The sequence below is a fragment of the Polypterus senegalus genome, chromosome 3 (assembly GCF_016835505.1).
Source record: "Polypterus senegalus isolate Bchr_013 chromosome 3, ASM1683550v1, whole genome shotgun sequence".
Classification (NCBI taxonomy): domain Eukaryota; kingdom Metazoa; phylum Chordata; class Cladistia; order Polypteriformes; family Polypteridae; genus Polypterus; species Polypterus senegalus.
The window spans coordinates 275,790,139-275,862,227 of NC_053156.1; the positions used below are offsets into that span (position 1 = coordinate 275,790,139).

Genomic DNA, 72,089 nt, shown 5'->3' on the forward strand with positions numbered 1-72,089 from the left:
TTCTCTCACTCCAACTGAAATGCCCATACATCGACTTCAATTACAGAAAGGAGCCATTATTATTCTATTGCGGAACGTCAATATCAAAAAAAGGATTATGAACTTGAACAAGAGTTACTGTGACACGAATAAAACCTAATGTCATATTCAGAGAAGTTCTTACTGCACCTGCTAAAGGACAAACAATTTTTATACCACAGATTCTTTTGGATGATCAAAGACCAGGTATTTCTTTTAGTAATAATAATAATACATTTTATTTATAAAGTGCCTTTCCCATGCGCAACTTAAATGCCAACAATTTCCTATAAGAGTTACATTTGCTATGACAGTTAACAGGTCACAACGACAAACTTCTCAAAAAGTTGGAATTTACTTGCCTATTCCTTTCTTTATCCTGAAGTTTTGTAAATTTTTAAATTCAATATAAAGAAGTATATACTTAATTTCCTTATTTTCTGTTAGGTGATTTCCTTATTTCCTATTTTTTTGTTACCCAATAAGAGGCCAGGTTGTTGGTTTTGGACCATGTCTCTGAAGATTCCTCCTTCTTCTTCTTTTGGCTGGTCCTGTTAAGGGTTGCCACAGCAGATCATCTTCTTCCATATCTTCCTCTCCTCTCCATCTTGTTCTGTGACACCCATCACCTGCATGTTCTCTCTCACCACATCCATAAACCTTTTCTTAGGTCTTCCTCTTTTCCTCTTCCCTGGCAGCTCTGTCCTTAGCATCTCTCCTCTGCACATGTCCAAACCAGTGCCATCTCGCCTCTCTGACTTTGTCTCCCTACCGTCCATCTTGAGATGACCCTAATGTCCTCATTTCTAATCCTGTCCATCCTTGTCACATCCAATGCAAATCTTAACATCTTTAACTCTTCCTTTTCACTTTTTCTGATACCCGTCTGTCACAAATCACTCCTGACACTCTTCTGCACCCATTCCACCCTGCCTGTACTCTCTTCTTCACGTCTCTTCCACAATCCCAGTACTGTTGATCATAAGTATTTAAACTCCTCCACCTTCGCCAATTCTACTCTCTGCATCCTAGCAGAATGCCTAGCAGAAGAAGAAGCTCTCATGATCAAGAGTAATGGATTTGGAGCTCATTTTCTTAATCAGAGCTTTAGTGCCATTTCACAGGACTTTGGTTTTGGTGCAGTTTAACGTTAAAGAGTTGTATTCCATTCAGGTTTGAATTTCACTGATGTAAGCTGTAAGTTCAGGTCACCCATTTTAAGTTAAGATGTGTGAGGAGGCACCTCTCTGTTCTTCTGAGGTCAATGGCTTTGCATGCCCTGCATTTTAACTGTAGAGATGCTCTGTAAGTTCTTTAAGGTCATCTGTCTTTGTGTACATATTGTATAATAGCACAAACATTTGTCTGGCCGTGGCCTCCATTGTTAGCGAGAAAACAGTGGAAGTGACTGAAAATAAAAGCATTGCAGACACAAAAGTCACATAGCAAGGTGGCTGCTTGTTGACAGTTGAAGATAACAGGCGCCACAAAGCCGCCAGAGTTTACAGGTATGAAAGTTTACCTGGCTGCCAAATATTTTATCTACAGCGCAATGTTTAATTTCACATGGCCCCGTCTGGCGCCTGGAGACAAGTGAAGTTTGACTTCTGTCCCCCACCAAACCGCCATTTGCCTTCTTAAGCAGCTCTTTACAGTCTGACAGGTGCAAGATAACGTGGAGCTGTTCATGCAGATCTCACGCTTAACAAGCAGGGGAAGTCGGAAAAAGGTGTGAGGGACTGCCGGGATCCCTCAAACTGGAGGAACAGGGGGAGACAGCTTACGTAGGGCTTTGTCTTCTCCCCCAGGACACTGGATGGCAGCCAAGCCACAGTGGGATTTCCGTAAGGCCTGCCAGGTATTGTAGTCCATGGGGAACAGCCCTGTTGGGTCTTTCAAGGGCAGCTGCGGGATTTGGGAGTCCCTACTCCAAAGGACTCCAACCTCACCCAGAAGTGCTTTGGAGCTGCGTGCCACAAGTCAAGGAGCCGGAGTCGGGAGGAAGGAGGACAACGCTTGAGTGGAGGAGTGAAGGCAGTGCAAAGTGAGAGAGAGAGATAAGAAAAGCATTGCTGTGCGCTTGCTGTGTTTATTGTATTTGTGGCTATGGTGGGGCTTCTCTTACCTCAAGAGTCTCCCACAATAAAACACTTTCGTTCCTTTTACATTTGTGTCTGGTGTTTGGGGAGCTGGAGTGCCACCTAGTGGCCACAAAGGAATGTCTCCATGTGGCCTTGTGCCAGTGACAAAGGAAAGGTGACATTTACTTGTACCAGGCAGGTACAGACTAGATGAGCTACATTGCGCTTTCGGGGGAAGAAGGTCATTAGTGGAAGCTTCATCCTTTTTCCAGACTCATTTATTCCATTGCAAGCCAGGAGCCAACCCTGGAAACAAAGCAAGATCATCCACTTGTCAACACTCTCATTCAGAACCTGCTGATTCTAGTCCAGGGTGTTGTGGTCTGGGATTCCCAAACTCACTTCCAAAAAGAGGGGGATATCTACCTTAAAACCCTGGCAAGCACTGAATCTTTATAAAAGATTAATTCCACACAATCAGGATTCCAGTCACTATGAAGCTCCGTGGAACACAAAGTCAAAATGAAACTCAGTGAATCACAAGCCAGTCCAAATTGAACCAAGTCTGAAGACAACGTCAAAACACAGAGCAGAACGTCGAGAAAAATCCAGAGAAACGAGGTCGAAAGAAATGACAAAGCAGCACAAGAAGTCACCGTCCCAGATCGCATTCGAAATGAACCACCAGGAACTGTGGGAGACCCTCAGGGTTTATAAGGTGGAGAGCAGTTCATGGCGGTGATTGGCAGGTGGCATTTTGGGGGGGTGTGGGGGGTTCACCTATAAAACACATTAGACATAACGAGGCACTGAGAAGTAGAAAAAGTGAAAAACAAAGAGTACAAGTAATAAACACAAGCAATATTAATGTACGGACATAAGACAAAGATTTGAACTCGTAACACAGGGTCGGGTACGCTGGCATCTTTAGCAGCAGCAAAATGGGAACAAACTTGGATAGCAATGGCCGTCACGTGCACACACCCGTCCACCAGCCAGCTACCGTACTAATTGATATAAGGGCCACGGGTGGGCCACAGACTCTCTCTGCTGTATTGCAGCCCTGGATGGCATACCACCACACGAGCCAACAGTTATTGAGTCGTTCATTCATTTTTCCAGACCTGCCTATTCTAATGTCGGGTTATGTGGAGACCACACAGGACCTAACCTGGCAACAATGGCCACAAATCAAGAATGAACCTTGGATGGTAACGTAACTCCTGTATACTCCGGTTGCCTGCAACTGGCATTCCCTCCTTGAAGCTGGGACATTGATAGTCATGAAACTGAGAGGATGGACTGGGCAATGAGGACACATGAAGAAGCAAGGGGTGCTGCATCAAGAGCTTAGTGCTTTTTATCTGAACAGTCCAGTGTTGTGCTGTGTAAATAAATACTCCTTGATAATACCAGTGGAGCTGTGGAGGTTACATTTCAAACCAATAAACCTTACAGGTTGAAGTGTGTGGATTCACTCATTTAAACCATCGTGAGCTGCTGTGCTGATGTCTCCTCTGCTTACCCTTTCCGGTCCTCCAAAAGGTGCCATCTCTCGGCATCCACAAAGGCCCCGTCAGCCCTGCTCCATTCTCTTGTCGCCGTCCCTCGGCCTTCAGCCGGAGCCCTCTTGGGGTGGTTGGTCGTTCCCGTTCCTTGGATGCTGCTTGTCGTCTTAAGCTGCAGTCCTTCTCCTGTCCTGCTGCTTTCCTTTTTAAGTGGGAAGTCAAACTTTCCGAGTTCCTATTTGGAATTTTCAACTCCAACTTTCCCTTAAGTCAGATTTCCAACTAGGAAACTTGTGGCTGGTCTGTCAAGTCCAAGTTTGTCCGTCTTCAGGTCAAGATGTCAATCCAACATGGCATCGTCATACACCTCCACCTTTAGTGAGAGCTGCAGTATTAGACTGATTATCAGCGCTTCTGTCGATTTGTGTCTCACTCAATCAGTCGGACACCCAGTACTGTCCAACGTCTGTCTGAGGACATATTGCTGCAGTGTTTGAATATGCAAAATACAACTTAATGCATTGTTATCAACTGCTGTTTATTCCAATGGAGTAAGCACAACAAAGGTTTTCCAGGAGGCGTCCATATTGATTTTCTGAATGTTTCACTGACACACGGTCACAACGGGTGTGACGACATTCCGAGCTCAGACATCCAACTTCAGAGGTAAATGGAATGCAGCATCTGTCCTCCTCAGGCTTCCATTACACTGCAGTGGGCACAACTGCCAGAATACGCACCCCAGAGCGCTAATGGGGACGCTGGCCAAGCCACACATGTCTACACGTGAATGTGGGCTCAGCCAATTCCCTCATCAGCACCCTGGACCGCTCGTCCATAATATCACATGCACTCAGACACTCTTACGCTGCCATGGACCCCTAGTGTGATTTACCACAAAGCAATTCAAGTGTTGCAGGGAGCCTGGCAGCGTAGGGTGTACAATAGGAGCCAACGCTGCCGGCCATCACAGGGCACACACACACTTCAGGAGGGCCACATCACAGTCCACAATGTGTCTGTGCTATACAGAAAGGCTGAAAGAAAAACCCAGAAAGACGTGGGGAGAACGTGCAGAACTCCACCGAGACGAGGAAGTGAGCTCAGGGTCCTCGATCAGCACCACAATGCTCCGGGCCATCCTGCTGACAAGTGCTTTTGTTTTTGTACAAAAAAGTTCAAACAGGGCTAACAAGAACAAAGCAATAAATAACACGAAATATAGAAAGTGTGAAATGCAGAGAAACCTCCCCAGAGAGCCTGTCAGACTTAGGGCGTACAGTAATTTATTCAACGGAATGTGGCATTTGCAGTTCCTGTCAGCGTCTTTTATATGATTTTAATCATCTCGCCGTTGATGGAAAAGGAATGCGGGCCATGCAGGACCCGTCAAGTCACATTTGGTGGACGCCCTGTCAGATTGGTGAATACCTTACTGTGTTAACACTGCTTGGAAGAATGTGAACCCTTCAGTGTCTTAGACAAATATTCCAAAAGATACAAAAACACCTATGGAATAAAGATAAAACAAGGAAATGGAAGAGACAAAAAAAAAATGTCCTCGGTGTCATTTAACAACAAGTTTGATGTGCAAAATTAAACAAGCTGTAAGCGTGATGACAAATGCTATGGCCTGGGAGGGGAAGACACAAAGGACTAAAGCGGGAGGATATTCGGAGGACAGCATGGGGTCAAAACCAGGGAGTAATCACAAAAAATAAAGCAACTGAGTGAAAAAAAATAAAATCTACAGCCAAAACCAAATCAAAATATTCAGACGTGAACAAAATTACCTGAACTATTCTCTAACATTTCAGTAATTATTTACCTCTCTGATCATAAAATAGCTCATTACGATAGCAATTGATCAGAAGAATTCATAATTAATTGCAGAATTACGGTATTTTAGGGGTGGCACGGTTGCGCAGTGGGTAGCGCTGCTACCTTGCAGTAAGGAGACCCGTGTTTGCTTCCCAGGTTCTCCTCATGTCTGCTCGGGTTTCCTCCCACAGTCCAAAGACATGCAGGTTAGGTGCATTGGCGATCCTAAATTGTCCCTAGTGTGTGCTTGGTGTGTGTGTGTGTGTGCCCTGTGGTGGGCTGGCGCCCTGCCCGGGGTTTGTTCCTGCCTTGCACCCTGTGCTGGCTGGGATTGGCTCCAGCAGACCCCCCGTGACCCTGTGTTACGATACAGCGGGTTGGATGATGGCTGACTGACTGACGGTATTTGAGTGCCTCTTTCTCTTTCACGATGTGGCTCAAAAACTAATCAGCACATCGACATCTCATAGCAGGCTTAAGTTTCAAGTTTGGTATTTTTCCATAAAGCCGTTTTAGCTTGAGACCGTCCTCAAGAAACTGTGACACACACCCATCATTGAGATATCGATGTTTTCGGTATCGGGAGACCCTACAACGCTGAGATCCATCGAAAACCGGAGACTGAAACTTTAGACGAATCTTTCGCTCCTCCATAATAGATGATTGGTTATGGTGTGGACTGCACAAAGCAACAAGTTAGAAAATGTACATGCCATGTAATACTCTGTGTGTTTGGGGTTTAAGTGAATTGACCGCCATAAAACTTGAAGCAGTTCACCCGTTTTAGTTGCTTCACCCAAGAGTAAGTTATCACATTTTAGTTTTAAGTATTTTTAATGAGTCATGTTCAAAAATAACAGTGATAACAGAATGCCCTTTTCATATTTTAGTAGAGCACATTAAATACTCGCTTTTTTAACAGCACTTTACAATGTCATGCTGTGAGAAACGTAGCACAAGTAGGCCGTGGTAGGTCAATGGCTTTCACACACGGCAGAGTCCAAGTCAAGTGATGTAAAAATGGCATCCATTGATGTGTGTTAGTGGCGGAGGGGCTAGGCTTTAAAATCATCAAGAATATTACCCAATAAAAGGGGAAAAGCAACTGAGAAGTTCCCCTAATAGCTGTTAATATTAGTTAAAACCAAATAAGATTTTATAAATATGTAAGAACCTAGAAAGGAACTGATTTTTTGTATAATGTAAATATCCAACGTGACAATCATCTCAAAGATTTGTTTCAGTCTGAGGATGCACTGTCTGAGAGGCGGAGTTGTCAGGAGGACTGCCTTCCACAGAGCAAAGCATTGTGGGTAGCAGGAAAGAAAAGAGAAAGTGTGTTTGTTCTCAGTGTGTGTTTCAAGTATTAGTGTGCAGTTCAAATAGTTAGAGGGTTCCTTAGAAACAGCGTGCATCAAACAAAGAAACACATGCAAGTCCCATTCACTTGTTCTTGTTTGCTTAGATAAAGTATCTATTAATCCCACATACTCCAACAGCAGCATACTGATAAAAAAACAATATTAAATTAAAGAGTAATAAAAATGCAGGTATAACAGACAATAGTATGTTTATCTTAGAGCCACTGAATAATATCCTTGTTAAAGTTAAATAAGTAAAGAATGAGAAAGTAATGTTATATTTTTGAGAACTTCAATTGTCTCTACAGTTCTTATAAGACACTATTAACTAAGAATGTTTAATTTATTAATAACGTTTATAATTCCCAAGGTTGTAATTTCAAAATGCTTCTTAATAGTGCCTTTAGTAACAATGGTGGCATCTAGTGATGTATTTCAGTATTGCAACTTTGTGATTAATAATATTGGTTTGAGTTTGAAACGTTATTAATTCTCCTTTGTAACTTGAGAATTAATAATACTTTATTTTTTAACTTTTTATTGTTGACCACACATACCCTTACATGTACATCTATCTTAGAGTTTAGATTGGAAATCTACTTCCCAAATGTTTTGACACTCTGAGGTGAATGGTAACTATTCTTGTTGTCCTGATGTCACAATCCCTCCTAATCCACTAACAGCTGTGTTTGGGGTTCTTTTTTTAATTTTTAATAAATTTGAAAAAACTTCAAGTAAACTTTTTTCACGTTGTAATTATGGGGTGTTGTGTGTAAAATTCTGAGGAAAAAAATGAATTTAATCCATTTTGGAATAAGGCTGTAACATAACAGAATGTGGAAAAAGTGATGCGCTGTGAATACTTTCCGGCTGCACTGTAAATGCTGTTCTCAAAAGAGTCCCTGAATATTTTTTTTCTCTAGGCTGCAAAGAGATAAGTGAGCGCACAAAACCACTAGCTGGACCACAGTGCAGATGCAAAGCAGTAAAACCAAAATCTATTAATAAACCTCCTGCAAAAGTATAAAAATGGTCAGGTTTACAGAACTGATACAGCTCATAGACTGAAGATATGGGCCACATTAACTCCTTCTTTCTTCAGAGCAATTCACCTTCTCTACCTGCTCGTCAGTGTCAGAAATATAAATCACAATGAGGGTTACGTTATTTTGATTAAAAGGACCCCTTACAAAATGGAAACATTGGTTAAAAAATATAAAATAGACACAAGACAAAGCTGTCAAATTAGAACTATAACAATCAAAATTTATTATCTTCTTTGGGAAACACATTTGTCGTTTGTCTTTATTGTAATAGAAAAATAAAGAACATTGGAGTCCTCTACAATATATTAAATTACAAAACATTATGTACAATATATTAAAAAAACATTTGGGTCTGATGATATACGACACACCCCAAAATGCAGTAAGCAGCTCCATAAAAACCAATTCATTCTTCTATCATGCAAACCCAAATGTGCATTTACAGTAATTAAATAAATTCACATCTTCAGTGTCTGAAAGGCTCAAACACAAATTACTACATGGTGGGGAGTCCTACCTGAAGTTTGTGACGCGTTAAGATACAAGCCAAGCTGCAACACGGGAATTTTCTCTTAATTTGTACACTTACACTAGCAGCTTGCTGCAGAGTGGGAACATTATTATACTATGATGTATACATTAACACAACTAGTGTCCTAGGAAGACTTTATAAGAAGCTCATAGACAAACTGTGTTTACATGCAGGATACTTGATCATGTTATTTTATAGTTTGAATAATGGTGATTATAATGAATAAAAACTTGACTGGAATTATGTTAGAAGCTCCTGTTTCAGGTTTTGTCAAACAAACTAAAAACGTACCTCAAATAAAGCAACTTTATAACAATTAAGGAATAGTATACCAGAGATTTACAAATAAAATGCATTTACATTTAATCCTGGGTACAATTGTTCAGATACAAAACACTTAACAAGAATCATTATGTGCAAAAAAGCAATTCTATTCCCTAGAATAGGTTTATTAAACAAAACAAAAGAGCACAGCTTCACTTGTCCTCATATTACTATACTGGCTTGAATCAAAGATTGAGAAGTGTCTGCGCTCCTTAAAAGTGACCCACCTAAACACCACAACAGCTCCTCTTCATGACAGACGACTTATAAACTTCAGAGATTAATGTTAAGTCCACCTATAAAGCAGGACTCTGTCCAACCAGCAGAATCAAGTGAAATACTGCCAGTCCAAGAAGAAGAAGAAGAGGGTTTCCTGAAAAACAAATTGCATTAGGGGGTTTTGAGAGTGAAAAGCACCACTTCCACACAACAGAAGGTTTAGTGTAAGAATATTCATATGGTACAACACACAGACCTGGGCTGACAAAGTATGTTTAGTACTCAAGCAGTCAAGTTTCTAAAGTGTTAGTTTAAAAGCAAAAACATACACACACAAGTCACAATGGGGATGAACGAATCTTTAGGAAATTAATGTTGAATTGTAGACATCCAATAATAATTACAGAAAGTGAAAATAGTTAAAAACAACTATCTTGGAGAATTTAGACTACACTGGCTGACAGTGGGATCTCACAGTTGCAGGGACATTCGACTAAATCCCAGCCACATCGGTTCACACTTTCTCCTCTCATTTCACAATTTTTTTTCTCAGGTTCTCTCCACTTTTCCCCCCAGAAACATACCTGTTAGGTTAAGTGATGTCCCTAAACAAGCCATTGTTGGCTGAGTACACAAGACTGGAGTCCCATTCCCAGTTTGTTCACACCTTGTGTCCAATGATGCTGGCACAGCCTTAGGCTTCTGGTAACCATATATTGGCAAAGATGGTATTCGAGAATTGATGGGTAGAAGCGATCTCCAATCTGATTGCCAGAACTGACAGACTACGGGCTGCCAGCATTCCACAATCATTACCCATGTTAAGCATAAATGTCTCTGAACTGATCAGGTAACAAGGATACAGACCTTTTACACTTAACATTTTCCTATTATTAGAAAGTTATGAATGCAAGAACAAGCAAACACCTCTTAAGGCTGTGTCACATTAGAGGACTATGGCCAGCAACTTCCTATTGTAGCCTTCATTTACATAATTTTAGTGAATTGGGGGCAGTCGGTGATGCACTTCTGTGACATCGAGTCGCCTCAAGTCACTCCAACAGGTTTTATTTTAACTTTAGTCGTACGGGTGGGCCCTGTGTGCAGGACGATGAATATTGTAATGAATTCTCATTTGAAAGTACAATGCATATAATGCAGCGACATGGAATAAGAAATACAAGTGTTTTGGACCTAACAAACAGAAGAGAAGTTTGTCTGTCTGATGTGTTGTGTTTAACATGCCACGATAGACTGGAAAAATAACTGCATTAGGCAGCAAGTTATTGGCAGTCAGAAAAAGGGGCTAACACAACTGTGGTGGAAGATCGGCAAGCAGTTGCTAAAATTGACATACCCACTGATTTTGAGTCGTTTAAGCTAACAATCTGGTGTTACGAGATCAACCGCAGTCAGCAAGTCTGACATACCCAATGACTTAAATGTAATGTGACATCGGCTTTATTGTATTAATACTAATGTGAATAAAACACCACACAGCCACAGTTACAGAACATGAATTATTCAACCGAGACTTCATTCTTTTTTTTTTTTTTTAAACAAAAATCTTTACCCCAACTGTTTGTTTAACCTGCCTTAGCTATATTAGCGTCAGACAGAACTAACCAGGGCACCAGTCCAGCACTGGGCACACTTGTGCAAACACAAAAATCCTGGGCCAGTTTAGACATTCCAATTAACTTAATGTTTAGCTCTCTGGGGTGTGTGAGAGGAAATGGGCATACATGGCCTGAAAAAATGCAGAGACACAGTGAGAGTATATGAAAGCTTCACAAAGGCAGTGTCCTAACAAGGACAAAAACACAGGACTCTGGATTGCCTCACAACTATGTCACTCGTTTAAAATGTCTAAAGTCATCCAATTCTATAAAAAAAAAAATATGAAAGCTACGTAGGTCGAGGCTAACTTGTTGGCCGACAATTCAACATTTCTGTTAACAGTATAGTGAGGAAAACAACAGATAGACAAATATTACAACAACAAAATGTATCCTAACTCAATGGCTATAAAATATGAGCCAAAGGTGTTAGGCTTTAACAACAGCTAGCCAGTCTTCATAGAGGTACTTTTACTTATCTGTCTCTGCTGAATTTGACTGGCTATCAGGAAAAAAAAAAAATTTATGAACTGAAGTTTATTCATACCATATAAAAATAAACTTTGCATTCATTTGCACTGTCGCTGTCTCCAATGTGTTATCCAGAAAGAAATCTCACTACAGAAAGCAGTACTCTAATGACCACTAAGGGAATGAAAAATTGCTTGTTTGGCAAATGTAATCCAACGTGAAAAAACATTAAATGCAAAACACTCTGCTTCAGCTTTGGTGCTATAAAGCTGGAGAGATCAGTCAACTTTTTAAAACTACACCAATATGGGCAGTCAAACTGGAAGTGTTAACATTTCTACTGCTATTCAATGCTGCCAACACCAACACCACGCTGAATGAACAGTCCACTTGTCCTTGTTGTGTGCCTAATCTTCTCCCTTCAGATCACCTGCAGTCCCATTTTAAAATGGATACCATTTTTATATCCTTTACAGAAGTTGACTCTTTCTCATGTAATTATTTCAAACATGGTGGCATTGCAGGTTGAGAACACTTGTGCTTTACAACAATAATCAAAGTCAGGTGGCTTTGTTATAACACTAGATGTTCATTTTTTGAGTTGATTTGAGCTTGAAGATCAACTCCAAATAAAGTGTCGTTAACATTATCCAATTCCTGCACAAGGTCCTGAAGAAATTGCTTACCATTAGCAGACTAAGGGGCACATCTATGAATGTTGTGATCCCGGAGCTTTCCAAAAGGAGCTCTAGTGGGGGTTAAGGTCACAAAAGGCATCCAGCCAAGGCAGCACCCGCACACCATTCTTCAAGAAGGTTATCAGCACAGAAACTGTTTGTGGCCCGATATCGTACTGTCGCAACATCCGGTCTTATTGCCTCATGTGTTCCCCCATTGTATTGTCATCACTGCGGTCCTCGTGTCTGCCTACAATTTCATCACTATGGGTGACGGACCTGAAACAACTTCTCACATGGACCACTCAGGTATGGTTACCGGAGGACATGTCTGGTGACATTTGAGGCCTTGTTGGCTGAAGTGTGGCTTTGTCTTGCTGTGCCTAACCTTTGAATGAAGGTTCTTTTAAAGCGAACTGATCAGATGTTTCTCCTGGACCTCACTGGGTCAAAGTGCATCTGAAAAGCTTTTGTTGGGGTGTAAAGCAGCCCCTTGGCTACTGGCCTCAAACAAATTGATCATGTTTTATGCAATCGATCAAACTATAACTCATGTTCTCATTCTAGATCGGGGTAATCAAATATAAACCTTAAAATGTCCACTTATTAAAATGTTCTCCTGAGTCAAAAGGTCCACAGAACTGTGGTTAAGGAGCAAATAGAAACACAGTGGATTCAGAAAGTATTGAGACTTCATTATTTGCGAGTTGTAGATTTCATTTTCAATGGATACAATTGCCATTTTGTTCATCAATTAGGTTATCAGATGCCTGCATCTCATTGGCACAGCTTTCAAGGATGTTCTATATTTAAAAGATTTTGAGCAAACAAAGTCTTAGATTTAAAAAAAGCACCTTTTTAACAATATCTGGAATACCAGAAGATGATGCTGGAACTGTGCTGATATGCAAGTAGTGTGGTATGGGATAACGACTGCTGATCAAATGCAATGGAAAATAATGAAACTACACCAATGTGGGCAATCAAACTGGGAAGTGCCAACATTTCTAACGCTATTCTATGCTGCACCAACACCACCCTGAATGAACAGTCAACTTAAAAAGTCAAGCCATTTATACTTACAAAAGTAAAAATAATACTTGGGAGTTCACAATTTAAAGCAACCTAGCAAGCGATTTTTTTTTTTTTTACAACAATAATTGTTTAAAAAGATATAATACTTACCAACAATCAAAGCTGCATCATTATCTGTTGAAGGACAATGAAAAACAGGTTACCTTAAAAGAACCCAGTGACATTTACAAGAATGTCAACTTCACATCACCATCACATTATTGCACTTCATGACCCTTGCAGTTAAGCACACAAACACATTTCCAATGTATCTATAAATATATTGATCATATAAAAACCATATGCACACACAAGAGACAAGAGAATGTTACTCTGTGTTGTTTTTACATTTACCATGAAAATACACTAATTTAGCTCCAAAAAAAAAAAAAAACCAAACTTCAGTAATAGCTCACAAAGAACAATTTGTTTTAATTAATACAATGCAGGCTGTATAAACTTTTCTTTTTTTCCTAGTCAGAGCCCTTTTCTTAGTTCTAACCTTATTAGAAAATAAATTTCAGGGTTCAGGACTGGTAAGGTTTACATTCAGAACACCACTGCCAGATTCCTGAGCCAAAGAACATGACTTGATCATACAATCTCTCCACTGGTCTCCTATCATATCAAGAGCCTTCAGAACCCTGATTTATAAAGCAGTTTTCTCCTGCCCTTCCACTTCAAGTTCCTGGATCACCAAACTTTAAACATCAAGACTGCTTCTGCCTCACTGTATGACCCTCAGCAAGTAATTAAATTCTATCTGTGATCAGCCAAAAAAAAAAGATCTTGTAACCGCTCCAAGACTGAAATAAGAACACTTCTTACAAAAAATATACCCAGTTGACATGCAAGATCTTTCAAAGTTGGCCTTCCTATCCCATTACATAATATTTAGCAAAAGCTCATCAAGCTTCATGACTTTTACTCTCTGTAACTTCACAAATTTAGGAGTTACATCGGTCTCTTGGCTCACTCCATTTTGTAGGCTAATCTGTTTCAACAGTCCCTGCTCACACAAGGTAATATGGTCACCGCTACACTATATAATACACTAACTTTGTCTGTAAGCCTTGAAACTTTAGACATTAATTTATTCAGGTTAGTTCCTTTGCACTCTTACTTGTAGCTGTGTTCAGTACGTATGTTCAAATTGTATGGCTGTTTTTAATACCTGCCATTTACAATATGTCAAGTTTAATCCCAAACTCCCAGAGATTACCTTTCAATACTGCATTTTTGTATATACATTTACATTTTGTTTGCTGATATATTTATCACGGTTCACATTGAAGTGGAGCAGATTAAAACAGTCTGTATTTTTGCAAAAAAGTAAAATCAGAAATGGTAATATACATAAACAAGTACAGTAATGAAGCTCAGAAATGGTACAAAATAAGAGGCCAAAAACAAAAAACAAGAATATGAAAGCGCTAGTCGAGGCAGCACTGCAGCAGTACTCTTATTAAAACCTCCTTGGCATTATACCAGAGTATGATTCAGGCTGGTAATTCTATGTAACTACAGTTATGACCAAGTCAGGCTTGGGGTGACATGTAATGATAAGCTTGATTGTGCTAAGCCTAAATAACTCTCGGAACAGTATACTGCTGCCATCTAATGGGCAAAATATCATGTTGTTTTTAAAAAAAAAAAAAGTTTTAAAGTGCCAGAATGCTTAAGCATTCTAAGGCAACTCATGAATATTCATGAGTGGGGCAGAGCCTCCAACAAAATACACAATGGCAAACAAAAAAACCATAAAAGCAGTTTTAGGATGAATTGAACCAATGCTCAAATCGAAGCAATAGTGATAACAATGTGAATTGGTCATCAGACATTGACACGTAAGTAAAATTGATGCGTGATAACACTTTACAACCTAACTGCCGTGACATGCCTGATGAATTTGATCACATGAATCTTCACTGTGATGCAACATTAACTGTATAATAAAATGGAAAGATTATTTTGAGCAAGTGCAAAAATAGGCAAGACATTAGCTCCCTAAGCAATATTCACATTGTGGCAACTGTCAATGTTAGTCTCAGGAGAAATGGTGAAGTTACTAATCCTTGCGCTGTGGCAGCCTACAATAGCACAAGGGGTGCGTCAATCATGTGAATCAGGCACGTGTAAGCAACAGAGAGAAGAAAAAAAAATAACCACAACACACATCTACATTCCCAATTACCACGATAGGCTGTGCATTAGGTGATTGTCCTCAAACATATCACACAAATGATCCATATACTGTATACTGATGCTTTAGTATTTACAGGTTTCTGTTACATTAAATAACTTATTTTGTCTTGTTGAAAGAAAAAAAAAAAATCAATGTTTTTGGCTCATTTTACCTGGGGCCATCCTTTCATCTATTCACTTTCTAAACCCACTTTAGCCTAAGCAGCATCATTGGGAAGATGGAGCCTATCCCAGCAAGCACAGGCAATGGCAGGAACAATCTCTGGACACAGCAACAGTCCACAGCAGGGTGAATACACATATACATGGGCCAAGTTAACAATGCCAATCCACCTACCCTACAGGTCTTCAGGTTGTGAGAGGAAACCCAAAGCTCTTTACCAAAAAACAGACTCAAGATATAATATTCTAACAAATACTGACACAGAACTCTTAGTCCTATTCTCAAACAGTTGCCGAGACCTGGGACAATGCCACATAATATATACAAAGTGGAAACTAAACAAGGCCACTCTTGTGCTGTTCTCCTATCATGCAACACAGTCAGGTGTCTCCAGTTATCTTCCCACTGCAGTGCTCTCTCTCTCTCTCTGTGATTCACTAATTACCAGGTACTATCTTCTGCATGGCCCACCTATTTATTCTGCTCTCTGAAAGTCACCACCTGTATTCGTGAATCTTCCTGGGCTTACAGAACACCTCTTCCTGCAACGGGTCACTAAACTCTGATGTCCAGCCCAAAACATCTTCAGGACAAACCAGAAGTTGCTGCACTGTTATCACGCTACACAACTAAACACACATTTTTATACACATTTTGAAGTTAACTTGTTTTCTTTAAATATAAAATGTTACTTCAACTTAAAGGTTTTTCCTGGAGTGCATCCCTCTCCCCCTTTTCCCCCCCACAGGCATCCCTCTCCCCAAAGTCTACTGCTCTTCATCCATAGCCGTCTCTATCAAAGCCTTCTGGCACTACCCCTAGCATGACTGGTTAATGTAAAAGCAAATCTTATTTTTAAAAGGGTCAGGCATACCTGCCTCACAATGTTTACATTAACGTACCATATAAAGTTTTATATATTTTTTCTCCCCTAACCTCAACCCATTTGATTTTCATTCAGCTCTATAAATCTATCAGTCTATAAGTCAATCAGATTAATAAAAGAATGTACCCAAAATTACACATGAAGCAGACACATTAACCACTGGATAATAGAGTAGTATTTTACAAAGAATTGTGCCCTTTAATATTGAAACACATGCTAAAAGTTGATTATTCAACGCAATTTGGAAATGTTTTTTAAAAAATCTCAGTTTAAAGCTTTCAGAAATTTAAAAATATAAGACTTACCATCATCCTTGCCACTGGCTGCAAAGGAAAAAAAAGGAGGCTAAATAAGCAAGTTACACTTTGAGATGCATGTCCATTTAGTGATGGTTTTGCTGAATATGCATCACGCTTTAAGGCAAAATAGTCAATGCAAGTCTAATGTAAAATTCAGACACTGAAGTTTATAAAAATAATAAATAAAATAATCCAGCAGGAACAGTTCCACACAATAAATACATAAATTAAACGCTAAATTATAAAATGTTAAAATTTAAAGTAAACAATTTTATATATATATATATATATATATATATATATATATATATATATATATATATACACATATTATATATATATATACACATATATATATATATATATATACACATATACATACATATCTACATATATACACACACAGCTATTTCGTATCAGTGCAATACGCTGTTTGTTAAAACGGTTGACTCCCGCTCTTACGTGCAATAAAAAATCTAATCATTCAGTTGTCTTTGCTCATATGTCATTTTAGAGCTGGACGCCTGGCATCTTTTTTTGGCCACAAGTTCGTTTCTGTTTGCTGTGAGGTTCTGTGTTGTGGAGATTCTCAGGATGGATTGCAGGTGCTCATCAGTGAGGCGACTCCTGTGTGCTGTTTTGTTAGTCTTTATCACTGAGAAGAGCTTCTCACACAGATATGTGCTACCAAACATGCACAAGGTTCGAGCCGCATGTAGACGGACTTTTTTTGTTCTTCAAAGTCACCAAAGCGCCGTGCAAACTCAGTGCGCAATAACTCTAGTAAGCGGTAAGTGTTCAGCAAGGCAGCTGAAGCGCTGCATTATGGGATCTGTAGTTTATTGTGTTACCAGCGCTTCATATACCCGGGATTTAATAACAATAATACAGTATATAAAATGATCTCGGGCGGATATAATTACGCCGGGCGGATGTGGCCCGCGGCCCTTGAGTTTGACACATATGGACTAAATAGAACTTGAAAAGATATATTTTTCAAATGTGATCGCGCAATTCAGATAGAGTTGACGCGCACTACAGCCTGCATGCCTCAATGAGTCATCCTCCCCTCGCTCTTACTTTTTTACCGTTCATCTAATGAATACACGGAGTATGGCTTTACCAAAACAATCATTGATGGCAAATAAAGTATCCATTATTCGAGTATGTAGAGCGGGATATATATACATACATACATATATATATATATATATACCCGCGTATCGCAGCGGAGAAGTAGTGTGTTAAAAAAGGTAGAAAAAGAAAAGGGAACATTTTAAAAATAACGTAACATGACTGTCAAATATACAGTATTTGTTTTGTGAGTGTTGAGTGTTGCTGTCATCAAGGATTTGATTATCATTATTTCTTTCAATCAGGTTCGTATTTGTAGGATATGTTGTGTTCAAGTTACATTCCGTGTTTGTCAATCGTTGTAAAGATGACAGGTTTCATTCATCGATTCGTTTCTTACTGCATCAATAAACAGCTCGTCGTCTTCTTTATCTGAGACCTGACACACTGCATGCACGGGTTTTTTTTACACTGTCTTCCTTTAGCGGGACATTGACTTTTTCCACCGTGTGCTTTGTTTCCGCAGTAGCTGCATTTATGAATATGCTTATCAGACGCTTCATATTTTTTGCTGCCTTTTCAATTGTGTAATTCGGTTTTGGTTCAGCGCTCTTTGGAACTGTTGCTTTTTATCTGTTATATATATATATATATATATATACACACACACATACATATATACATATACACACACACGAATGTTCCTCCCAAACTTCTCCCAAGTAAAAATATAAGTAGTATGAAAATGAGAAAAGAGCTTGCAAATAAGGCAAAAATATTAACATTTTTAAAATTTCTTATGAAGGTAAATCTCCCATTACTGCTTCTTTCCAAGTCCAAAAAAAAAAAAATATGAGATCAATTTAGCCAATGTCGCATTATGTGACTTCTAGTCATTGGGTATGTCAGACTTACAGGCTGCAGTGGTTGATCTCATTGATCTCACCCCTTTCTGTGCCTGACAGAGTTGGTACTACACCAAGTGTTAACAGCTGAAGAGACTTCAGGCGCATGGTACATAAAACATGAGGCATCGTACAGACAAGCTCATTTTCTCTTTCTGGAGGTCCAAAACACTCACGTTCCTTAATCCATCACTGAATTATGTGCACTATACTTACAGGTAAGCATTCATTAGTTGTCCGCTCTCGTGCGTACTGTTCTCTATCATTAATTTTAGTTAACCACTGACCCAGATTTAAAAACCCTGTGTTTAAAAATATTTATAACAGTGGATATGAAAATGTCTAAGCACCATCATTGCAATAATACTTTTCATTAAAGGTTAAAATCAAGACAAATCAGGTCAAGCCTTTTACCCTCAGATTTTAGATGAAGGAGGTCTCAACAGTGCAAATATAACAGGTTAAATAGAGTAGTACAGTAATTACAGCGGCCCTATTCAAAGGAGTGACATAACGATGGAGTGAAACCTCAGATATAAATTTCAAAGGAGTGACAACCATCCAACCAACCATCCAAGTGGTAGGTGAGGTGACGATTTTTTTGGCGAGCGTTCTTTTAGTTGTGTGTGGCAGGTGACTCTTAATATCACTCCTTTAATACAGTATTTATGTCACTCCTTTGTTATGTCACCCCTATGAAGTGTCACTCCTTTGATACAGACCCTAATTACAGTGAAGGGGATTTTCTTTGTAAATGTTTCCTGAACTGGTAATCATGCTTCTAATGAAATGGCCTCAATGACACATGATCCAAAGTAAGTAGTCAGAAGTTACTAGGAATATTTGTTTATAGACTATCTAAGTCACTGGTGTGAAAAGAGATTTCTGTGGATATCTTGATATCATTAAAAAAAAAGATAAATAATCAGATCATTAAGAAGTCTGTGGAAGACTTTTTCCCTCACCGTTCAGGTACTTCAGGTGTGTTTTATTTATTTATTTAAAATTACCATTGTCATGTGAAAAAGTTTTTTTTTTTTTAAAGATTACATTAAGATTTGATCTTCATTTCAACAGTACTGTTAAGTAAAGATAATATAATAAATATCATACCACTTGTATATTTTATAGTTTAATTTAAACAAACATAAATGCTAACTTTGCAAGTGGGAAAAGTAAGTCCACCTTACGTGTGTCACTATCACAAATACCTCAAATTTGAATCCGGTGCACCAGATCAGGTGAAAATGAACATCTTCTGTGATTCTTGTGTATGAATTTTTATGCTTAATATTGTTTACTGTGATTCATGGATTTAAGTTACATTGATTATTTTGTCTGCAAAGAACATTATACAAGTAAGAATTATATTGTACATGTGACAAGAAGACCTTGACATTGATTAGAGTGGATCTTGTCAGAAGAGGTCTTATTTAAACTAACTCTGACATTTACCCTGGTTTGCTCTTTGTTGTTTTAATGTGCATTATCACCATGCCCCGATCAAAAGAGATCTCCCAAGCCTTTAAAAAGAAGGTTGCAGAGGTCTTTCAGTCTGGGAAGGGGTTTAAAAGGATCATCAAAAACGGAAAATCAACTATTCCACTGTTTGGAAAAGAAAAAAAAAAAATCTACAAGTGGACAAGATTTTAAACAACTGACAACTAATCCTAACCAGGCCACCCAAGCAAGTTCAGCCCAAGAACACAACAGAAAATGCTGAAAGAACAATTTCAGAAATTCATCACAGAAGTACAGGGACCTCTTGCTACTGCACTCGTTAAAGTAGTAAATGATTTGCGGGTGAATGCAGACAGAGGACATTTATCTGTTCTAATCCTTTTAGATCCGAGTCCTGCATTTGACACCATTGATCATAATATTCTTAGAAATCGCCTTAGTCAATAGGTGGGCCTCTCTGGCAGTGTCTTAAATTGGTTTGAATCCTACCTGGCAGGGAGAAAATTCTTTGTTAGTTGTGGTAATTACAACTCAAAGACACATGATATCCAGTATGGTGTTCCACAAGGCTCTATCCTGGGTCCGCTGTTATTCTCATACTACATGCTTCCGTTAGGTCAGATTATCTCAGGGCACAACGTGAAATACCACAGCTATGCTGATGACACACAGCTGTACTTATCAATAGCACCTGATGACCCAGATTCTCTTGATTCACTAACACAATGTCTGACTTGTATCTCAGAATGGATGAATAGTAACTTTCTCAAGTTAAATAAAGAGAAAACTGAAATTTTAGTGATTAGCAATAACGGATACAATGAGGCTATTAGAAATAAACTGGATACATTAGGATTAAAAGTCAAAACAGAGGTAAAAAGCTTAGGGGTAATTGTTGACTGTAATCTGAATTTTAAATCGCATATTAATTAGATCACTAGGACAGCATTTTTTCACTTAAACATAGCTAAAGTTAGACCTCTTATATCACTGAAAGATGCTGAGAAATTAATTCACACTTTTGTTTTCAGTCGACTAGATTACTGTAACACACTCCTCTCAGGACTACCCAAAAAAGACATAAATCGTTTACAACTAGTGCAGAATGCAGCTGCTAGAATCCTAACTAGGAAAAGAAAATCTGAGCACATTTCTTTAGTTTTGATGTCACTACACTGGTTACCTGTGTCATTCAGGATTGACTTTAAAATTCTGCTTATGGTTTATAAAGCCTTAAATAATCTCGCCCCATCTTATATATCGGAATGTCCGACACCTTATATTCCAAATCATAACCTCAGATCCTCAAATGAGTGTCTCCTTAGAATTCCAAGAACAAAAAACTTTAAAGTGGTGAGGCAGCCTTCTGCTGTTATGCACCTAAAATCTGGAATAGCCTGCCAATAGGAATTCGCCAGGCTAATACAGTGGAGCACTTTAAAACACTGCTGAAAACACACTACTTTAACATGGCCTTTTCATAACTTCACTCTGTATGTTCAATTCATCGTAATAACTATTCATGGTGGCTCTAAAATCCGTACTGACCCCTACTCTCTCTTCTGTTTCTTTTTCCGGCTTCTTTGTGGTGGCGGCCTGAGCCACCACCACCTACTCAAAGCATCATGATGCTCCAGCCTCCAACAATGATGGATGGATTAAAAGCCAGAAGTCTACGTGACCATCATCATCATCAAGTCCTTCCGTGAGAACCCTAAATCCAAAGAGGACTGTTTCATTTATGTTAGGTAGAATGTCCAGAAGGGACTGGGCAGTCTAATGGTCTGGAATCCCTACAGATTTTATTTTTTTCTCCAGCCATCTGGAGTTTTTTTGTTTTTTCTGTCCACCCTGGCCATCGGACCTTACTCCTATTCTATGTTAATTAGTGTTGACTTATTTTATTTTGTTACTGTGTCCTTTATTTTTCTATTCTTCATTATGTAAAGCACTTTGAGCTATATTTTTTGTATGAAAATGTGCTATATAAATAAATGTTGTTGTTGTTGTTGCTGATGGTCAAACTGCATGAGTCAACCATTAGAAAGAGGCTACACAAACTAGATCTACATGGGAGGTGTGGCAAGAGAAAGCAGAAAACATCACTGCAAGACTAAAGTGTGTGTTCATAAACACCTATTCAATTTTGGGACTTCTAGAATGTGTTCTGGGTCATTAGCCACTGTACTAGAATGCATGTTTTGCAAAAACTAAAGACAGCATTTGACCAGAACAACATGTTCAAATGGTTTCTGCATGCAAAACATTCCCTCGAACATTGCACAGCTGCAGGAATTCTGCATGGAGGAGTGGGAAAAAAGTTTAACCAGTTGAAGTCAAGAGACTCAGACAGTTGTAGAAAATGACTACTTGAGGAGGTAATATCAGCTAGTAGATCCAAAAGGTGGACTTTTTCCATTGGCAGAAATGGCATGTGTGATACATTTTGACTGAATAAATTACTGCAAAGTCAATATATCATTGGTCATCTTTATCTTAACATACATTTCAAATGAGGATCAAATCGTGATATGTACACATGTTTAGATTAAAAAAAAACAAAAAACATTTCATCGAATGTACTGACTTTTTCACATGACAGTAGGATGTACACTCACCTAAAGGATTATTAGGAACACCTGTTCAATTTCTCATTAATTCAATTATCTAATCAACCAATCACATGGCAGTTGCTTCAATGCATTTAGGGGTGTGGTCCTGGTCAAGACAATCTCCTGAACTCCAAACTGAATGTCAGAATGGGAAAGAAAGGTGATTTAAGCAATTCTGAGCGTGGCATGGTTGTTGGTGCCAGACGAGCCGGTCTGAGTATTTCACAATCTGCTCAGTTACTGGGATTTTCACGCACAACCATTTCTAGGGTTTACAAAGAATGGTGTGAAAAGGGAAAAACATCCAGTATGTGGCAGTCCTGTGGGTGGAAATGCCTTGTTGATGCTAGAGGTCAGAGGAGAATGGGCCGACTGATTCAAGCTAATAGAAGAGCAAATTTAACTGAAATAAACACTCGTTACAACCAAGGTATGCAGCAAAGCATTTGTGAAGCCACAACACGCACAACCTTGAGGCGGATGGGCTACAACAGCAGAAGACCCCACCGGGTACCACTCATCTCCACTACAAATAGGAAAAAGAGGCTACAATTTGCACGAGCTCACCAAAATTGGACAGTTGAGGACTGGAAAAATGTTGCCTGGTCTGACGAGTCTCGATTTCTGTTGAGACATTCAAATGGTAGAGTCAGAATTTGGCGTAAACAGAATGAGAACATGGATCCATCATGCCTTGTTACCACTGTGCAGGCTGGTGGTGGTGTAATGGTGTGGGGGATGTTTTCTTGGCACACTTTAGGCCCCTTAGTGCCAATTGGGCATTGTTTAAATGCCACGGGCTACCTGAGCATTGTTTCTGACCATGTCCATCCCTTCATGACCACCATGTACCCATCCTCCGATGGCTACTTCCAGCAGGATAATGCACCATGTCACAAAGCTCGAATCATTTCAAATTGGTTTCTTGAACATGACAATGAGTTCACTGTACTAAAATGGACCCCACAGTCACCAGATCTCAACCCAATAGAGCATCTTTGGCATGTGGTGGAACTGGAGCTTCGTGCCCTGGATGTGCATCCCACAAATCTCCATCAACTGCAAGATGCTATCCTATCAATATGGGCCAACATTTCTAAAGAATGCTTTCAGCACCTTGTTGAATCAATGCCACGTAGAATTAAGGCAGTTCTGAAGGTGAAAGGGGGTCAATCACTGTATTAGTATGGTGTTCCTAATAATCCTTTAGGTGAGTGTATATTGAAGAAATAATAAGCCATTTATTTAAATAATCAAGATACAACTCTTTTGAGGGGTTTAATATGTATATTTTTACTTAAAAACTATTTATTTATCATAATTTGCCTCAGTCTAACTAATCATCCATTTTAATGTTTTTAACATAATTAGCTTTAGAGGAGGTAGATTTAAAGCGATCTGCAATTACCATTCACTGCTGCTGAGGAAGTGCCTGCATTGTTGGGTCCTTTGGTTGTAGATGAAGAGTCTGCATTTTAAAATACACATTGGTAATGAGGGGGTGTTACACTTGAAAAGAAAGGAGGATAAAAATAAACATGAAGACAGAGAGACAGAGAAAAAGACAGGATTGTAATGTTAGTCTAATGATACCAACTGTATAAATGTGCTTGACCATTTCTTGATCATAAATACTTTACCCACACCATCAATTAAAACAATTATTTTATTGCCTGTGTATTTTCCCAGCCCACCACCATCATGCATAAAGACATGGTTTATTTAACTTCCTGCTGAAATAATTTGGTAATAAGGTCTTGTATTTGTTGTGCAGCACACATATACTAATTGTAATCAGTCTTTTTATTTAACTGCAGAAAATATCCTATTTGATTTGACAATATTTAAACAAAAAAACAAGTGTCAGACACTGAGCATCTCATTAGACACCTTCCATTTTGACTGACCTGCAACGCGAGTACAGGTAAAATTCCGTTACAATGAATATCTTTACAACGAAATTTCCATTACAACAAAGTATTTTTATGGTCCCGACAGTTTCCCCATATGAGTCTATAGAAATCTTGTTACTACAAAATACAGTACATTCAGCAGATGCTTTCATTACAACGAAGTGCCCAAAAGACCTTGAAATGCCTGAATGAATCATCCACAGAGCAGTTAGTTCTGTGGTCGCAGCTCAGTTGTGCACAACGATCCCTGAAAAGAAACATTGCATTTTTTTTTTTCTTTCTTCGAACTTTCCTTGTACTGTTTTTTTTTTGCCTGTTTTTGTTTTTGGTGGTTTTCAGTGATACCTTTTGCTTATTGCTTGTCAACATTCCAAAAACATCCATTGGAGTTTAACTCATTGTCACCCTCCTATAAAAATGGCAGACACAAAAAAACAACAGTTCATATTAGAAGAAAAAAAAAACCAAACACACTACATTTTTGCAGCTCTTGATTGCGGCAAAAAAAAAAAAGACGTTGCCAGTGAATTCAGAATTTCGACATCGGCACTGTCAACTTTCTTGAAAGACCGAGCAAAAAAAAAAAAAAAAAAAATTTCAGGTTGCAAACATATGCGAACTGCTGCATTTGAAGACGGTTTTTATGTGGTTCAGTGATGCAAATTCAGGAAACATTCCTATTAATGCAGCACTTATTCAAGAAAATGGGAGGTCTCTAAACTCTCTTGGGACCTCCCCCAACTGGACAACACGCCAAAGAGCGTTATGAAGTGCGATCACAGCGTCTGTTGAACACTGTTTATCCACTGCCAGGGCGACAGCAAGCTCACAGCTGTTCTGCAGCTCTTCACCGATGTAAACAGAAAATATCTCGATGGATGATGCAAGGAACATTGTAAATGCAGGGAACAGGATTACTTGGCCACTAACCTGGCCACAATCCTGCCTGACTGCTGTGTGTGTATAGGAGAGTGGTAGATCACACTACAATAAACAACCGTGCTGTTCCTGTTTCAAGCTGAATAAAGCTGGTTTTGCTAAAGTACCAAGACTCAGCCTCGTGTTTTGGGGGCACAAGACATGGACTTATAGCGCAACCATGATCTTTTAGGATTTTCTTCGGTGGTGCTTCACTGCAGTGCTGTGAGCTTGCAGTTGCCTTGCCCCGGCAATGGACAATCTTCCACAGACGTGACAGTCTCGCTTCAGGATGCACTTCATCGTGTCATTCCCATTGGGTAGGTGGTGGGGGGAGATCCAAAAAGAGTTCAGAAACTTCACAATATGAAGAAGAAAAGGATGATTCAGCTTCTGATTGATAACTGTGCTGCCCACAACATGCTTCCACATTTAGATAATATTCACGTTGAATTCCTCCCACTCAATTGCACAGCAGTGCTTCAGCCATTGGATTTGGGCATCATTCGCACCCTGAAAGTGTTTTATAGCAAGGAAATGCTGAAAAAAATTCTCGTCAGCACAACTTGTAGACAGAAGGAGATTAAAATTAACATGAAAGAAGCTATTGAAATGATTATACACACACATATATACATATATATATACATATATATATACATATATATATACATATATATATACATATATATATACATATATATATACACATATATATACATATATATACATATATATACATATACATACACACATACATACATATATATACATATACATACATACATACATACATACATACATACTAATCCCTCGCTATATCGCGCTTCGACGTTCGCGGATTTTATATGAAAGCATAACTAAATATATAACGCGGATTTTTCGCTGCTTCGCGGGCAATGTGTCTTTTTACTTCCTGGACATGCTTCCTCAGTTGGTTTGCCCAGTTGATTTCATACAAGGGACGCTATTGGCGGATGACTCAGAAGCTAACCAATCAGAGCACGCAGTTAAGTTCCTGCCTGCTGAATGCAGTGTTAACCAGGAAGTCTCGTCTCGCTCATTCAGCATCAACGTGTTTCGCTGTGTAAAGAGTTGTGCTCTTTTGTGTTTATCTTTGTGCATAGTCAAGCCCTTCATTATGGCTCCAAAACAATCTGCTACTGCTTCAGGGGCCGTGCCCAAGCGCAAACGGAAGATGTTAACGACTGCCGAAAAGGTAAATGTTTTGGATTTGTTGAAGGCTACGATTCTTTTTATTTAAAAAGTAGGAAAGGAATATAAGATCTACGCAGTGTCCTTTTAACCAGGGTGCAAAACGAGTTGTAAGTGGATGTAATAAGGCAGTAGTCTGGATGGAATCTGCTTTAGGGATTTGGATTGAAGACTGCAGGAAGAAGAACAACGGCAGTGCTACACAATCGCCTGAAGTGGCTCGTTTGGAAGAACTGTAACGCTCTCCTTTGTTGTGCAGTCAAATTAAACTCATTGTTATCGGACAAGTCATCGTGTCATTGTTGGTGAGTAACCATAATTAATTTTCTACTTACAGTACTTAGTACATGTGTGTACAGTGACACTAAACATACATACATTTACTGTATACTATTTTTCTTCCATTGTACGTATTTATTGCTGGTGGCCTGTCTATCGTAATGGCTGTAACATATGTGATATTGGAGACACTCAATATCTTTACAATAATATTTAGGTTTTACTGTATATAAACAGTGTGTTAAAATACATAATTTCAATGAATCTTACCTAATATCTAAGAGAATACAAAGCGATTATGCTGTATAACTCTGCGGGGAATATTTTTTAAAGAGTGTGGGAGAGTTTATAAGGGCTTAAAATATATAAAAATAACCATACAAACATATGGTTTCTACTTCGCGGTCTGGAACGCAACCCCCGCGATCGAGGAGGGGTTACTGTGTGTGTATATATATAAAAATATAAAATTAAAGGAACACTTTTTAATGAGAGTATAGCATCAAGTCAATGAAATTTCTGGGATACTGATCTGGTCAGTTAAGTAGCAGAGGAGGTTGTTAATCAGTTTCAGCTGCTTTGGTGTTATTGAAATTAACAACAGGTGCAGTAGTGGGGCAACAATGAGATGACTCCCAAAACAGGAATAGTTTAACAGGTGGAGGCCACTGACATTTTTCCCTCCTCATATTTTCTGACTGTTTTTCACTAGTTTCACAATTGGCTACGGTCAGTGTCACTACTGGTACCATGAGGTGATACCTGGACCCTACAGAAGTTGCACAGGTAGTCCAACTTCTCCAGAATGGCACATCAATATATACCATTGCCAGAAGGTTTGCTGTGTCTTCTAGGACAGTCTCAAGGGCATGGAGGAGATTCCAGGAGACAAGCAGTTACTGTAGGAGAGCTAGACAGGGCCGTAGAAGGTTCTTAACCCATTAGCAGGACCGGTATCTGCTCCTTTGGGAAAAGCAGAACAGGATGAGCACTGCCAGAGCCCTACAAAATGACCTCCAACAGGCCACTGGTGTGAATGTCTCTGACCAAACAACCAGAAAGACTTCATGAGGGTGACCCAAGGGCCTCATGTCCTCTAATGGGCCCTGAGCTCACTGCCCAGCTGCATGCAGCTCAATTGGCATTCGCCATAGAATACCAGAATTGGCAGATGCACCACTGGTGCCCTGTGCTTTTTACAGATGAGAGCAGGTTCACCCTGAGCACGTGACAGAAGTGAAAGGGTCTGGAGAAGCCATGGAGAACATTATGCTGCCTGTAACATCATTCAGCATGAGCAGTTTGGTGGTGGGTTAATGATTGTCTGGGGAGGCATATCCATGGAGGGTCACACAGACCGCTACAGGCTTGACAAAGGCACCTTGGCTGCCATTAGGTATCAGGATGAAATCTTTGGACCCATTGTCAGACCCTATGCTGGTACAGTGGCTCCTGGTGCACGACAATTCCTGGCCTCATGTGGTGAGAGTATGCAGGCAGTTCCTGGAGGATGAAGGAATTGATACCATTGACTGGCCACCACACTTTCCTGACCTAAATCCAATAGAACACCTCTGGGACATTATGTTTTGGTCCATCCAATGCCACCAGGTTGCACCTCAGACTGTCCAGGAGCTCAGTGATGCCCTGGTCCAGATCTGGGAGGAGATCCCCACAACACCATCTGTCATCTCATTAGAAGCATGCACTGATGTTGTCAGGCATGTATACAAGAACACAGGGGCCATACAAAGTGCTGCGTACAATTTTGAGTTGCTGCAATTAAATTTTGGCAAAATGGACTAGCCTGCCACAAATTTTTCACTTGATTTTTGGGCGCTTTGAATTCAGGGCTCTGTAGGTTGATCATTTTCATTTCCATCAAACGATGTGGCATCCTTTCGTTCCTAACACATTACCCAGTCTATATCAGTATAGATATCCAGGAGGATTTCTTTTTCCCATTGAGATCTGATGTGTTTTCAAAGTGTTCCTTTAATTTTTTGAGCAGTTATATATATATATATATATATATATATATATATATATATATATATATATATATATATACATACACACACACATACACACGAGATATTATCTTTTGCAGTATGCATTCACATCACAATGCACAATAACGTTGACCTTGCAATGTTTTACACTTTATATGAATTCTCATTTTTAGATATAACAATTGCCCATTTCTAATTTGCATGAACACTTAATGGTTGCTTTTTTTTTTTTTTGTTTTGTTTTGTTTTCCCCGACACAGATTTAACTCAATTAATCAATCTAAGGTCACCAGGGTCAAAGTCTATCCCAGCCACACTTGATACAAGGTAAGAAACTGTGCTAGCCAGGGCTTCTAATATCATTAGGTATGTCAGACTTGACAACTGCAGCTTATCACTTTATAATGAGATGGGTCTGTAGCATTGGGTATTTAATAAATAAAAAAATAAAGCAGTCATGCTTTTGTGAGGGGGGATTGCAAGTGTGCATTGTAGCGTGACAGGGGAGCTCTAGAGTGTGTTGTGCAGACACATACAGTTCAGTCGATTGTCTCTAGCACTCTAGGGACTGTAATCCGCACCAACACACTTGTATTCCTAATAAATATAAAAAGGAGTCTCAGCACGAAACAAGGAGAAAATCAAGATTGATGAAAGAGTATTGAGATTGAAATTAAAAGAAAAGGAGACAGGATAGTGACAGACCCAGTGTTGCGTATGGAAGCGGATGGGCAGGTGGTTTTGGCCCCAAAAGGAGAGATCAATTCACCTGGAATAGGAGCACCCAACTGCTCAGAGAGGGCTCTCGCCTTAAGGCCATGCGGTGGCCATGGATGGGAGATACAGCTCTAATAATAGTAGGCATGTTACATAACGCAACTGGCTGCACAGAAGCGTGCCACCAACTGCCTCTAACTCGGAATGATTATGTAAAGGAGGGCTACAACTGGGGGAAATTGCATTATGTAACATGGCCTTAACCTGCACATCTATGAATTTCCTCCCACATCTCAAGTAGCTAGATATGGGAAGAATATGTGAACTAAAATAAATAAATAATAAAACCTGATACTTACTGTAGGGGGGAAAAAAGTGATCTTCAACTATGATTTTTTTTTTTTTGTAGTTCAAAATGCACTTTGTTTTTGTAAAATGGTACAATTAAAAGGTGTCTGAAAATATTTTTTCATGCTGTATTTTTGGCAATGAAATGTTAAATGTACAAAACTTGAATACATCCAACTATTTAAAACTGTGCCGGAACTCCAGAGACAAATACAAAACATTTGGAAAGGTCAAGACACCCAATTTTCAATTAAAAAATATGAAAGTGTTCACCACCACCAGAAAAAGTAATGAACTTATAAAAATCAGCTTTTAGTGAAATTGTTTTAAAGATATTTGAAAATACAAAAAAAAAAACAAAGAAATTGTATAAATAAATAACTTTACTCCCTACGTTTGATACTCAGAACCCAAGAGGTATATATAAGTATGCCTTTTACCTGTTTTAGGTGAAATTGTAGTAGTCGTCGTGGTCACAGCTGTGAAAATAAATGCATGCTTGATTACAATTACAGCTTACCAAGGCAATTTAGAACAAATGACAGACCATATTGCTTTGTTTTAAAGGCTGTGTACTAAACAAACACAAACCCTTAACACAACTTGGTCAGTCAACAGTCTGACAGAAAACAGTAGTAAAAAAATAAATAAATAAATAAAAAATGCTGACCTAAAATGATTCAACATGGGGAAAAAAAATTAATAAAGGTATCCTATCTAAAGTTTAAAAGTAATGACACAGTGAACAAATTGTTAATCCAACATAAAACTATAATACAGAAGTTATTTTGGTTACTTTTAAAGCCCTACTGTTTTCATAAAGGCTAGTGACGAATAAGCAAAGCCAGTGTCCCCCTTTATTTTACTTATCAGCAAATGGTAAAACAACACATCCCTAACTTATAAAGCAGGTAGTACTGCAGCCTTTAACCTAGAAGACAGTTAGCCAGACAAAGTGAATTCTTTCCTAGGGGTGCCCCCTTTCAATTTTAACTGGGATAAGCAGCTTTACAGAAAAATGGCCAACCAACATTGTTATGAGAGGCACAAGGGTAGTAGCTGCATTTGAAAATAACCACAACAAACACACACACACACACGCTCCAGCAGACCATATATATATATTACACACAGAATAATCAGGGTTGTGTCCATCTGTCATGCAATTACTCTCGATTCACTGGGGCTAGAACCTTGATTTTAGCTTTAAACAAAAGCTTGTCACGCATTATGTGCTGGTGATACAAGACATGAGGCTGGAAGCAACCCCCACAACGTTATTAATGTTTGCATTTTACTTATTGCAAACTGCATAGAAGGCGATATAGCAGTGAGGCACAAAGAGGAGCAGCGACATCTGCTGACCATGGTGCAAACAGGCCAATTGTGTGATTAGAACATTGTTATTTTATTTAAAAAGTGCAAATCACTTCAGTAATAGAGACTTTTTTAAAAGTATGCTGTAGTTGAAAGTACATTTTTGTATTCACATAGATGATTTGATTTTGAAATGTAAGCCCGTAACTGCAAAATGTAACCTACAAATCAATTAAATCTGTGGCACCAAACATAATAGATGAAACAACAACAAATGCAGAAAATTTCTCACCACTACCACTGACTCAAACCCCCGAAATACAATTCTATATATGCAACTTACCCACACACATTGGAGGTGAAGGAGACCATTGATTGTCTTCTCTACATACAATTGTGCTACTGCCGTTCATTACAAATCCAGCTTTACATGAAAATGTAATGGCGTAGTTCAGTTTATAAGGGGGAGTAAAACCACTTTCCTTTTTTCCATTCGTCACTGTCACATCAGCGCAGTTAATTACTAAAAGCAGACACAACAGGTTGTTAATATTGAATAATAATGGTGGGAAAAAAAAATACCAAAAAAGCACTGTATTGTTTGTACCTTTACACTGTGGAGGAGCATTACTGTAGTTTCCATGCAGAGTGCAGGTAATGGAATTTTCTCCAATCATATCCCCTACTGTGCACTTATATGTTATAACCGAGTTAAAGGTGACTGTTCCAGATGGTGGAATAACAATAGTACCATTAACAATCTCCGGAGGATCTGGACACTTAACAACTATGATATAGGACAGAGAGAAAAAGGAAAAAAAAAATTGAAATCTATATACATATCCATTCCACCATAGCTTTGTCAGTTGTTAAATTTTGATCAAATGTTACACTCATATGAACCTATACCACAATTCATACTTAAATGCAATGCGTTTAGTTCTATTTCTTCTTGATCTTGTTTAAGGTGTTAACTTTTAATTTAAATTAAGTGGCTATAAAATATTCAAGGCCAAACCAGAGATCAGTTTGATAAGGCCAAAAGGATACATTTATAAATATCCAAAATGTTACTCCTAAGTTTTCAAAAAGGCTACTGTCTAAATTCTTACAGTTCCTGCATGTCCTGTTCATGAAAACCATGAGTAAGAGAGGAGACAAAAAAGACACCCTTGTTGTAGTTCATTCCCAAACTGAATGGGATGCCACTCAATGCTAAGGACTGAATTTTTGTTTAAATAATTCTTTTAATGCTTATAACTTTAATATCTACATGAATGTAAAAATTGCAAAATGAAACTCTTGTAAACTGAAATACAGAAGCAGTGAAAACAAACAGTAATACTATTTTTTGTAGAATTTTACTTGTGGATAAAACTATTAAATGTTGTTACGTGAAACAGTGAAGAACAGGTTATAAATATGAAGTCAAAAATAGTAATGTACATATTGTACAGGATAAACAGCAGAAAAAAAAAAGATCATAGCAAATAAGAGTTGACACCAAAGCATTGTCTACCTCATGCTGGCATTTTTTAACATTATATATTAGGATGATGCTATTCTTGGAGACCTGGTTTAAAATACAAAACTAAACTTTAAAGTGTATTCTTTAAAGATCTACTGGTTTTAAATAAGAATTTCAACATTATAGGTAAATGAGCCAATTTCTACTACAGTAATAATCCTTTTCTAAATGAGGAACCTGGGGAGACCAGTAATCAGATTTTGAAGCCAGGGTCTCAAGTCTGACTGCTGTAGAGACCGGTTTAAAAAAAAAAATAATAATAAGTTCAGAATGTGACTTTGATTCTCTCACCTTCTTTCTCTCTTTTGTCTTCCTCAAATAAGCAGGGCATCACATTTATAGAAAGCAGTGCATTCCCTTTAATCTTTAGCTTAGCGGATAAACATTCTCAAATAACAATACATTATTGCCTCAAACTTTAAACACTAATGGAAGACAAATTATTGGTTGCCAATGCTTTTTAGCTGGATGTAAAGGGTCAAGTGCTGGAGTACAGGTGGCCCTTGAGTTATGACATTTATAGCCCGATTTTCTTTGTTGAAACGTGTATTGAAATATTGGCAAAAATGAATAACATTTAATAACTTAATTTGCAGAAATAAACATTTCAAAACTTAAGATGTCAGTGAAGCAATACTACTGTAGTTTAAATCCTAAACAAATTAAATTAAACCAAAATAAACCTAGCGAATGTGCAGTATAATGACCTTATGCTTAAATATCTTAGATTTTTTTGATAATGACACTATACCTTAGAGATAGAAAAGAAATAATAAATGGCTAAAAACCTACCAATAACTGACAATTAACAGAAGTGTGCTCTACCTCTTCTAAGCTAAACTGACAGCTGCTGATTGAGCTGCTTACCTGTGACAAGGTTTATTATTATTGTTGCATGTAGTTCCAGTTACATTCAGGGCTATGTGTGCACAAAAGCACAAAATGAATGTCACCATTTCCAAAGTCCGTAGTCTGCAGTACTATTCCTCACCATCAGCAAGGACTGTTACATATTCATCTACAGTAAAATTTGTTTGCTTCATTTATACGTAAAAAATGGAAGTCACTAGATGAAAATTACTGAAATTCACTTGAATAAATAAAAACGTTGGCTATTTATTGCTTATTTGTATCTTTGAAATTGCTATAAACGCATGATCTGCCTGTAACTGCAACCAAAAATTTAAAACAAAATGAGCTGCATAGTTAAACACCAAGACAGTATTCAAGTATAGCCTGATGAGATATTTGGAACAGATTAGCCAAAAAAATTAAATCAGTAGCTTGATGCGACTAGACTACTTTAATTTTTAAAATGTTCCTTGTATTTAAAAACTTGTTAAAGGCAGTTCTATCTTGCATGATCAGTTTTGCAACTTTTTAAAAATTACAAATGTAAAAATGGAAGAATTAACTGTTCAGATTGATCATGAGGCTAGACACCTAGTACTATCCATTATTATTTAGATATCTGGTATGCAGATATCACATACAGTAATAAGCATTCCTGCAGAGTCTAAGAATGACTTACTTTCACAAATTGCATTGCTTACATCCCACTGGCCATTGGCCAAACACTGTATGGAGTTTTTGCCAACAAGATTATATCTAAAAGAAAAAAAAATACATATCAGCAATTTACTTATTTACTTACTTAATTTGTGAGAGCTGGTCCGAACACCATCAGTCAAACACCACCACTTTACAAAACACACGTTTATTACAAAAGTTCCTCACACAGCACACGGTGCTTCCGCACTAATCACTCCCAACACGGGCCCGCCCATCCATCCATCCATACATAACAAACACACACACACACAGAGTTGTGCTTGAAAGTTTGTGAACCCTTTAGAATTTTCTATATTTCTGCATAAATGTGACCTAAAACATCTTCAGATTTTCACTCAAGTCTTAAGAGAAACCAGTTAAACAAATGAGACAAAATATTATACTTGGTCATTTATTTATTAAGGAAAATGATCAATTATTACATATTTGTGAGGGGGAAAAGTATGTGAACCTTTGCTTTCTGTATCTGGTGTGACCCCCTTTGCAGCAATAACTGCAACTATACATTTCCGGTAACCTTTGATCATTCCTGCACACTGGCTGAAGGAATTTTAGCCCATTCCTCCGTACAGAACAGCTTCAACTCTGGGATGTTGGTAGGTTTCCTCATATTAACTGCTCGCTTCAGGTCGTTCCACAACATTTCAATTGGATTAAGGTCAAGACTTTGACTTGGCCATTCCAAAACATTAACTTTATTCTTCTTTAACCATTCTTTGGTGCAATGACTTGTGTGCTTAGGGTCGTTGTCTTGCTGCATGACATTTTGGAAAAAGGACATTTTGAGAAAAATGTAAACTGAAAAATCAATTAAGTCTATTACGTCTTGATTTATTCAGTGCAACACAGCTACAACTTGCAACTTGAGTAATCATTTAAATGGTTTTATGAAGCACTCGTAAGTGGCCTCACTTGCCCAATGACTGTCTTTTTAAGTTATAGACCCTATTATGCACCGCTGTACTGCGCTTAATTTCTGTATATATTTTTAAAATCAATGAATTTAAAACCCACTGCATTTGTAAGACAGATCTTTAAATGCACAAATGTTCAGATATGGCATGCACTCTGTGAAGGCTGTACTATTAAAATAAAACCTTGATTGTCTCCTAGTAGACATGTACAACAAAATGAAATACATTCAGAGCAAAACTGTGTTTCCTGCCAAAAGTTTGTTTCTCTCTCGCACTGTAAACAAGTAAAAGTATGTGCACATCGTGTAACATTCAGTTGCAATTAGAGATTTAAGTTTTCTAATTATAAAAATTGTCTATTACATATGTTTGTAACCAAGTCATATTCAAAAATAACAGAATGTAATTACATGAATTAAAACTGTACATAAAGTTTGTTATAGTTGGATATTTAAGGTCTGTGGCCAATTAGAATTTAAATTCCTTAAAGTATTACATTTTTCAAAGTATCCAAAGAAGATTTAAAACTGGTGCTTAAGTCTTTAGCTTAAACTGTTCACCTAATTTAAACATAGATCCGTACCCCCTTTAAATCACTTCTTAAATCCGTTCACACCTCTCTGCCAGCGTCTTTTATCTTCACAATCTATACTAATAAAAGGCAAAGCCCTCACTGACTGACTGACTGACTCACTCACTCATCACTAATTCTCCAACTTCCCGTGTAGGTAGAAGGCTGAAATTTGGCAGGCTTATTCCTTAAAGCTTACTTACAAAAGTTAGGCAGGTTTCATTTCAAAATTCTACACGTAACGGTCATAACTGGAACCTACTTACGTACATATATACAGCCATAGCCTGTAGCTCGGTCGACGTGCGAGGCAGAGTTGTGTCCCTCATCGTCACGCCTCCCACGTAATTGAGTGCCTGCCCATATAAGGCTGTCCGTTAGCAGCAATCCAACAGACATGCTGCAACAAAATATTCGCGGGTGAAGGACTGTGCTTATGCAAACGAAGATGAGATGGTCAGGGATAGACTAGTGTTTGGCACAAACTCAGCGAAAGCGCGGGAGAAACTTAAGTGCCGGGTCTTAGCTAACATTAAATAAAGCCGTGGACATCGCAAGATTGCATGCAATAACACAAGCACAGCCGAGAACCTTCAATGCTTCTACTCCAAGAGGCTCACGTGAACCGACTGTGAACACAATATGCAGAGAACAAGCAAGAGCTCCAAAGAGCGCTGAACAAAAAACACATTACACAATTGAGAAGGCAGCAAAAGAATATGAAGCGAGTGACGCATACAAGCATATTCATAAGTGCAGCTACTCCAGAAACAAAGCACGGTGTAAACCTTAAGTTTAAATTAAGTTCATAGACAGGCTGCTGCTGGCATTTGTCATGCCTACGACGAATACAATATTCGCAAGATACAAGTATAATGAGAAGACGCAGGGTATAAACGAGACTTTTGATCACTTTGTAACAGAGTTAAAATTGCTGGTGAAGGACTGTGCTTATGCAAACGAAGATGAGATGGTCAGGGATAGAATAGTGTTTGGCACAAACTCAGCAAAAGTGCGAAAGAAACTTTATGTTCATAGACACGCTGGCGCTAAATATTTGCAGGAAATAAATGTATTTTTTTTTTCTTTTTTAACCTCACATAAAATTTATAAAATTGGTATGCACTGTAAATCGTTAAGTTTAAAATATCGATCATGGTTATTTCTGTTGATTAATTCATTCTTTTTACTTTTAGTCAGATCAGAAGCTGAATAAGCTCCTGTTTTGACTCTCAGTGCCAATATAAATTTACACCCGATTTGACTCCATTCGTTTTCAAATAATATTGTTACAGACTGAAATCAAATGTATGTTTTTATTCTAAAATTGTAAGAATATGAACAGCTCACTTCTCAAAACGGAGAAGAATAAAAACATACATTTGATTTCAGTCCGCAACAGCCGGTGTAATTTATGATACTTGTAAAGGTTAGCTTTGTTTGTTTGTTTTTTTTTTTTTTATTAATTTTTCATTCTCTCAGTCACATTCAGGATCATTCCCTAAACCCCCCACCATCTGACACTGCTGTTTTCACATAAAGACGCACTATAGCTCTGCAGTGTATCACAATACATACTACCGCAACCCACCGAGGGATCTGACACACAAACACTGCTGAATCTGACTTCTTCGTATCTCACCGTCACTTGATTTCTTTTTATTCAGTTTTATTGAGTGTTCCTGCTCACGCTGAAATAGTGTGCACCTTATGGTCTAGGATGTCAAAAACAAAACAGACATAGGTATATATGATATTTGGAATTATTCGTTTTATGACCTGTATAGTACATTTCGGAAAAGTTTGTGGCACGGATGCAACATTATTCATAGTCATTCGCATAACATCTTGCGTTTTGTAATCAGCGACCACGTGTTTTTTGTTCCCCCGATCTTGCCAGTCCCAACATGTTGCTGTATGTTATTTCTTTTGTACTCCAGGACATGCAGAGGAAAACATAGTAAACAGCAGTAACTTCAGCGCTATATGCAATCATCAGACACTCCCTAGCTAACACTGCTGTTTTCACATAAAGATGTGATATAGCTCCGCAGTGTACTTGTGACTGCATTCTTGTACCAACGCTCGCGAACTGAAGTGTCTGTGTGCACTTTTCGTGGCATTATCCATGTATTTTTTGAGCATGCCCGTGTCACTCAAACACAGGAAAATATGTTGATGTACAAGTATAACAAAACAAGTGCACTTTTATTCAAGACTATAACCGAAGAAAAAAATAAAGCAAGTTACAGCAGGCGATTGATACGATAGCTTGTGTGGTACAATGCTAAGAATATTGCATTAGTGCGATGATGTTTTCACATATCTGCGGTGGGCTGGCGCCCTGCCCAGGGTTTGTTTCCTGCCTTGTGCCCTGTGTTGGCTGGGATTGGCTCCAGCAGACCCCCATGACCCTGTAGTTAGGTTATAACGGGTTGAAGGATGGATGGATGGATGTACGTTTTCAAATATATTGTCTTTCTTTCAGGTGTGTAATAGAAACCACAGCATAGAGAGAAGTGTGTACACTGTAACAGGTACACACATTGTAAACGTAGGAAAGACGATCCTTGCATGCATGCGTGTGAACTGTTAACCTTCGAGTCTGATGATTGCATATAGCACTGCCTTATTCAGCGCACGCAAGAACATGCAGATGGCCAGTTGCTATGTGATACAAAATCCTGGTGGTGATCAACACACATTTTAAAAAAAGAAAGAGACAAATATGTGACATTTTGAAGAATTCATTTTATGACGCAAATAGTACCAATCCAAAAACATCTTCGCAGTAATGCAATATTATTTGAAAACGAACAGCGTCAGATCGGGTGTGAATTTATACTGGAGCTAAGCAAAAAGCATGAATTAATCAACAGATATAACTACGATCGACATTTTAAACTTAACGATTTACAGTGTGTACCAATTTATAAATTTTATGCCCATTTGAGGTTAAAAAGAAAAAAATTCTTCAGCGGGGAATCGAACTCGGGTCTCTGAGGCACGGCAGGACTGCTGTGCTCTGAGTCAGCAAATCTTAGCGTTACGCCACGGAAGCTGTTGTATCATCCTTGAACCTTTTGTGAAAGTGTTTATTTGATCTTTGGACTTCAGGCTTTAAACATTCTATAGTTAATGCCTACATTTTGTAACATTTATTACTAAAATATGAAAAAGTTTCTGTTTTTACAATGTGTTTACACAGATTACTGTAGAAACAGAACACACATGAAGTGCATGTGTTCCAAATAATGATCTATTATTTCCACTCTAAAATTCCACTTCACTCCCAGATAATCAATCAAGGCATGAGCTGGGAGAAGTCTGTGCACATTCTAAATCAGTGGGGGGTGGAATAGCTGGCTGCTTGCAGATTATCTTTAATCGGCACATTTAGAGGACAAGGGACGCTGGCAGCAAGGTGAGAACAGTTTTAAGGTGGGCCGGATCTACAAGTTTTTTCATAGACTCTGGTAATTCTAGTGTTAATCAAAATGTCAGACAAATACTGAATCATTAGAAACCTTTAGATAATGCATCCATGAGGTTGATTCTGGTATAACAGAAATACAGAGTACATGTTCAGTGATTATAGCATGAAGTATCACTTAATCTCATTTATTTCTATACAAGATGCTTTTATTTTTAACGTTTATGCCTATGAACATAATGTTACTTATTCACTTCCATTTCAAGAAGCAGGATAAGCAAGCTGCTGTGACTGAGGCTTGTACAAGACACAATGCAGCGACACAAATGAGCATGGGATGGGGCATAGGCAAAAACTGTTAGCACTGAACAAAATCTACAGCTGCCTTCATACAATAGGAAACAGAACTTGCTTTATAAGGTGATGAATAAACAATCAATCATATTGAATAAGGAATGTCATTATTAGCAAATTGAATAAAGATGCAAATATCACACCTTTTTACATGGTAGTACTCAATCATTCAACCCAGTCTGTATAACTTGTCAATGTAGATTTTGAAATTTCAAAATAGTGTACAGAGAACTGTGGTCAGGTTATAACAATGAAGACTGAACCACCCCGACAAGTTTCCTTGAATATGTGTTCCAAATTTGAACATAAATCAGTCTACTGGGAGCCAGGCAGTTTCATGCAGACAGACAGAAAATCAGATGCACATGGCTATTATAGTAGGCGCTATTCATACTATATGCCAATGTTTCCAGCCTCAGGTCTAGGGGAACCTGGGCCAGGTATAAGCCACTGTTGCTCCGAGGTGTAGCCACTGCATTAAGGTGCTAAAGGCATAAAAGAATCTGGCGGAAGTTAGGAATCTCAGTCAGTAATTAACTTTACTATGAATTTATTATAGTGCTGTATGTTGATGAGATACCAATCAGAACAGGTAATTCTTGTGCAAGACAGGTAAATATCTATTTTCTGTAAACAGCTATCAACAAAAAACAGAATTAGTCAGGAAATTTGCCTTTTCACTTATAACCCTAGTCTCAAACTAAGGGTGCCTCTTGTCACTTCATCTATTGGCTTTTACTTTTGCTATTTACAGTTTTTTTTTCCTCTAAGAGAAACACACAGAAATGACCTTTTAAAAAAAAAAAACAACATTTATTTTTAGCCCATTACTGAAACACACCAACAAAACTGAAGTCGGGATCGCTGGTGACTTGAAATCATGCAAGTATGTGTGAGTGTTATATAAGAATGTGCCAAAAGGTGGAAAGTGCAAATCCAAGCTTGATTCCTGCCCTGCATTCTGTTCAAAAATGTATATGGATAGATTTCTAATGGTGGGAAATCATAGGCACACACTGATTTGTAAACAACTTAGAAATGAAAACTTACTTTCTTGATAAAAATTGCAGTACTGTGAAATTTAAGGTAATATCTGTTAATCAAGAGTTACACACAACTGCTTAAAAAGGTTGAACCACTAACTACAGTTACTAAAAATAGTGCTTCATTCACAGTTTACATATTGCATAACATTAAAAAAACAATCTCTAAAATTATGTTGAATTAATACAGTCACAGAGCATAGAATTAAGGATTTTAATATAAAGAATCTATACTAATAAAAGGCAAAGCCCTCACTGACTCACACTAATTCTTCAACTTCCCGTGTAGGTAGAAGGCTGAAATTTGGTAGGCTCATTCCTTACAGCTTACTTACAAAAGTTAAGCAGGTTTCATTTCAAAATTCTACACTTAACGGTCATAACAGTCGACAACGTCTGCCATGTTGAACATTCTTATTTATGGCTCCATCTTCACGAAATTTGGTAGGTGGCTTCCCTGCGCTAACCGAAACCAATGTACGTACTTATTTCAGTGTTATGATGCCACTGTCGGCCGCCATACTGAACTTTTCAACAGTCTTTGTTACTTATGGGCCCATCTTCAAGAAATTTGGTACACGGGTTCCCAACGCTAACTGAATCCTACTTACGTACATATATACACCCATGGCCTGCAGCTTGCTCACCGTGTGAGGCGGTGTTGGGTCCCCCATCCCAACGCCTCCCACGTTGTTGGCTGCCTGCCTATATAAGACCGTCCGTCGCTCCGGTCTCTACATTCCCTTCCTTGCTTCGCTACAGCCTTTTTATTTAATCCACGGCTTCTCCACTGTTTTATTGTTCATTTATTACAATTATAGTTATTGTGTAGGTTTTTTAGACTTACTTTACATTGCTCAGGTACCCATTTCCTTTATTATTCCAACCGTACCCCCATTACCATGTCTATCGAGGTGATCACCATCGATCAAAGAACTGTCACTTACTGAGTGGTTTCCATGCCCGGAGATGGCACCTACCTTTTCCATTCTCTTTGTTACATATTGCACGGCCATATCAGGCTCACTCTTGATATCCGGAGGAACATGGTGTCTTATGTAATGAATGACTGGGACAGGATAAAGGTGTGGACTGATGACGGTACAGGAGATAATTATACTACACAGGAGGACTATAAGAGTGAAATGCTTAAGCCCTTCACCTATGGTTCTGCATGCGAGTTGATGGCTGCCGCTGAATTGTTTGGTTGCCGCTTTCAAGTGTACCGAAATGGCCAAATATTTTACACCTTTCGACAACCGCCAATGCCTCTTAAACATCTTAGATTCACAGGTGACGATTTCAGTAGTGGACACTTTGATGTTTTTGAATGTTTAAACTCTCAAAAGCTGGATGTGTAGTTATCGATGAAACCGGTTGTATGCTTACAATGCTCGACAGATGCCGAATGTCACTTCAACACAAGTCCTGCAAATACTGTCGTAATTGAAACAAACCATGAAACTCAAACCGATTATGACAGCAGCAATCCAAGCTGTGAGATTTGAAACAAGACTACTGTTCACACGGCCAACTGTAAGTTGCATGCTCAAGAGTAAGCTCAGCACACAGCTTGGTCATGTTACAACCGGAAGGCCGAACTCACAATGTGGTATACAAAGAGATCCTTAACAAATAATTATTGGTATATTTTCCCTCAGTTTGAAAAGGTTTAAATTTTCTTCTTAATAAAAATTTAAAGCAGTACTTCGCCCCTACAAAGCGTGGGTATTTTGCTAGTACATCTATGAAGATGAAAATAACTTCACTGTTCACTGTACCCGCTCAAATTTACTATACACTTCAATAGAATAAAAAAAATAAAAAAAACTGTGCTGAAATGAAAGCATAGTCCCATACTTACCCTTCATTACAGAAAGCTTGAGCTGTGTCACCAAAGAGATGATCAGAAGCTTCATACTGGCCATCTAACAGTTCTGGTAAAGCACCACACGATTTTTCTTATGAATAAATTGTTCATTTAAAAAAAAAAAAAGAAGAAGAAAAAGTTAAACTTCTAAATTTAACAGTCTATACACACACACACAGATAACCCATAAACTGAAAATTTTTGAAGTCTTCACTGAAACTTTAAATTAACCTGCATTATCCACTGCCTTCAAGATTGAGACTTGTCAAACCTTGCTTAAAATGTTTAATATCTAACTGGTGTAGCAATGTCTGAAAAAATAATAAAACACTGCAGTTTCATATCTTGAGGCTGGCAGACTGACGAGATGGTTGCTAGTCTCAAAAATGGGGAACTACAGTGAAATTACCACTGCCGTAAATATCAACTATCAATTGTGGTTTAAGTAAACACACACCACACTAAATACTGGAAAACACTTTCTGGAGATGGGTGGAATCCTATTATACAAAAAGAAAAACAGCCCAGACAGCTCTTTTACTTACTTTCACAAACCAGGGTCAATTGTGTCCACATTCCACTAATGCAAGTAATGGTGCGAGATCCACCTTTTGAAGAGTATCCAGGGATGCACTGGTACGTTACACTAGTTCCGTTAATAAATGTATCTATTGTTGCAAACTCATCATTTGGAACTGCAAGAGGATAATTCGGTGGAATCCCACATGTTGCCGTTTCTTTTAAAATATAGAAGAAGATTATTGTCAGACAAGTATAATACTATACTGCTTGACTCAAGCCTGAAATGATCCAAAAATGTTTAAGTTGCCTATTATTGGATCAATCTAAACAATAACATTTTGCTTTAGATTAATGGGTGCTTCTGTGAGACATGTATAAACACCTCTCCAACATGTTTAATTCAAAATAACTTTACATGATCCACATTTTAGATCTTCACTGCATAAACCATGCTCTTTAAATGTATCCAGACATTACAGAAAAGGAGGAGCCACTTAACTAACCATTCTGTCCCATCCAATCCAGTGCACTGGAAACTGCATATCTACACCCAAGGGAGATCATACATCATCTTTTTGGAAGAACTATGCGATACTCACCTTCACTAAATATGGAAGGCAGCATGTGGACCATATGAAGACAGGCATCAATGAAGCTTGAACAAGAATCCAACTTAAAGTTCAATGTATTCAAACTGACTCACAACAGTGTCTGCAACTGTGCCTTGCTGAAAATGAACAGCACAATGGACACATTCTTTGAAATGCTCTCCTTTTATTTCTGCATCACCCTCAACATGGCTACAGTGTGTCTTCACTATGACCGATCGAACCGCATAACCAGAAAGTTATCAAAAATAACAAGGACTTCACCGTTGAATTTCTTTTGAAATTTTATACACCACACATGACCATGCTTTTCATTTAAGATGAAGGTGGCCATCGTGAATTAAACTCCAAGATAGAGTGGGTGTTCACACATGTCTCATAGGTAACAGCCATTGGTCTAACACCAGTTGCTGACCTGGCTTATCCAGTACCATCAGAAATCTATTTGTGTAAATTTGACTTGCCCTGTAGTTTGAACATTTAAAACCTTTCCAAGTTCATTTTTTTTAAAAACTGGTTTTACATAAAAAAAATTAAAAAATCCTACTATATAGGCTCACACTATAAAGACTGCACACATATTAGACCATTAGAACAATTATGACTTTCAAAACATGGTAGGATCTAATCAGTAATATTTTAAAATAATCTCATAAAGCACAGAGAATTTATTAAATTTAGGTATGTTTACAGGTCTTAAATTTCATTCCGTTTGGCTTGCTCTCTCTCTCTCTCTCTCTCAGGGGTGGGGATCAATTTGTTCTTAATTTTTCTTTTTGTAAAAACTTGACTGATTTGTATGGAATGCAATAAAATTAATAAAAAGGAAAAAAAAAAAACCAAACAATTATGACTAGAACAGGGCATTCAGCCCAAAAAGCTTGTCCCACTCTTCACCTGAACGGTCCAAAATAACTTAAGATTTGAATGTCCCTGAATTCCTACTCTACAACACACCACTTGGTAATTTATTCAATATGTCTGTGGTTCTTTGCATGAAAAAAAAGTTTAACATTTCTGTGAAACCCACACATCTCATCGTAAAAGGTATACATTTCATCAAAATTCTTTGATTTTTCCTTTCTAAAAATTACACAAATACACTATTGTGCAATATCTGTGCAATCTCAGGATACGGATCAACATTCAAGAACACTCTGTGTCTTTGCTTAAAAAAATGGACGTATCCAGCAAGGCTTTGTTTTTGCATTTACAGCCCAGCACCCTCTGATCTTTAACTATTTTTTTGCAAAATAGATTTTGCATGTTAACCTGGTATTCCATGAGGTGTGCTCTTGGTAGGGTGTAAATGAGTCCCAACATATTAAACACATGCTATGAAGTATAGCTGGAAGTATGAAGGTACAAAGAGTTCCACTCTTTATGCAATTGAGCACTGAAAAGTTATAGTGCCTTATAACATCACATAATAAGCGTGATGAAGGAATTTAAAAAAAAAATCACACGTAATAAAAATACAAACTTAGGTTTAACCTGACGAGGGTTTAAGAAATAAAAAGAAGAGGTGATGGGTGGTTCCCCAGAATGAACATTGCAGAATAAACACGACTCACAGGTAAAAATAACAGCAGACCCCCATTATGCATGTATTAAATGTTTAACTGGCTACAAAAAATGTGTTTTAATCTGTGGGGGGAAAAAACATCACATCCCTACTTCAAATGCAATAGTTTACTGGTCTATACCAATTAATGTTTTTGTAATTGAGACATATGATACCTCTCAAAATTGCTTTGCACTAACTTGCTTACAGATCTTGTATACATGCTTGCATTTATCTTTTGCCTTTCCGTCTCCCCCCCCCCTTTTTTTGTAATATAAAGACCAAAACTGCAGACGATATATAACTTAAGCATAACCTCCCTGGACTGGTTAGGTTATATAGTAAGGCGAGTGAGATACATTCTTTTAGCCTTATTGATCTTTTATATACCTTGTCTTGATCTAATCCAATGCAACTCTCAGGTCCTTCTCATGAGGTGTAATAATAAATAACGTTTAAAAAAATAAGTAAATTTGAGATATTTCACTTCCTTGCATCAAATTTCATCTGCTACAAATCTTTTCAAGCCTCTCTGTAATAGGTCAGTTGATTCTACCTCACCTACCTTTCTGTCGAATTTTGTATCATCTTCAAACCTAACCAGTTTACCTTTTTGTACAGATTGTTTATGTATAATAAAAAAACAGCAGGTCCCCTATTGACCCCGAGGGACACTGAATTCTGAAAAAGACATCAAAACCCTTTGCTTCCTGTGTTTAAGTCAACTTTGCAACCACCTACACACTGTACTCAGAATTCACACTACTTTCACTTTGATCACTAATCTTTCATGTAGTAGGTTATCAAAAGCCTTCTGCTTTTTTCTGTTGCTTCCTCGTAATAGGCTAATATATTAGTGACTCAACCTTCCCTCTCTGAACCCATGTTGACTATTTGTTAATACACCATTACATTTACCTGTAAAGCTTAATGGTCCATTGTGACTCAGATCAGCCCCACCATTCTTTTTATACAATGTGATATTTGCTACCATCCAGTCTTTAGGAATTTTCCCAGTGTACATACATGTTGTGTATATGTGCTCATTAAGTTCCTTAAGCACTCAAGGATAAAGGTTATCTGGTCCTGTGATTTGTTAGATTTCAGCCTATCTAATCCAAGCACTACTTCTTCCTCCACAACATCCAAATCACTAAGTACACTAAGTATTATTAGTCCCTGTTGCTTTTGAGAGTTGAACTTCTTCACACATGTAAACTTCAATAAAGAATACGTTCAAAGCATTTGCTGTTTATATATAGACATTTCATTATATTTTTCATCTACTCTACAATCAATCTTTTAAAATATTAAGACTCTTTTGGTCATCTTATGGTTTTTCTGTAAAATTTCTCTCCAACTGTCTTTTTGCCTTCGCAATTTAATTTATAATCATTGCTCTCAACACTCTCATACGCCATAGGATTAGCGATGGATTATTAATCTTTAATGCCTTGTACTTCTGTTTTTTTGTGTGTGTGTTGTTCTTTCATCTCCTTATTCACCAACTACAATGTTCAAATTTTTAGTAAATTCTGGGATAAACTTGTGCTCTGTATAAGATGTTAAATAATTTTAAGCCTGCTCCACATTCCCTCAATTGTCTCCATATATAAAAGGTTATCTCAATTTATTTTACTTTGGCTGTGCCACATCCACTCAAAATTTGCCTTAAACTGAAATTTCCCAATGTTAGTTTTTGAACAGACAAAACACTATGAAATGTATTATAACTGGTTATGGTCACTTCCACCTAACGGTTCAATCACATCTACCCTTTGAATATTGCTCTAATTATAATAGAGGCTTTAATAAGTTTATTTCATATATTATGGACATATATTTATTATCCTCTTTTAAACCCGATTTAAATCTGCTATGTTATGAAGCTGAAAAGTTAATGATTTAAGAAATTTTAACTGGTTTAAAGTAGTTAACTGATAGAAAGTACCAGAAGTATACAAGCTTTAATTTGAGAAAAAGAACCAGCCACAATAATCATTTCTTTAGAATCCAACACACATGGTGCCCAATATTTTAATAAGTGAATTGTCAAAATGATTTGATATGTTGGAATAAGACTGAATGGTTTAAATAAAAATAAAAAAAAAAAAATTAAGAATGTCTGGCCCTTACAGACTGCAATCCCGAAACACACTAGTCCTAAGGACATTACTCTGACACATGCATATTCTCCAATTCCAGTTTTTGAAGATTTCTGCCTTATGTGGACATTTAAATTTTTTTTAACACAATACTGTGAATAGTTTACACCCCATCTGATCCCAGTTAGATTATTATAAGTGTAATTTAGGATGCTGGTACACTAAAATAATAAAAAATGGGAAGCTATTGCGCATGGCAGTCACTAAACCATTTTAGGTTTCAATGTAATTCATTTGCAGTTCAGTTCACTTCAATTCTTGTATTCCACACCTCTCAATGCTGTAGTTCAGGGGTGTTAAACTCAGATCCTGGAGGTTTGTACATTTTTTGTTCCAGCCACTTATCTTACATTAGCAACCTATTACTGCTGGCAATTGAATATACTCATTGTCGCCATTATATATCATCAACTGCCGGGCTGCAGATAATTCAGAATTTCAAGTTCCTGAGCACCATTTTCAGTGCTGAAAAATGTGAGGTCAACACTCCTGGTGCAGTCAAGAAAGCTTACCAGAAGCTTCCCAGGCTAAATATAAATTTCCGCTAAATGAGTGGTCGAGTGGCTGCTGGTGAATGACTTCCATGTTCTGTGTTTCTACTTAAGTTTTATTTGTATAAATGAGCTTTCGATGAAATCAAATTCCATGTAACGGACATCAATTAAGCAACCAAGTATTTAATATGCATTTTACTTTCCCTGCAAATCTAATAATCTATTCATTCAATAAAGACACAACACTGGACAACCAATGTTATTGCATAAACACAATCAAGATGAGTAGAAAAAGATGACTCAGCAGTGCACAAAAAAATAATAAAGAATTTAACATTTAGCAGCATCTCTACAAGTAACAGAATTTAAAATGCTTAATTGTTCTAGGAATTAAAGAGTTCTTAAACCTGTTGACTTTTACCTTTGGAAACCTAATATCTGCAGCCTGATGGCAACAGCTGGAATTTAGACCAAACAGGATGGCTACTGTCTGACAGAATTGAGTTGCCTTTCTTTCCAACCTGTTTGCAATATGTTTCAGTGATAAAGGTCTGCTGTGAACCAATAAATTTACTGCCGATTTTTATAATGTTGCTAAGATGGTCTATATTTTAAATTGCCAAGGTTGCCAAACCAACAGATAAAAGCAAATGTAACAATGGATTCAATAAGGACTTGTTCCTAGATATTTGTAATGCTCTACCATCTCCTTTTTATTCAAGTTAAAACAGTGGATGGTGGGGAGCACCTGAAATCTACACCCTTATTTTTTATTCTGTGTATATTTGGAACAGTTAATGGTAACTGTGCTTCTCATAGTTTGAGGTTTACTTTTAACTTTGTGCTCCTTGTAGTTTAATTTTTTACTCTTACATAACTTTATCTAAGGCACCAACAGGCTTGCTCCAAACGATATTTCATTGTATTATACAGTGACAATACAGGTATTTTATATCTTGCCTTAGAAATGCTCAATTGCAAATTGGAGCAATCACACCATTGTACAAACTCATCAACAACTGATCTATGGCTTTCTTTCTTATCTTGTAAAAGATTCACAATGACAGTCATCTGCAAATTACCCAAGTTATCCTGAACACTCCTGCAGTCATTTGTTCATTTCTTTTTTTTTTTTTTTTAAAAGTCCAGAATCCACCCCACTAAGTTAGGGTCCAAACAGAACTACAGGGAGTGCGGAATTATTAGGCAAATGAGTATTTTGTCCACATCATCCTCTTTATGCATGTTGTCTTACTCCAAGCTGTATAGGCTCGAAAGCTTACTACCAATTAAGCATATTAGGTGATGTGCATCTCTGTAATGAGAAGGGGTGTGGTCTAATGACATCAACACCCTATATCAGGTGTGCATAATTATTAGGCAACTTCCTTTCCTTTGGCAAAATGGGTCAAAAGAAGGACTTGACAGGCTCAGAAAAGTCAAACAGTAAGATATCTTGCAGAGGGATGCAGCACTCTTAAAATTGCAAAGCTTCTGAAGCGTGATCATCGAACAATCAAGCGTTTCATTCAAAATAGTCAACAGGGTCGCAAGAAGCGTGTGGAAAAACCAAGGCACAAAATAACTGCCCATGAACTGAGAAAAGTCAAGCGTGCAGCTGCCAAGATGCCACTTGCCACCAGTTTGGCCATATTTCAGAGCTGCAACATCACTGGAGTGCCCAAAAGCACAAGGTGTGCAATACTCAGAGACATGGCCAAGGTAAGAAAGGCTGAAAGACGACCACCACTGAACAAGACACACAAGCTGAAACGTCAAGACTGGGCCAAGAAATATCTCAAGACTGATTTTTCTAAGGTTTTATGGACTGATGAGATGAGAGTGAGTCTTGATGGGCCCGTGGCTGGATTGGTAAAGGGCAGAGAGCTCCAGTCCGACTCAGACGCCAGCAAGGTGGAGGTGGAGTACTGGTTTGGGCTGGTATCATCAAAGATGAGCTTGTGGGGCCTTTTCGGGTTGAGGATGGAGTCAAGCTCAACTCCCAGTCCTACTGCCAGTTTCTGGAAGACACCTTCTTCAAGCAGTGGTACAGGAAGAAGTCTGCATCCTTCAAGAAAAACATGATTTTCATGCAGGACAATGCTCCATCACACGCATCCAAGTACTCCACAGCGTGGCTGGCAAGAAAGGGTATAAAGAAGAAAAACTAATGACATGGCCTCCTTGTTCACCTGATCTGAACCCCATTGAGAACCTGTGGTCCATCATCAAATGTGAGATTTACAAGGAAGGAAAACAGTACACCTCTCTGAACAGTGTCTGGGAGGCTGTGGTTGCTGCTGCACGCAATGTTGATGGTGAACAGATCAAAACACTGACAGAATCCATGGATGGCAGGCTTTTGAGTGTCCTTGCAAAGAAAGGCGACTATATTGATCACTGATTTGTTTTTGTATGTCAGAAATGGTATATTTGTGAATGTGGAGATGTTATATTGGTTTCACTGGTAAAAATAAACAATTGAAATGGGTATATATTTGTTTTTTGTTAAGTTGCCTAATAATTATGCACAGTAATAGTCACCTGCACACACAGATATCCCCTAAAATAGCTAAAACTAAAAACAAACTAAAAACTACTTCCAAAAATATTCAGCTTTGATATTAATGAGTTTTTTGGGTTCATTGAGAACATGGTTGTTGTTCAATAATAAAATTATTCCTCAAAAATACAACTTGCCTAATAATTCTGCACTCCCTGTAGTCCATTATTTCGTCAACTGAAATGTGGGGCTGGCTTGTGTCAAAAGCTGACGAAAAGTCAAACAGCAATCTTGCACGGATTTTTGATCCTTCCAAGTGCTCATACGATAAATTTGAAAGTGTTGCTGTGGCATCATCCACACCCCTCTATTCTCTGTATGCAAATTGAGAAAGGCCCAGAAGAGCCTCAGCTTTGTTAAGTAGTACTCTCTTAACTTCTCAAAGGATTTCATGATAATGAGAAGTTCATACCACTGATCACTTAATGCTTTGGGGTGTACAGTTTTTGCCACTGGAATAACAGATACCCGTTTCATAGGTAACTTCTTTGTTAGCATAGCAGCAAGAACTGCTGACTCCTATTCAAAAGGTCACGGGTTCAAGCCTTCCCGTGTCCCAAAATAAACGTTTTGAGTAGTGAGCTGCTCTTATTGTTACTATTATACAATAAAAACCATACATTTCATTTGAGTCTGTAACAGCCGGTGTAAATGTATGGTAACTATAAAGGTTAGCATTTTTTTTTTTTATTCAGTTTTATTCTCTCAGTTGAGTTCATACTCGCACCAATCTGGCACTGCCGTTTTCTAATAAAGACACGCTAGAACAGAGGCGAACTCAGATCGGAGAAAGAGAACAGAAGCCCTCCCCACAAGAAACGTCCACTCGCATATAAGAATAACACAGCTGCACCAGGCGTAAAAGGCGAGGTCCAGCGTCATCCTGCCCCACACGTCATTCAAAGAAACAGCACGGCTTACAGAGCTCACGAGCGTATCATGCAAACTCCTTTTTGTGATTAAGTTTTGTGATGGCCTTTACATACACATTTAGAAGTTACTTATACAAAAGCCAGTGCGAATGTTATTTACCTTGATTTATTATCTTCCTACAGCATAAAGTCACAAGTAGACTGCAGAGCTTCCTCTGTTTGATCGACAAGGGCATGTGTAAAGCCATGAAAAATGCCTGTCGACACTTCAGTACGCGAGCAATGGTATGAGAATGCAGTTAGACTTCTTTTTTTAGCCAAAACATACCCATGTTGATTGAAATGCTTGATATTTTAACGCTGATCCAAACTGCTGACTGTGGGCATTTATGGATTCATTTTAAGACAGGCTTTGCTGAGAAAGAAAACAGGGGGCAAAGCAACAGATTCCAAGGCTTTTAATGACGTTTTAAAAGACGACTACCTGAAGAAATTCTCATTTACAGTACAGTTTTCCTACTGTAGGATGACCTAGTTTTACAAATCACTTACAGTAAAATGCAAAATTACTTTGTATACCATACATTGTTTTTTGCAGTACTTTGTGTTGTAATGTATGCTGCAATATATAAAATCCTGTATTTAAAATGTTTGTTTTCCCCTTTTTCCTTTCTTCTTTAATACTGTGTTTAACAATTCTAAATGAACACAACAATTCTGTTGTCTCTGTAATATTTAAACTAATGCACTACCAGAGGCAAAAGGCAGCACACATATTGTATACAGTATAAACCTGCTGAAATATCAACTACAGGCTGTGATATCATACAGTAAACAAGACTAACTTCTGTTTAAAATACTGACCCAATAGAAAAAAAAAAAAATGAACGTGCAACCTATCATTGGGTTTAATTCAGGAAAGAGTATACTGCTGAACAAAAAAGGGATTCTAGACCATGCTCACTAAGAAATGGAATACTATAAAAAAAAATATTGCTCAACTTTGTATTGAAATCCTCTTAGGCTTGGGTAACACAAGATTAAAACAGATACATCACACACTACACTTCCACTTTAGATAAATTAGATAAAAAAAAAAAAGAAAAACCAAAAAAAATACAAGCCTGTACCAGAGGAGCACTGCTATGTCCTACAGAACAGTTACACAAATCGCCTTGGTCTACACTTTGGACTGTCCAAATTTTGGAAACAAAAAAAATAAATCTGATTCTATGGCACTCTCACAAATTGCACTAATTATGTGGCCATCTATTAATTTACAATACCAAATCTGTATAGTTAAATGATGAAATGGGGCATAGCAAGTACAATTTCAAAAAAATCCTAAATTTACAATTAAGTAATTTTAACATCCTTACTTTGACTAGAAATTTTTATTTTTGACAACTCAAACTTAAAGATATCTAAACTTTTTGACTCATCTGAATTTGCATGCGAGGTATCTACAACAAAACTGTTCCAGTCAAAATAAAAATTGTAAATATTTGTAACTACATTTTAATGATCAAATCAGAAGGGCTTTTTACATTGGCTTTCAGTCACTGAGGTCTACAATTGTATTTAATTTAAATTACATTTTAGATATCTTTATTTCAAACATATTAAAAAGACCCACAATTTTAATTATTCAAAATTCAAATGTAGAGATCCCTAATTACATGTTATGCAGTAAAACAAGACTGGTCAAAATGAAATTATACCCTTCTATTTACTGGCCCACTTATCTAGTTCAGGTTCAAGAAGAGCAAGTACATATTCTGGCAGTGCAAAAGGTAACTGGATTGGCTACCTGTCTATCACTGGGTGGTCACACTCTTTTGGGGTTAATTTAGAGTCACCAATTGATCTAACATGCCATGTATAGGATGTGGGGAAAAAAAAACCTTAAACCCTGCCATGGGCAGAAAATGCGAAATTCATACATACAGAGTGGAGATTCAAACTCTGGACATAATGCTGCTCCATCTTGGTGCTTAAAAAGTGTTACAACATCACCCAAAATAAAGTTGAAGACATGTAAAGCATATTTTGACTAGTCAAAACAAAACTACAGAATCTATTTTACTCGCTCAAAATGTAACTTCAAAAAATTAAAACTGGATTTGGCAGAAGGCATTCAGAGTTGAAATAATTTGAGAAAGCTATATAAAAAAAAGATCTGTGTAATAGGCTACTCGGTTTTGACAATTAAAAATTGAATTACAGATTTCAGCAATTCAAATTTTGATTAGTAAAAACGCAATTTCATCCATCAACGTTTATTTGAATCAGTCATGAAAAGCACACCACTTAAAACAACCATTCATATATTGCCAAGTAACCTAACCCATGCACCTTTAAATTGTTTTGTACATCTTTAGATAAACGAAGAATCCAACTAGTCTGAGGAAAACCCATAAAAATAGGGAGAGCAGGGGCTAAATGCAGACCCTGGACTCTATAGCCTTGTAGCAGCAGTAGCATCATACTGCTCAAAATATAATTACATTTTGATTTCTGACCAGTTGGCTGGGATTGGCTCCAGCAGACCCCCTGTGACCCTGTAGTTAGGATATAGCGGGTTGGATAATGGATGGACCAGTAAAACATAACTAGATGTGCAAAGCAGGAATCTAAAGTATACATTGCATACTACAGAAACATACCGCTGGGAAACCCTATACCAACTCCATCCCTGGAAGGGTCAAACTGGCTGTAGGTTTTCCTTCCTGCATTTTTTTTTTTTAAATCCGTGTCAAATTTCTGACTTTTTTTCTCTTCACTTTAATTTTATTTTCCAAGACTCAGTCCCCCGAATTGCTTTTTTTTTTCCTTAAATGACAGTGAAACAAAAATAAAATATGAAGTGAGCCAAAAGATGACCAGCTGAGTGCAGGCCTCAAACCCCAAATAATTTCACTCCAACTAGTGTCTTAATTAGACATCCATTCTGTTAATTAAATCTAGTAACTTAATTTAAATGGCATATTAGTAATCAGTCTGCCACAGCAGTAATTTCAGAAACTATTGATTGTGCTTTTCTGGGAGCACTGTCAAAACGTTTAGGGGCCCTGAGCAGATCAATAATACAGAGACCTTTAAAATTCCTTTATTTTTAAAGACTGTGTTATGGACACAGGTTGGCTGGTCATTTTTTCTCTGTTTTTGTATCTCTGTATTGTTTGGCGGTTAAGAAAAAATAACTACGGGCTTTAAGCCCTAAATACCAAATCAATTATATTTAAGGCAAAAGAAGTTAATAAACTGCAAAAAAGTGGTCATTAAACTATAAAAATGGTTAGAATGAAAACCTGCAGCCACAGCAGCCCACCAAGATCGGAGTTGGACACCCCTGTCCTATTACCCATAAAGGAAACACGGTCTGTGCCACGCGTGTTATTTTAACTGGCGTGTCTTAATTGACCATATGGGCGTTTGCCTGAATATGAAACTGGCTTATTCCTAAATCCCGTATCTGCCAGGTTGCCTACAACGACTGGAAAACATGACTTTTGGTAAAATTCCGTATTTAAAATTTTAACTTTGCACTAGCTTTGTGGTGACCGCTTTATATTCTCAAACTTCCTCCTAAAGCACAAGTGAAGTAAGCATTTTGGACATTGCTTTGATTTAACCTAACATTCTACCCCTTCTTTCGGTTTACCTCTCTATCCGGTTAAACTCAGTATAATGTGTGTGTTATATCACAAATTGTTATTTGTTCAGGCTTTTCTTATAGTTTTCAATTTAGTATTGTACTCTGGTCAATGTTATTCTGCTTGGTGTTTGTATATATCCTGTATTTGTCGGTTTTATTGTTGTATGCAAAAAAATATGTATCCAATGTTGCATATGGCCCGCTGTTCTTTCCGAGACTGCTTTTCAGCTCCACGGTTCGTGACGGTCTCTCCTCTATTCGATTCCCTGTTTAGCGAGCGGCTAAAGGCCTCCTTGCCCCGGCGGTCTAACTGGGCTACTGCTAAAAGCTTCGAGAAAGCCGCAGTTAAGTTTAGAAAAAAAAAGTCCCCGACCGCCTTGCATTCTCTCGTCTCCAAACCGCACTTCAAAACCCGTCATCTCGTCGGTTGCCCTCTCCAGTTAATACACGACTACTTAATTGTATATAGCAAGAGTAGAGGGCACCAGCGACGGCGTCCGCAAATACAGAATTTCTATCCGCCACACCAATCATTTATCCGCTTCCCACCTTGTAAAACTTACGTGCAGACAACGAAGTAACTCCAAGCCCCATTACCAGTAAACTGGCCAGCAAAATGCTGTTGAACCCGCCGTGTGCTGCCATTCCTGCCCTTGAGTCGCGGCTCTATTCCTGTAATGCTGATACGCGACGCCTGAAACAGTTCAATTGCACCTGTTTCTCCACAGAATTTTTTTTTGCTGCCGGTCTAAGTACACTCCGCGGTGGCTTATGACGTCTTTTGCGTAACGCCCACAACACCATTTACGACACACGCATTGGTATTACCATGTGAATCGCTGTGGTTGATACCCGTGTAGCTATTGGTGATGTAAATAAATGAATGCGCCAATTTTTTTGTTTCGACGGTGTGCTTCTTGCGAAGAGACCTGCTGAGTTTGAACAGCTAATAAACGCGATTTACATCAACGAAGCCTTTTGCCATGCACGTTGACTTAAAAATGATGTATTTTATCTATATAGAGCTTAGAGCCCCTCCCATTGTCACACCGCTTCGCAAATATTCAAAAGAAAAGGAATAAAAAATACAGGAAATAAATCTATCGGATATGAAACACAAAATAGGTGTTTCCAAGTGCATTTTACGTCTAATATTAATATATTGAAAATGAATCTAAATAGTGGAGCTACAAAGATAACTCGTTGTACGGTAGTTCAGAAAGTCTTTTGAACTGTAAAGTATTTGGAATCGGGAGATTTGATTAGTTTCCTCAAAGATCAGTGCGGTTAACGCCAAAAACTCAAATTCATTGTGATCATATTTGTCTTATGAATGGAGTAATACAATCATGGTCTGTCATGCTCATTTTTGAGACTACAAGAAAGCTGTAGAATTTTAATAATTCAGAAGATCACGATGATGATAACGCAGTTGGGAGAGTTTCAAAGAAGATACCAAGTTGTGCTTTTAATATGTGTCCCAAATCCAGGGGCAGGTTTAGATCTGAATACAATCTATTAATAAACCATCACTAATTACAAGTAAAAATGATATTGTATTTGTCTGCAATGAGATAAAACACAGTGCAAAAAGCTTATAAACAAAAGGTAAGTCCATCCATAAATTTCCAAACCCACCTATCCTGGGCAGGGTCATCATGGGGAAGCTGGGGCCTATCTCAGCAAGCATCACTTTGGCCTCCCACCTGTCAGACCATCTCTATATTAACACATGCTCATCAAATCTGTGTACTTGCCCCGTTCTATTCCATACACATCAATGATTGTAGGTCAACTGATCTTTCAGTAAAAATCAAGTTCTCAAATGACACCATCAATATTTGACCAATTACTAAAGGCAATGAAACGACATACAGAAAGGAGATGACTTGTCTTTTGTCTTGATGTACTTTTGTTGAACAGTCTCTATTAAAATTGATTAAAACATCAGAATTAAAAGGTTTTAAAAACAACTAAATATTTCAATAAAGGTCAAAATTGAAATCTGTTTTTTCGTATACCACTCTATACTCTCATTTGTATTGTATGAGTATGAATTGTGGAATTGCAATGGTAAATTTAGAGCACATGGAGTGTGCAGAGCAAATGTGCTCTCTCCGCTCTCTCGCCACTATAAATGTAATGTTCTTTCTCAGCCAAATATGTACCTTACCTATATGTGTGTAAAGAATGCTGATGAGATATGAAACATACCAGTAGTCAATGTGCAAGCTGCCAGTTGAATAGTGAATAAGCTTCTCTTTTTGGGTTCATATGTTTGTAAATCTGACTCTGAAGGAGTACGTGCCTCACCAGCCATGAACCTCGTCGCACGTCACTGTTGTATGTGTGTGCCCTGCGATGGACTGGTGCCCCGTCCAGGGTTTGTTCCTGTCTTGTACCCTATGCTAGCTGGGATAGGCTCTAGCAGCACCCCACACAAGACCCTGTTCATGGCTAAGAGAGTTAGAAAATGACTGACTGACAATTCTAATTATTACTCACACTACTATTAGTCATGACCATTTGATCTTCAGTAAGGTGTTGCTGATATTTTATCACAGTTTTAAAAGCTTTTGTGAAGTCTTGTGATTTTTATTCACCAAGAACATTATTAGACTTTCAGTTTTATAAACTTGGTTTTTCCAATGTAACATTTATAATATTGTAGAAAACAAAGTTTTAGTAAACTAAAGCTTCTTAAACTCTCACTTACAGTATGGAATGCTAGGTAAGAAAATACAGACACAACTTCTTGTTAAACTAAGGTGAAAATTGTGGACATGAGCACAGTTGGAGTTATTACAGTGTAAATCATGGATGCCCAAACAAATGGAACTTTTTATTGACCAATATATCAATACACTACACTACTGATTACATATAGGATGTGTAGGATATTTGGTTAATAACGCTGATTAACAGCTGATCTTTATATGCAGCCGCGGGTTGAAACTTACATATGCTGATGTGATGGAAAACCGCACACTGTGTTTGATAAGAAAAGTGATTTAATTTAATTGAATTGAAAGGTTTCCACAGTAGTCGGATCGACATTTACTCCATGGATAGGGCCTGTTGTGATACCATAGGTGTTACTGGGATGGGGGCAGCAGGGTTGGGGTTGGGATGGAGATTAGGCTGCGCTTACAAATTGTTACACCTCTCGTTTAGTCTTGACCAACGGCACTTTGCCCCAAAAGACACGGTCCGTAAATGTATTTGTAGAAGTGGAGACGTAAATACTGCAATAGAGTCCAGCTGCATGGCGTTCCTGCACTACCTGAAAGAAGCCACGCTCCCCGCTGTCGATTTAATGACACTTGACGCACTAAGGTTTTTAAGCTCAAAATGCAGCATGCTTCTTGATGTGGTTCTAATAGCCACATAAAAATAAACAGACACAAATTTTGTTGGTCCTGTAGAACGTCTAATCCTGCGTTATCTCTCCTTGCTCATTCCATTTACGAGTGAGTAAAGCTTTGGACTTCAAATCCCTGAGGTTATGGTTTCAGATCCCACTACTGACGCTGTGTGACTTTGAGCAAGTCACTTCACCTATTTGTGCTCCTTTTGTAAAAACAAAGGAAATGTAACCAATTGTATCTCAAATGTGTAAGTCGCCTTGGATAAAAGCCAAATAATAATAAAAACACCAGTGGGCTGGTGCCCTATCCATGTTTGTTTGTGCCTTGCACCCTACATTTCCTGGGATGGACTCCAGCTCCCAGTGACACTGCTCAGGATAAACGGGCTTTAAAGCTGGTATTGTATTGGTAGGGTTATCATTGCATTTATTTACTGATTCTTTATTTAACTAGGGCTTAAGACTTTCATCTTCATTTTCGTCTTATTTCTGGACCCATTTGGTTATGACATTGACTCACTACAGTAGAATGTACCCTTCTTTTATTGGGCTTTATATATATATATATATATATATATATATATATATATATATATATAAAGGCAAAGCCCTCACTGACTCATCACTAATTCTCCCACTTTCCATATACTGTAGGTGGGAAGATGAAATTTTGCATGCTCATTCCTTGCAGTGTACTTACAAAAGTTAGGTATGTTTCATGTCCTATTGCAACACCCAAGGGGGGGAAATGGGTGTACCCCCTAAACTGTATATATAGATAGGGGAACCCCTCCTTACTATTTCTGCGACTTCCAATATACGTAGGAAGCCCAAATGTCCCATGCTCATCCTTTACACTGTACTTACAAACGTTAAGTATGTTTCATTTCGCGCCGTGCCCCGTAACGAACTTTCCAAAATAACGTCTCTTTTTATGTAGTTCTCATCATTATGCCGTAAAGAACTTTTGGAATCTCTCCTTTTGGTGGTTTCATTTCTTATTTCCGTTAACAGACGATTTATTTCATGGCAGAGATGCACAAGGGCCGCCCCCGGTCCCCCTTCCTTTTTCTGCATGCCCGCTGTCCGCACACCTATTGCGTGGTTTGCTCCCTGCCTAAAAATGTGCTTTTCTCATACACAACATTTACAACCATAAACTCTTTATAATCATCAAATTCACTCTCAGTACTAAAATAAGCCTATGACAATTGCATTTACATGTTACGTTATTTTTAAAATGTTTTCCTTTTCTTTTTTATAACTTCTTTAACACACTACTTCTCCGCTGCGAAGCATGGGTATTTTTGCTAGTGTTAATATAAAGTAACATGAAATTACATAACAAAATATTTTCAAACCAGCTTAATCCAATCCAGGGGTAAGGCACCGAATGACCAAGTTTATGCAGATACTCCATTAAAGGAACATAAGACAACATTCCCAATATTTAGCATACTAATCACGGAATTTTAATTTTTAACAATGGTAAAGAAGTTTTCACTCCACACTGAGTGGTTTGAATTTCCCTACTCCAGGACTTTGCCAGGAGCCGCATATGGTAATCTGCAGTATCGGGGTTTTGCTGCTCATTCAGAAAATCATTGAGCTCTGAAAGGGTGAAGTGGGTGGTTGGCACTCGAACTTCACAGATCCAGCATACTGAGTTTTAACCCCATGCTGTTTTTATTGTCTGTGGGGGCAGCTTGCATGGTCTACCCCTCTGTCTCTGGTTTTCTTCCCACTTCTCAAAGTCAGTTAGTGACTCTAAGTTGGACCGGTCTGAGTGGTGTGGCTGTTCTGCAGACTAATCACACTTTATCCAGGGTTGGTTCCTGCTTTATAACTGATGCTACTAAGATGGGCTCCAGCCCACTGATACCAGAAACTGGAAATAAACAGGTTTGAGAAGAAGAAGCCACAATATTTTCTGAGCAGCAGAAACAGTTGTAGTATCTATCTATATATATATAATTCACCAAGGCAAGACAACCATGGAAAGCACGCCGGAAGGGGCGTGGATTCACAAAGCCGCAGACAAGTGAGACACTTGTGGCACACGCAGGAAAGAGCCACGCCCACCAACTCCAAGACCATTGGATACGACGACAACTCGCAGGGCCACGGCCACCAACTCGGACGTGACGACACAGAAAAAATGGCGTCATTTATATTCGTCTGTGGTAGAGGCCACATGCAGTGCAGGTCAGGTTAATGTCATGTGCATGTGATGCACCTCCGAGCTATGTTGACTGTTCATAGAGGCATGTTTCTCGCGGAGGTGAATCGCCATATGCAGTGTGTGAAACGGTTTGCGAGGGGCATCCCATGGAATCCTTAAAATAATCCTTTACAACTGAGGATGAAGCACAATGAAGTAAGCAGTCTTTAAAAACCAACTTTTCGGTTACGACGCACGACCGCGTGCACCATAGCAAACTGTTTTACATGCTACATACAGCTATTCGCTTCCGCGACAAATATGCATCTTCTTAGATGCTCCTGCAGGAACACGGAAGACGTTTTCCTGCCCACCAATGCTCCTTTTTCACCAGCCGGCGTCTACCCTTGCTCTCTAGGCATTCACACTGCCTGACCATTTGCCCGGATGCAAAAACTCACCGACCACCCAGTTAGTCCCTTTCATCTGTGGTAAGAGTCTACATGCACGTCTGAGCCACGCAGCGTTTGTTATGCCGCAGGTTCACTATTGGGTTGTATTTTGCTCTCTCCAGAGTTCCATCTTTTCATTCGCTTACTGTTGTATTCTCACACCAACCCGTTTTAGACATCCGTGTCTTTCCAGAAGTGTTTAGCATTCAATAAATAATTATGCATGACACTGACCGTGTGTCTACCCAGCGCAGAGAGGCGTGGGCAAGCCGTTGATCCCCATTCGGGCTGCAAGCTGTGAAATTCCCACTAAATGTGACTCATACGCTCCCACTCATTACGTCCCTACCGTTTGTACACACCCACCTCCTACCGTGGTCGGGTATCTTGGTGGATTATATACAGAAAAGCAACCACAATCGAGGGGTATCCCATGGTGTCCTTAAAACATTCCTTTACAACTGAGGTTAAAACACAATAAAGTAGGCAGTCTTTAAAAACCGAGTTTTCGGTTACGACGCACGCCCGCATGCACCATAGAAAACTGTTTTACACGCTACATGCAGCAATTTGCATCCGCGACAAACATGCGTCTTCTTAGATGCTCCTGCACTTTGTTCACACACCCCTCGCTACTACCGTGATCGGGTGTCTTGGTTGGATTATATATTTAAAGGCAGCCAAAACCGCACAGTGCAATGAAAGGTCTACAGTTCCATCTTTTCATTCTCTTTCTGTTGTATCCTCAAACCCTCCCTTTTTTAGACAACTGTGTCTTTCCAGAAGTGTTCAACCATCAATAAATTAATTATGCGGCGTTTGTTATGCCGCGGGTTCACTATTGTGTTGTATTTTGCTCTCTCCAGAGTTCCATCTTTTCATTCACTTACTGTTGTATTCTCACAGCAACCCATTTTAGACAACCGTGTCTTTCCAGAAGTGTTTAGCATTCAATAAATAATTATGCATGACATTGAGCGTGTGTCTACCTGGTGTGGGTAAGCCGTTGAACCCCATTCGGGCTGCAAACCGTGGAATTCCCACTAAGTGTGACTCATACGCTCCCACTGGTTGCATCCCAACCCTTTGTACACACCCACCTCGCTACTACCATGGTCGGGTGTCTTGGTGGATTATATTTAGTACTAGCAAAATACCCGCGCTTCGCAGCGGAGTAGTGTGTTAAAGAAGCAATGAAAAGAAAAGGAAACATTTTTAAAATAACGTAACCTGATTGTCAATGTAATTGTTTTGTCACTGTTGTGAGTGATGAGTGTTGTTGTCATATATATATATATATATATATATATATATATATATATATATATATATATATATATATATATATATATATATATATATATATTTTTACACACACACACATAAACATATATATATATACATATCTATACATATACACATATATACATACATATATATCTACATATATACACACACATATATAAACATATATATACATATACATACATATCTACATATATACACACAGCTATTTCAGATCAGTGCAATACGCTGCTTGTTAAAACGGATAACTCCCGCCTTACGCAATAACAAATCAAATCATTCAGTTGTCTTTGCTCATATGTCATTTTAGAGCTGGTCGCCTGGCATCTTTTTTTGGCCACAAGTTCGTTTCTGTTTGGTGTGAGGTTCTGTGTTGTGGAGATTCTCAGGATGGATTGCAGGTGCTCATCAGTGAGGCGTCTCCTGTGTGCTGTTTTGTTAGTCTTTATCACTGAGAAGAGCTTCTCACACAGATATGTGCTACCAAACATGCACAAGGTTCGAGCCGCATGTAGACGGACTTTTTTTGTTCATCAAAGTCACCAAAGCGCCGTGCAAACTCAGTGCGCAGTGCGCTCAGTTTATCAGCAAAGTGCGTATTTGGGAACACCGTAGTGACGACTTGGTTTAACATTACTTGGTAATAGGGAAAGTGGGGCAAGGTGAACTGGTGCATTTGTGTCTCCCATAAAAGCAGCTTCACTTGAAATCACTTTGTGATTTTGCACTGGTTAAAACGTCCGCTGAAGTGTCAGATTCTTATTTAATTATGCTGTTTTCTGTATCTTCTGAATTGCATTCAGGTTACCCTGATGCAAGGCAGCTGAAGCGCTGCATTATGGGATCTGTAGTTTATTGTGTTACCAGCGCTTCATATACCCGGCTTTAATAACAATAATACAGTATATAAAATGATCTCGCGGGCGGATATAATTACACGCCGGGCGGATGTGGCCCGCGCCCTTGAGTTTGACACATATGGACTAAATAGAACTTGAAAAGATATGTTTTTTCAAATGTGATCGCGCAATTCAGATAGAGTTGACGCAAGACTACAGCCTGCATGCCTCAATGAGTCATCCTCCTCGCTCTTACTTTTTACCGCTCATCTAATGAATACACTGAGTATGGCTTTACCAAAACAATCATTGATGGCGAATAAAGTATCCATTATTCGAGTATGTAGAGCGGATATATATATATATATATATATATATATATATATATATATATATATATATATATATATATATATACCGCGTATCGCAGCGAGAAGTAGTGTGTTAAAAAGGTAGAAAAGAAAAGGGAACATTTTAAAAATAACGTAACATGACTGTCAATATACAGTATTTGTTTTGTGAGTGTTACTGAGTGTTGCTGTCATCAAGGATTTGATTATCATTATTTCTTTCAATCAGGTTCGTATTTGTAGGATGTGTTGTGTTCAAGTTACATTCCGTGTTTGTCAATCGTTGTAAAGATGACAGGTTTCATTCATCGATTCGTTTCTTACTGCATCAATAAACAGCTCGTCTTCTTCTTTATCTGAGACCTGACACACTGCATGCACGGGTTTTTTACACTGTCTTCCTTTAGCGGACATTGACTTTTTCCACCGTGTGCTTTGTTTCCGCAGTAGCTGGATTTATGAATATGCTTATCAGACGCTTCATATTTTTTGCTGCCTTTTCAATTGTGTAATTCGGTTTTGTTCAGCGCTTTTGGAACTGTTGCTTTTTATCTGTGCACTGCGTCAGTTCACGTGAGCCACTCAGTGTACATGCATCGAAGGTTCCCAGCTGTGCTGGTGCCATCTCGTGCTATGTCCGTGGCTGTATTTAATGTTACCTTAGTCCTGGCACTTGAAACTTTCTCTCGCAGTTTCGCTGAGTTTGTGTCAAACACCACCCTGACCATCTCATCTTCCTCTCCATAAGCACAGACAGTCCTTCACCCGTGAATATTTACCCGTGGCAGTTTGCTATTGGATTGCCGCTGACGGACGGCCTTATATGGGCAGGCACTAAATTACAAACGCCAGCGCAGCCTGTCTATGAACTTAATTTAAAGTGTAGGTTTACATCGTGCTTTGTTTCCGAAGTAGCAGAACTCATGAATATGGTTGTATATGTCACTCGCTCGCTTCTTATTGTTTCGCTGCCTTCTCAATTATATAATGCATGTTTTCTTAAGCGCTTTTTTGAGCTCTTCCTGGTTTTCTATGTACTGCGTGTTTACGTTGGAGGCGTGATGATGTCACATGAAACTCCGCCCCCACGGCGTTGAAGCTCATCTCCATTACAGTAAATGTAGAAAAACTGCTTCCAGTTATGACCATTACGCGTAGAATTTCGATATAAAACCTGCCCAACTTTTGTAAGGAAGCTGTAAGTAATGAACCTGCCAAATTTCAGCCTTCCACCCACACGGGAAGTTGGAGAATTAGTGATGAGTCAGTGAGTGAGTCAGTGAGTGAGTCAGTGAGTGAGTGAGGGCTTTGCCTTTTATTAGAATAGATAGCAGCCAAAACCGCACAGAGCAATGAAAAGTCTACATCACTCACAGGTATATCTGGACTATGTAAAGACGGCGACTCAAGTGTCGAGTTGGAGGTGGGCACATGAGCGGGCAGTGCATACTGAACGAGAAATCAGCAGACTAGCATGATGGACGGAGCTGAATGGACGTCATTCTCCTTTCCTCCCGTTCCACACTCCGCGCCGTGCACCCCCATCCCTCCGTCTGGCAGGAGAAGGCGCGAGGACGGTGCGCCAGTTTTCAGTCACGGACGATTGTGTGTTGGTTCGTTCCGTGCATTGTTACAATGTTGCTTTTCTTGCTGATTTATTACATTACCGATTTTTCAGATGTTGATTTTTAAGCAGAGGGAGAAAATTATTAAACAACCGGCCTGATTATGCGGCGTATGGTACGCCGCGGGTTGGCTAGTAACAATTAAACATGGAAGCAGGTGAGGAACTAACAGCAAAAAGAAATTAGTCTGCCGCCACCTAAGGAGGTAAAATTATTTTCTGGTAAGAGTAAGATGCCTGCAGTAAATCCATTTATTGTAGTTTCCAGATTGAATTGTAAAGCATGCCAGGGAATTATCCACAATTTAATGATTTACAGTGCCAGTTGCTGTATAAAGGCACAAAAATCAGAAATTAGTAGGAACATCAGTAGACATAAGGAGATCATTACTGAACTTCATTTTTATCATTAAGACAGGGACTATTCACCATTTCCTTTTAGAGCTATAAAAAGTGTTTAAAGAGTTGAAAAGCCACCACGTAATCCAGTACATTTTACAGTTAGTCTTAACCTTTTTTTCAAATATGTTGAATATTCAGTTGTCTGTTTTCCTCTGCATTTTCTTTTAGCTAATCGTGTATTTAAGGACAGGTGAAAGATAAGGATTATTTTGCCATCTTTGCCGTGTCCATTTTTAATATCAGAAGCTAAGGATTGTTCATTGCCCATACATATTGAAGGCACCAGCTTATTATGAGTAATCATGAAATAAGCATCACAGAGAACTTCTTCCTACAATCCTACTATATGAATTACACAGAAAGTACAAACTAGTGCAAAAGAACTATATATAGTGCCTCTCAAAGTGCCATATACAGTGTTAGATCTGTTCACATGCTGCAGGTTTACTCCGGTTAGACAGTTAAGGGGATAAAATCTGTTGGCCTTTACTTACACACCAAGCAATCAGGATAGGGGTGAACAGACTTGGCCCAGTGGACATCAGTTTTCATAGCTGTCACTCTGAACAATTGCCACATTCCTGTCCTTTTACTTCTACTCCTTGTTTATCTATTCCTGCATTCAAACAAGTGGGCAGGCTAAATTCTGTCTTTTGTCTTTCTCCAAAATATCATTACGGGTTTGCATTGAGATGACAGGATGGCATTTACTCTTCTCAGTTTCAGTCTGACTACTGCTGATGAGCAAACACAGCTCAGAATGATGCCCACTAATTAATATGTCGTTTTTCAAACCAATGCCCCAACATTAGTTATTCAATGATTGATAGGAACCTTTGAGAAAGGAGATGTCCCAACTAAAATGAAGAGTTGAAATACGGAGAAGAATATGTAGACAAAGCTGTACAAATATTTATGCAAAGATTAAATGAAAAGGAACCAACATGAGAAAGGGATTCATCTACTGATCTTCATATCAGTTGGAATAACAGCGTTGAGCCCTAAAGAAACAAGTGGGGCAGGCGACTGTGCCAAAATGAAAGCCTTCAGCCCTGGAAGCTATCCACGCCTTAAATACACAAGGAGGATTAAAAAGTTCTGAGCCTGACCTATTAAGTGAGGAGGAAGTAAAACCAAACAAGTTTTACTTTTTAACATCATCCCTATGAACACTAATGCTTTTGTTTTATTGTGAAGAAAGCTTGTCTATGTCACTGTCACTTCAATTAAATGTCTTATTTGTGCAACCACTCTTCTATAGCCACACGACATCTTCAGCATTGGCATAGCGTGACCCACAGAGGTGCGCCTTTAGATCTGGGACAGAAGATACTCACAAGATGCCAGGGGCCCCTTATAAAAGTTTGTGTGGATTTATTTGGTAGTGAAAATATGCGTATGCCACAAATGTCAGAATTGTAAAACCTGCTATAAGCACATTTCAACACAACTTACCATTTACAAATCACAATAACATTGAATATATGACTTGAGGACATGTCTTATATGTTGGACTCAGACAATTAAACCTGATCAGTCTTGAGCAGAGGAGACTGCATGGGGACCTTATCCAGCTATTGAAAATCCTCAATGGTGTTAATATACAGTAGTTGAGCAGGCAACATTTTTTCAGCTTGAAGGTGAATCGCATAATTGAGGATTTCAGTGGAAATTAAGGGGAAGTCCATTTAAAACTGAAGGGAGGAAGTACTTCTTTATATAAACAGTTGAGAGACTCTGGAACAATCTCCTGAGACATGGAGTAGAAGCAGAAACCATGACAACATTTAATAAAAATCTGGATGAGATATTGACACAGCTTAGCTATTAACTGAACAAACAGGCTTGATGGACTGAATGGTCTCCTCGTTTATTAAATTACTTATGCACTTATGTTAGTTCATGAATGCATCTCGATGCTAATCAACCTCATACATATGCAATCGTGATGCTGAAGATGCTCATTGGCTGGTAGAGCAGCCTTTCTCCTGACACGTTGATACCCTGCCAGCTGCATTCAAGAGTATCTGGATTGATTCCACAAGTGAGCACGCAAGATCATGCATGGCATTATAACACCTCTTCATGTGTTCTGGGGGTCCAGGAAAGGCATACAATGCCAGCGTCTGAATGGGTAGCCACTATCACCTGGCACATGTAATAATATGATTGCTGATACGACAAATAGTATAGAACATATGAAAAATGGAGGTTTACCAAAGGTAGTTAAATTAATCACTGGTTGACACAGGCCATGGAGACATATTTGTCATCCTCATCTTGGCATCACATATGATTTGTGTGTTACAGTAACTCCCTAGGTGCCCTTATTACAATATGAGTGCAATCAAGTGTTATGATTATGGACACTGCTGCAGATGACCTTTTAATGTCATGAAAACCTTGTTCTGTTTTAAGTATTTACACCTACACCATACAAAAACTGGATGTAGTGTGTCTTCATTCAGCTAATGGCTTTTAGCACAGAGGGCATGATGAGGTGAAGTTTGGCAAAGATATTCCTGACTGTCAGCCAGTTCCCTAAGAAGTAACAACAGGTAGTCTATGTCGTCTTTTCCAAGTTTCTCCAAAATGTTGCAGAGGCATTGGTTAGAGGTGCCGTAAATATACACTCGTTGCCCCATCAACTCCTTTTTCATAAATCCCAACGTTTTGTGTGGGAAGTTGCGTACCAACATTTCAAACCTCTACTTGTGCGTTTGTAAGCCTTATAAATGAGGCCCCAGGTTTTTGAACCCACAGTTTCAAAGTGTAGCAGTGTGAATGGGGGCATTGCTACCAAGCAGATAAGGTTATGGTTAACTTTGCTCATGGATTTGACTCCCACAAACACAGATTAAATCTTTGTAATATTGAATGGACATGTGGGGCCTTTGAGGCATGTTATCAATAAGGAAGACATCCTGAACATCTTAAAAATGAGTGCACATGATCTTAATGGTACTGATTAGAAACTTGCATTGGGAAATCTTGACGTTTCAATTGTTTTAGTTGTTGTTGATATCAAAAGCTGGCCCGGGATGTCCTGCTATGATGGAATTCTGCAGGCCATCTTTTGACTGTCACAAATGAAGGAAACTTGTCCTGATATATGTTGACGAGGTGAGTATGAATACCTGAAGACATATTCAATGTTGGCACAACACTTGATTCTGCAGCTTATGGACATCCTTGTTAAGTTGGTTCTGAAACAACAAACGTACAGTGTAAGCTACAAATGCTAGAAACTTGTAATTCACATACTGGCTAATCTAAAGGCTCTTATAAAATCAGCACAACAGAATACCCTTTTGGGGTTCATGCTCAAAACTTTCTGATTACACCACATATATTGTTCCAGCAGTATGGACACACTATACCTGTAGGGTTTGGAAAAAAAAATACGTAAGTCACTTGCCATCAAGGGGCTGTGTGCTAAATGCAGCAAACACAAAAAGCTTAAAACTGCATTTATTGACCAATGTGTTATGCTGACACAGGTACTCATGAATCAGCAACATCACCTTACATTTTATACTTTTGATACTAATGAACTGTATGAATGCCGTCCATTCATTTCCTGATGGAGTACAGGGACACTGGTGGATTGTTGCAAGGATGGAACCAACTCTGGACAGGGTGGGATGCAAGTCTGTCGCAGGGCACCTTCATAAGTGAATCAACTTAGTGTCGGCTACTAATCAAGCATGCTCTTCATTGAGATGAGGAACTGAAACTCCACTCTTAAAAATAATAGTTCTTTAATGTCATTTTATGGTTCTTTATTGGTTTTGTGTGGTTCCTGGTAGAACTATTGTTTGACCAAGCACCATTGCATTCTGGGAAGGTTCTCTGCTTATGAAGTAAGTTCTTTGAGGTCTGAAGAATTTCCTAATATGTAGGGAATAAAATTATATTTTTTACTGTATGGTAGGGCAGTAATAGAATCAAAAAACCTCTTACCATATATTCATGTTTAATTACTGTATGGAGCCTGTTACCAATCTTAATAAATAAAAGTTCTTTCTGGAACCTTTATGTGGATGGGTCTTTTGGGGACCAAAAATAGTTCCCCTATGCTATCACTCTAAAGAACCACTCTGGCACCTTTATTTTTAAGAGTGTGGAGTAGTTACTTACTTACTTAAGCAAATTGCTCAGCGTGGACCATAGGCCATTAACAACAGTTCTTCAGATTATCCCCATCCAAATCTTGTCAGCATGATATCGACATCAAGGTCCCTTCCCCAAGTGTTTCTTGGTATACCTCGTTTCCTCTTGCCTCTTGTGACATCTGAAGCTGCTCATTGCAAAGTGTGGCCTCGCCAACCCCATCTTCTCCTCAGGATTTCCTCTTCCATGGGACATTGCTGTGCTTTTTACCATTCTTTTGAATGTAAAGAATCCTTCACATGCACTGGTTCACGAACATTTGGATGATTCTCATGGTGGTCTTGGTGGTTCTCCATGTCTGCCCCACATCTCTACAGACGTACTGACTTAACATTAGAATTAAAAAAGAAGTACCTTGGTAGAGCTGCCAATGTGTTTGGAGCTCCAGAAATTCATTAGCTGGATGAATACTGCTGTTGCTTTGCTGATCCTAGCTTTGATGTTCATATCTGTTCCTCCAAGGTACATGTAGGCAATTACCCAGAGAAAACCAGATACAAAGAGAATGGATATTCACCCAGATCAGGATTTGAACCTGAAACTTTGGAGCTTTAAAGCAGCAGTAACCACTTTCAGCACTTTATGCCAGTTTCATTTTGTTTAAATTAGCGTTAAAGTACATTTATTATAATAACCCTATACTTTTAGTGGTTATACTGTATGTTAATAATGTTTTAAACAGCAGAAGTGGACTTTAATTTTTAACATGACACCAAACTGAGTGCTGATAAACCAGTACTTTGACATTTGCACCCACTAACTCAAAATAATGAGCACTTTGTGATAAATTATTTACCAGCATTGTCTCTCATACTTATTGGTCATTCGGGAGGCTGTGGTTGAAACCTTCTTGCAACTCACTAGCTCAATCATTAGCTTAACTCCTCTCTTAATGATCTTGTTTTCCTCTATCTACTCACAATCTGTCAAGCAGTGTCTATTTCAGTCACCACAATGTGACTCTTACAAAGTCACCTTACCTTTCACGGCCTCAAGTGTAAGAATAAGCAAACAAACTTTACCCACCAAAATGCCTCGGTTTGGCGTTTACCACAGAAAGTGATGTTCATATCTGTTCCTCCAAGGTACATGCAGGCAATTACCCAGAGAAAACCAGATACAAAGAGAATGGACATTCACCCAGATCAGGATTTGAACCTGAGATTCAATTAATTATCATTCCTGGTGGCTCTGAAATCCCCACTGACCCCTGCTTTCTCTTCTGTTCTTTGTCTGGTTTTACCACCACCTAATCAAAGCACCGTGCTGTCCTTACATCATTATCAAGTTCTTCCATGTGAACCCCGAATACAATGAGGACTGATTGAGATCACTGAAGTTAGGTAGAATGCCTAAAGGGGACTGGGTGGTCTCATGGCCTCAGAACCCCTGCAGATTTTACTTTTTCTCCAGCCGTCTGGAATTTTTTTTTGTTTTTTTCTGTCCTCCCTGGCCATCGGACCTTACTTTTATTCTATGTTAATTAGTGTTCCCTAATTTTATTTCTTATTTAATTTGTCTTTCTTCTCTTTCTTCATCATGTAAAGCACTTTGAGCGACATCATTTGTATAAAAATAGGCTATAGAAATAAATGTTGTTGTTGTTTACACCCTGGTCACTACCTCTTTGAAATATTACCGTCTGGTTGGCATTATAGATCTTTGAAAGCATGGACCAGCCAATTCAGAAACCGTTTCTTTCCAATGGCCATAAATACATTGAACAAAAATAAGCAAATTAAGGTAGGTTAAAACAGTGTTGGGAAATAGATTCCCCTGTGAAATAGTATTTATTATTTATTGTATTACTACTGGTTTCATTTTTTATGTCGTGTCTTTTTAAGTATATATTTTACATATAGTATACTGTTAAATATAAACTGAGCTAAATGTGCAATATTCTTCAGTGCAATAACTTTTTTTAATAGATAGATACTTTATTAATCCCCAAGGGGAAATTCACATACTCCAGCAGTAGCATACTGATAAAAAAAAATATTAAATTAAAAAGAGTGATAAAAATGCAGTGCAAGTTTAAAAATGCAAGGTAGAGAGTGCGAGGCAGGTATAACAGTCTATAATCTTGTGTATTGTTAACGTTTACCCCCCCTGGTGGAATTGAAGAGTCGCATAGTGTTGGGGAGGAACGATCTCCTCAGTCTGTCAGTGGAGCAGGACGGTGACAGCAGTCTCTCACTGAAGCTGCTCCTCTGTCTGGAGATGATACTGTTTAGTGGATGTAGTGGATTCTCCATGATTGACAGGAGCCTGCTCAGCGCCCATCACTCTGCCACGGATGTCAAACTGTCCAGCTTCACTCCTACAATAGAGCCTGCCTTCCTCACCAGTTTGTCCAGGAGTGAGGCGTCCTCCTTCTTTATGCTGACTCCCCAGCACACCACCGTGTAGAAGAGGGCACTAACTACAACCGTCTGATAGAACATCTGCAGCATCTTATTGCAGAAGTTGTAGGATGCCAGTCTTCTAAAGATGTATAGTTGGCTCTGTCCTCTCTTGCACAGAGCGTCAGTATTGGCAGTCCAGTCCAATTTATCATTCAGCTGCACTCCCAGGTATTTATAGGTCTGTATCCTCTGCACACAGTCTCCT

The 72,089-nt window shown here is 38.5% G+C and overlaps 1 protein-coding gene across 2 annotated transcripts; it reads right to left on the bottom strand.

Annotated features, from left to right (window-relative positions):
- Window positions 1–8,134: 8,134 nt before the first annotated feature.
- Window positions 8,135–55,553, bottom strand: LOC120526186 (C4b-binding protein alpha chain-like). Of its 2 annotated transcripts, XM_039749216.1 has the most exons (11): window positions 55,370–55,552; window positions 42,906–43,097; window positions 42,355–42,451; window positions 34,135–34,211; window positions 31,683–31,862; window positions 31,419–31,598; window positions 30,199–30,237; window positions 23,765–23,824; window positions 16,311–16,328; window positions 12,863–12,886; window positions 8,135–9,064 (listed from the first exon to the last, which is right to left on the bottom strand). In XM_039749216.1, exons 1-11 carry the CDS (start codon window positions 55,449–55,451, stop codon window positions 8,988–8,990), a joined length of 1,026 nt encoding a protein of 341 aa, XP_039605150.1. In that variant the 5' UTR covers window positions 55,452–55,552; the 3' UTR covers window positions 8,135–8,987. The 2 variants fall into 2 exon arrangements, with proteins under 2 accessions (XP_039605150.1, XP_039605151.1); XM_039749217.1 differs by lacking the exon at window positions 23,765–23,824 and having other exon boundaries at window positions 55,370–55,553.
- Window positions 55,554–72,089: the final 16,536 nt, after the last annotated feature.

Excerpts from the sequence above, each read along its gene's own strand:
- LOC120526186 (XM_039749216.1), bottom strand. The coding sequence starts at position 55,451 with ATGGCAGCACACGGCGGGTTCAACAGCATTTTGCTGGCCAGTTTACTG. Across the intron at positions 43,098-55,369 it reads AGTTACTTCGTTGTCTGCAC|AAACGGCAACATGTGGGATT; the intron begins GTAAGTTTTACA and ends ATATTTTAAAAG. Across the intron at positions 23,825-30,198 it reads TACAATTTCACCTAAAACAG|ACTCTTCATCTACAACCAAA; the intron begins GTAAAAGGCATA and ends TTTAAAATGCAG.